Source organism: Cottoperca gobio, chromosome 9, assembly GCF_900634415.1.
Source record: "Cottoperca gobio chromosome 9, fCotGob3.1, whole genome shotgun sequence".
Classification (NCBI taxonomy): Eukaryota; Metazoa; Chordata; class Actinopteri; order Perciformes; family Bovichtidae; genus Cottoperca; species Cottoperca gobio.
Genome location: NC_041363.1, coordinates 28,265,790 through 28,337,251, shown reverse-complemented (window position 1 = coordinate 28,337,251; position 71,462 = coordinate 28,265,790). Strand labels below are relative to the sequence as shown.

The window sequence follows — 71,462 nt, the reverse complement described above, 5'->3', positions numbered from 1 at the left end:
ATCAATTGTTGACATATTGTTTGGATTTGGCAAAGTGTCCACAGGAGTCCATTCAACAACATCTTTCAGACATGGATAACTAATGAATCCATGCTAAAGAGGAGTCTGATCTAAATATGTTTTATTAGAAACAGTGCATATTAAGGTATCTCCCAGACAAGCAGTTTAGTATTGATAAATACCACAGTTATAATTAATCAAACCAAAACTTTGAAGTCAAAAATCTTTTTAACAGACAATATCATCTCTTGTGTCTAAATATCTGGTGCTAATATGGATAATGCGGACTAAAGCTGCTGTTTACTCACGATGCTGAACACTTGAAAGGCCTTTTTGATCAGCGCACACACACACACACACACACACACACGCACGCACACACACACACACACACACACACACACACACACACACACACACGCACACGCACACACACACACACACACACACACACACACACATACACACACACACACACACACACACACACACACATACACACACACACACACATACCCACACACACAATAGCTTCCATCTGCCTGCACATCTCCATAATCATATACAGACAACATGTATATATGAATTCTTCCTCTTGCTTTGGGCAGCAGCAGCTGTGCTTATTTCTGGTGACTCGGACAAATAATCCAGTTTCATTGCCAATTGACATAAATGTTTCTCTGTTTTGCATTGTTGCGTTATTATTTGTATTGAGGGCAGTGTGTGTTTTTGCTGCACTTTGTGTAATTGCCTATTGGATGTCCTCTAGTGATAAGCAGACACAGTTGTTCAGATATGCTCGATCCATCGCCCAGTTTCAGATCTGAGTTTTTGGAGTGTTGGCAAGCTATAAATGACATCTGCAGCCTGGATGTGACTGAATTCAAGGATGCGTCTCTCTTTGAAACATATTCTCCTCCCAGAAACTCCCACAACGTCCTGCAACAATAAGAGGCAGGCTCGTCACGGACATCCCGGCGGTGCAAAGGTTTCAGAACTTCATCTGTACCTGCCTTCATCCCTCTGTGATGATGAGGAGCAGCACGCTGAGACAGAGGAGACGCGCCTCATGAGGTATGAGTTCGCAGTGACAGGGTTTGGGACGTGGGGGCCGTGAAGAGTCATAGGAGAGCAGCCATCTGCATCGTTTTCATGAGCTGTTCCTGGGATAATATCTTACACATCACATCTGTGTTTTCACCCTCCATTCCAGAATCTGCAACAGAGCTCCAAAACAGATCTCAGAAGTGATGTCAGTCGAAGGGTGGGGAGAGAAAAAATATTTTCCCAAGCAATTACAACAACTGGAGTGCATGTAAAGGCATGCCCACTGGGTCTAATTGGGATCTGGTAGATCCATGGAATGAAAAGTGAAAAAAGCCAAAGAGGATGAAGTTACAGGATGTCCTGTGAAACATCATGTAGAGATGGATGAAGACACAGGGATGTTACTGGTTATTATTACAAAAATAATAAGTTTGATAATATGTTAAAGTTTCCCTAATTCATATTAGTATATGTAAAGTAGATCAAAAGACTTTGTGTAAAGTGAAAGGTGTCGCTAGTAGTGACGAACCCACAGAGGACCATCAACCCATCTCTGCATTCCCCTTTAGCTGCATGGAGCTCTTTTCTCAGTGTGTTGGTTGAGTCTCTCCCTCATTAACGCTGTTTCAAGCAGCATCCGGCAGCGGTTTGTTTAGGAAAAAATGTAATTAAATAAAAATGTCTGATGAACCCACTGTAGACCTGCTCGCCACCAAACAACACACACACACAGAGACAAAGCCCCACCTGCTGGTGGAATCTAATTCCATCAATGCATGAACATTAGGATTATTTCCCAGAAATAGGGACCAGAAAATAAATAAATATGACTATCTGTATTGTCAGGAAACAGGAATAAATGTGTCAAGCCCCACTAGTGGCCCTTAGGGCTCCAAAGTGCTTTCTTAATGACAACATGAAAGTAGTGTATGAAAAGAAAACCATGCTTTATAATTTAGAATATTTGCGTGTAATGTTTCCCTCTGGGTCACAAATCAAAAGGGTTCATGAAAGTGCTCAGTAATGTCCTAGCAATATACACGTGGGAAAACTCCTCTGGTGCTAGAGGAAGCTCAGAGGCTCACCAGAGCATCAACGTGTGGAGAGCATGCATATTCATAGCAAGTTTAATGACTGTTGTCAAGATATAGAAATGAAAATGATAGTTTTGGATAGATGCAGATGAGCAGATAGGCTGACAGGCTCCACCATGAACAAGATACAAAGGTTTTAGTCTACAGGTCGTATAGCTGTCACTGTGGTCATGCCATGTTTGTCATATTTCTACTCAACGTTGGAGTCCTTTGACAAGATTATATTATGGAATTTAACTTTTACATACCATGATAAAACATGTTTGAGTTAGTCATTAAATATGTTTTAATGTTGTTAAATTATCTTTATTCATTACCAAATGAATGCCAATGTAATTTAGAACAAGGTAACAATACTTTAATCATAACTTTAAAGGAATAGTGCGACATTTGATGAAATCATCTTGTTTACTGTCTTGCAGTCAGAATGTGTCCTGTATATACATGGAATCGGAGTTTTGGGCTTCCGGTGGAATCGCAATGCATGCTGGTGTAGCAGGGCTAGAGAAGTGAGCACCAACTCTACAAGGGCCGCCATATTGGATTTCTTCTCTACGTGTTTACATTGTATTTGGCTAGTTTTTAGTGTGTAATCATCGCTCTTCTAGTTATGGGATTTGGACACCGAAGTTGTGTGGAGAAAGGATGTTCAAACAGTGGGAGAAAGATAAATAAATGGACAGAATCTCATTGTGAGCGTCACGATTGCACCCGTTTGATGAAGAATTGAGATTGCAAGCCTCCTTTCGAACTATTTCCATTTCCAACAGCACTAAAGAACAAAGACAGAACGCTAGATCCATGCCGAATGTGACGTATGGGAAACTTTCATTGAATGAGTACAATTTCAGAATCTGCGAGAGGATTGAAAGATATTTGTTTCAACCAGCCAGAGTCAAACAGTCTAAATGCTTTGCCTTCTTTGTATTTGTTCAAAGTTCGTTTATGAAACTAGACATGGTTCCCTGGGTGGTCAGACATTAAAAATAATGTTATATCGCTGAGGTATATCGGCGGCCAAGAAGTCATGCTGTTGTTTTCATTGACCCAGCCATCCTGCAATGTCAAGGGATCAGGCACTGAAACGCCACTCGGCATAACCAAAAGCTTAGTCTTTTCTTTTTCTGTGATTGAAAGTCTTTCGTTAGCTGTTGCTCCTCAATGCCCATCTCTGATGCAGCAAACACCCTGGCAATAAGCTCCAGTTTTGTTCCTGAAACCTTTAAATACCGCTTGCGGCAAAATTATTTCAAAGCTTCGACTTTCCACATCTGAACCTCATCATAAGAAAGGAGTTAAGAACTCATTGTAGAGTAGTAGGTTTGTTTACAACACGCTTGAAGAATAAGCTAAATACAATGTAAACACGTAGAGAAGAAATCCAATATGGCGGCCCTTGTAGAGTTGGTGCTCACTTTTCTAGCCCCGCCACACCAGCATGCATTGCGATTCCACCGGAAGCCCGAAACTCCGATTCCATGTATAGGTCCATGACATATTTAGCCAAGACTGGAAGCTGGGAGAAACATCTACAGCAGTCAGAAGTTGCGCAGAGTTTAGGGACTTGATTATTACATTGCTGCATGTTATGTTTCTGTACTCCTTGCAGGACTTCAGCAGAGGAGACTAGTGCTCAGGCATCTGAGGCCAAACCAAGCAATACAAACCCTCAGGTGTTTCCCCATCCTTCACACACCAGCCAAGACCAACCTAACGCAGGACCTGGCATCCACAGCTCTGCAGCTGACTCTGAGCACAGCTGAGATGTGAAGTATAGAGACTCATTATACTCATTCCACCACACTTTGGGGGGGTTAGCAGTTACAACTAGTACATGTTGATGGGCATAGTCTGCCAGGGTAATGGTCAGTGACTAAAGGAAAAAACTAGAACTGGATCATCAATAGTTAAAGTATTTGTGGAACTAAGTTTCCTAATCTGCAAATAGATCAAATCAAAATGTCACTTTGTAGGATTTTCAATATAATAATAATAACAATAACAATAATAATAATAATAATAATAATAATAATAATAATAATAATAATAAATTGTATTTGTAAAGTTAGTATTTATGTCTCCCTAATGAGAAACAAATACCATAATGTTTTAAAATGTATTAAATATACTTACACTAAACAACCGAACCAAAAGTCTTGGATCATTTACTGATGAAGTCCATACAATGCTGTGTAAAAGTTTACAGAGCGCAAGACTTTCAGCAAAAAGTCAAATAAAACCATGCTGACTCTGGGCCCTCCATGTGTCATGGCACCTTTAGGTCACAACATGTGACCCGTTGAGACGTCTTGTAGGGCTCCAGACTCAGGCGTGCAGCTGCTTATCGCTCACAGTCATGTTTGTGTAGTGTCTTCTTGCTGGCCTGCTCTCAGTGCAGAGGTAGCAGATCATACACCACACACTGTGCTCAGGGGAGATCTGGACTCCACTGCTGCTCCGAAAAGGCCTCAGAGCACAGGAGCCTGTTGGCAGAATGGAGGGGATAAAAGTCACGTAGAAACAGAGACTGACTCAAACTGCGAAGCTTATTCAAACTGTCATTCCTGGAAGTCCATTCCCACCAAGGGAAAAAGAGATGATGTCAGACTACTGAGATAACAGCTGTTTCATTTAAAGGTCCGCTCCATTGCTCGTTGCTACATGACAAGGTTTGTCAAAAACTCCTGGCAAAATTTCTAATTAATTTGCTTTGGTTATTTGTGGTTTACAGAAAGTGGTGGAAGAAGTATGGAGATTCTTTCCTGAAGTAAAAGTAGTACTACATTTTGAAAATACTCCATTACAAATAAAGGACTTCGTTCAAAGGGTTATTATCAGCTAAATCAAAAGTACTTATTTATCAGCCGAAGAGCTTTATTATAATTTATTACAATATTGGATGGATAACTAATACTGATGCATTCATGTGAAGCTTCATTACAATGTTTCACGTGGAGCTAATTTTAACTATTTTACAAACTTTTGGGAAGTTAAATTGAAATGTATCATATTATATATCTTAATCTGAAAGATAACTGGTAGCTCCCAGATAAATGTGAGCATGAAATGAAAGCATTAAGTAGCATAGAATAGAAATATTCAAGCACTGTCATGTAATAACAAACGTGGTGACACCATGATCTTTCCACTAATGCCACAAGATCAATCATATTTCCATTTGAATATACTTCATCATCATATTCTACTGAGGATTGCTCAGAAAGTTTAATGGCAGTCCAGGCTTTAATTTGCACAGAATTTATTTGAAATGTAATCATCCCAAAGCTATTCCTCTAATCCCATTCTTAAACATCAATGATCACATGCTCGTTCAGGCTCCCAGAGGAAGAAGCTGTTCATTGGAAGATTGCACATTCTGTTCTGTAACACCATCCTGAAGACTGCTGTTTGTATTCTTCCTGTCTGTATTTATGTCAGTTGCCTTATTTCTATTTGTGAAGCTCTTTGTGACATTCTGTTCTTGAAAGATGCAAAACAAATAAAGCTACTACTTTCTTACTACAGCTAAGCAAAACAGTCCACACCGCTGTGTGATTCAGGTATTTAAGTCTTGTTCCCTTGATTCTTACACCTAAATATATTGGTAGATTCCAAATTGAATATAATATGAAGCATTACCAAGGATGAAGTATGCAGCCGCACTGAGGGAGAGGATGATGAGGAAGATAGTGCCGAGACCCAGATCTCCCATGGCACAAGCATTTGGACAAGCACAGGGGCTCTCCACCCAGATGTGCAGGGGCTCCTCAGTGCTGAGGCTCTGCTCCCGGATGAAAGAAGTGGACTGATTTGGATTACAGTGGTAATGCACTACTGTCAGCGGCTGCTCGTCATCAACTGGGGCAGGAGAAGAAGAAGATTAGCTGTCAGGCAGGAAGCAATATACGAACAAATGTCTTCTTATTTTAGTTCATAGACATGCTTTGTTCATTTTTGTTAGTACTTATTGATTTGTGGGATTCACCCATATTTGCTATTTTTGCTCTTCTCTTATGTAAGACAACATTTTACGAGTGATTGAAAGAAAAAAACTGTTTTCACAGTCACAGAAACATCCATTTTAAATTTGAGGAACATCAACAATGAATATTTAGATTATTATATTTTTCAGAGTTATTATAATGTTTGGATTATTAAAGAAATACTGTTGGTCCCAATGAAGTCCCAATGGAAACCCTTGGAGGAGGATATTGTTTGTGTTCAGCTTCTGAATGGCTTACATGCTGCTCTTAGATGCTTTTTGATATTCCTGTAACACCAGTACTGACGCTCTGGAAAATCACGTTTATTTTGTTTAAGTTTATTGAGCAGTACCTCCATTTCACTACTTCTGAACTTCTTCTTCTTACGGCCTTTATAGAGTCATTCTTAGGAATGTGCCAGAGTATTTGCATGTGCCACAACACCTGCCCTTAGACAGTGTGCTGCTAACAATAAACAAACGGCCTCACGCCTACAATTTATGATCAAGTAGGGTTCATCATTCAGCACAGCAGGGTAAGAGCAGATTTGGATGGTTAAGAACGTTTAGTACATGTGGAGGTGGAGGAAAATTAAAAGAATGTTTCTGCATGAGGCCCAATGACAAGCATTATATGTAATGTGTGTGTTTTAGCTCACCAAAATATGACACAGACAGCATTTTCAGGCTGTCGTTGTAGTGGAATTCATTCCCTTCATGTCGTCCATAGCTCATATAGCTGCTAATGTATCCGTTGAGCTTGTGATACCTATTCACGACAAAATATCACAAAACAACCGGGATTCACCTGCAAGATGAGTAAAGTACAGATTTCTGAACATTTTTCTAAAGATACAATTCCTTACTGAATTTAATCCAAAAACCAAGCCGTTGCTAAACATGTATGTGAGGGCCAGACTTTTTAGGGTCCTTAAGCAGAACTTCAGCCCTCTCTCCCTCCCCCTAACATCCCATAAAAGGCACACATAGTGCACACACAGATGTTCTGTTTGTTCAAAATAAACTTTTCAATGTGCACAAGAATCAATTATAGTGAGAAAACAGCTGCTAATACATCTGTATATAAACTGTGTGGTTTCTTTATTATGGAAAGTGTATACCAGTATTTTCAAAGTCTTCACATTTTCAGTGTGTGTTTGAGCGCCCTCTGGAGGCCACAAAACACATTGCCCAAATTAACGTCCCACCTAATAAATTGTTATTGCTATACTAACTAGTCACTTCAGATTCACACACATATATATACGCTAAGTTTATAAAATACTATTTACTGTTAAATATTAAAGATGTTCACTTTTGTACTTTACCCTGTTCATTTTTTGCTTTACTGGGGAAATTACCACATTCCGCAAATCCATTTTCCTGACATAGTACTCCAGTAGCTATAACACTAGATCATGAGAGAAAATGAACCTGTAAACCGGTAAATCTTTCAGGCCAGACCAGCTTGAAATGAGCTGCAAGGCATGGTTCACTTTACCCTCTCATGATATGTTTAAAAATATTTTGAAATCAGTTTTTAGAGATAAATGTTGTTTCTTTTAAACAAGTGCCATAATTTGTCTTGATTCCTGTATGTGTGTTGGTATGTTTTCTGTCCCTGTTTGTAATTGTATATGAATATTGTGTAGGCCTACTTGCTGCCCATCCTGACCAGTGCAGAAGGGATATCTCAATTGGACCTTTCAGTTTAAATAAAGGATAAAATAAAGAAATTAATTAAATAAACTTTAAGTACATTGAGCTTCAGTTTAGAAGGCAGGACGTTTTCCTCGTAATGGAGTATTTTACGTGTGGCTTGAGTAAAGGATCTGAAAACTTCCACCACTGTCCAAAACCCGAAGCACTTATACAAGTCACATGAATCTGGTGACTTAAAACTCCACCTTTCAAATTCAAAAAATAATTGTCACTGCAGCGTTCTGGGTTCAAATCCGACCTGAGCTGCATGCCCCCCCCCCCCCTCTCTCTCTCCCTTTCCTGTCTGCAGCAGTCCTGTCTGATAGAGGCAAAAGAGGCAAAAAAGAACATGAATTACATTGAACAGGTTATTTTTATTATTATATAGGCATTCTGTTTTGGCCTTCCCTTTGAGTTAAGACATAGTACTACAAAAACAGCTGCCCAAACCCAGAGAGGAAGAACCTTGACTTCCACAGCATAATATAGTATGAGTGGACAAATATGTCTATTAACATATCCAATCAGAATGGACAGTTGACAGACAGACCAGCAATCAGTCAGTGTTCTGAATCAGAATATTCACAATCAAAGGCAAGGATAAAAATATGCTTCCAAAAATCCTTTCTTTTGATTTAAGTCAACACATTGTGGTCGTGTGTACTCTACCTGACAACGAGACATGCAGCGACGTTGGTGCAGTTCGCTCCTGTCAGGTCCTCTGGCTGTGAGAAGGGCTGGCAGGGGCTGAAGAACACGAGCATCTCTGCACTGACTGCCATCTTCTCTGCTGAGAGAGGCTTCAAGCGCCCCAGGAGACCCTCCGCATCTCCCATGGCTTTCAGGTTTATCACCCCGCTCCCATCCTTCATGATGCATTTACAGCTGTTGACTTTGAAGCAGCCCGACTTCTTAGCGGAGTTCGAATGAAGGGAGAGAGATGAGCAAAAGATGTTAAAACAAACCAAGAGCGGGAGGAAGATACTTTGAAGGCTCATGCTGACCGTGTGCACCAGTGCACAGGGTAGTGACAAGCTGCGTGTTGTTAGGTAACTAAAGAGCCGCTGACAGATGGTGATGGAAAGTAATTAGAATGAAGGTGATTGTCGTTCCGAGCATTCCTAAAGCCCACCGTGCCCAGATCAGTGTCTTTCAAAATGCAGCAAAACACAGGCTGCATAGTCCGAGTCAATATCCAGAGTGACCAGGATACTGTTCCTGGAAAAAACAGAGGTCTGTAAATATCATTGTGCAGTCCTTTATTATATGAACCGTAAAGTCAAGTTAGATTTCTTAAAACCTGGACAAATTAAACCAAAACTTGTAATCTGCATGACGAGGTAGGGCGGTGGGAAAAAGGTTTTGGGCAAACTTATCCTTTTAATTAATACTGAGAATTGTCTTGCAAATCATCTAGTCTTAAGTAGGGGAGACTGGGGACGGTTGCAACACTTTGTGCATTCCTCTCAGTTACTCAGAGACTATTTATTTTTGACCACTTATTGAGTTATGTTTGTTTATGCATAGAACATAGGCCTACATTGAACAATAATGGCAATAAGACTACATTGATACAAAATAATGAAATTAATGGATTATTACGTTATTAACTCCAATGATTATGTACCCCACATGACTTGTGTATGTATAAAAAAACAATACAAGTTTGTATTTGGATGGGCAATGTTTTCCTGGGGTGGGAGGGTCTAACTGAGCGACTATATAAGTATCATCACTCCAGCATGTTTCTGATTGAATGAATAAGATTTGTTGCAACCGTTCCCAGTCTCCCCTAGTAACGACAGTATCACAATAAGATTTCTGCAGTCTTGTACTTCTTGCAGTGATACTGTGTCTAAATCTATTTTCTCACATTGCAGTCATCAATTGAATCCTGTTCATCCACATTTACTCTGCTTTTGATTCTACACACTCCACAGGAAATTCTACAATGTTATGACTATTAAACTACATGAGAGTTGCAAATAATCTCCAATCATTTGATAATAAATTAATGTAATTTTTCATGCAACAATGCTGTTTTCAGCCTCTCATATGGAGATGTTTCTTTATTCTACATTTTATAGACCAAACCATTAATCTATAAAATGATCATTGATTAATCAACAATGAACAAATAATTGTTACCTGGAGCACTAAACTACATCATTTCACTCACTGTCATCCGTGTTGAGACATAAAAGGACCACACAATCACAATCTACAATACTGGCTTTACTGTCATGTTTGTACTGAATAATGTGTGCTTAACAAAATCCATTAGTTTTAATTAACTAGTGACACACAAACTGCTCAGAGCTACTTGATCATCATTAATATCAAACACTAATTGTGCTTAGCTGCACCCACGTGTATGTTTCCATATGTATCAAGACAATCTAGAGATAGGGCGAAAGTTAAAGCACGTTCCTTCCTGTGAAGCGCACTAAACTACACCAATAAGGTACATAAAGTTGTGTCTGCATAAACTTACATTTAATGCAGCACTTCTGAACAAAATTATTGAATATTTAACATGTTGGCTTGAACTTTTATTGCACACAAGACAAACCACAAAAATATTTGTCAAAAAAATGTTTTGCAAGCCACCAGATGACAATGTGTTTGCAGGCCGAAGCATCCAATCTTTTTTAGCACAATAGAGAAGCCCCGAAGAGGGCTTCATTACCAAGACTATTAGCTCATTGTCGGCCTGGTTTTTGCAGTGTCAACAAATAAAGCCTTGAGGGGCCAGTGTCAACATTTCACTTATGGTCGATCAAGACAACTTAATTTATTTATTTTTATCAGACTTGCTTCAATGGATATAAAAGAGTACTGTTTTAATGTGACCGACGTGCAAGTGTGATGACGTTTGTGGAAAGAATACTGAACAGATGATTGTTGTCTTTTACACAGATTTTATTTTGTCAATAGAAAAAGCCTCTAAGCTTTGACTGCAAATTTGCGGATGGAGTAGAGGAGGTCCTTCCTCTGCTGCTTCTTGGTTCGCAGACTCTCCTCATGCTTGTTGAGTTGACGGCGCAGAGCTCTGGTCTTCTTGGGTCTCAGATCCAGGGGCTTGTACTTCTTACCCTGAAAAATGAAAATGTCTTTCAGTAGAGCTGAATAAATACATATTTTGAATGTAAAGTGACCAGTGAAGGACATGAAAGTTTAATTTGCAACAGTTTAGGGTCTAGAAAAGTTAGATATTTGGTTTATTTTGGTTGGTCTAATATAATTAACCATTTACAGATTTTTGTACTTCAGATATTTAAAGGAAGAATTCGGTGCATGTTCACTATTTTTAATGCAAGACGTTCATCTGATTGACATGCTGCAGATAGTTTCTGAACCTTTATCTGACCAGGTATTCACATTACAGGCTTTCTAGGTATCAAATAAAAAAGCGGTCTTATTCAGAATTATTGCAGTCACTGATCATGACAAACACTCATCTCAAGTCTCAGTCTTTTGGTAAGCAGTTGAGAATGCATCAGCAAAACATCAGCTCAACATTTATCATCTTTGACCAGAGGAGTGTCTTCCTGCGTGTTCAGTGAGGGTCTGTGTTACTAGCATCAAAGGAAGCTGCTTGCTCTCACCTTGTAGAACTTCCTCAGGTTCTCCTTCTGTGTCTGGTTGATTACAGTCAGGACTCTGGCGATGGATTTGCGGACAACACGGCTGCAATGAACAAACAGATTTAAGTTTACTGGTAATTTAGTCTCAGCAAACATAGCTGAAGGTATACACCCTCCTATACTTATGATGAAGTTCATAAAATAACTTGGGACCCATGAGTCTGAACCAAGTTGTCCAACTTTATTAGTCCCACATAGTCACGGCAGGTACACCACATTACAGCTTCACTCCTTCCCTAGACATGGATCACTGCTAACCAGAGGGAACATAAATTCCCTCCGAGCATTTACCAAGAGGCAAATCAACAATAGCTTACAGTACGGTTTAACCTGTTTTTTTCCCATTTAAAATCAATTAAAAAAACATAATTTCATGTTCCATCATCCTCTTACTTTTCATTGTCATCATTTCAGTATCAAGATATTTAATCATAAGTCATAATTTTGGCATGCGACACTAGCAGACAGTAAATGTATGATACCCCTTACTTGCACTATGATGCACTGTATATACTCAAATACAGACCCTATGAGAGTTATCTTAAAGCCAGGGTCAGGCATGTCAAATCTGGGCCAACCCGAGCCACTGGTAGGAAAGTGTGCCTCACTGCTGTTCAAATCATTTTCAGACACTGAGTAACTTACATCTTTGAGAGCTTGGATGCCGCTCCACCGGTAACCTTGGCCACACGGAGCTGGGACAGCTCGTTTTTCAGATCATCCAGCTGCTTCAGCAGCTCCTCTTTCTTCTTGCCCCGCAGATCTCTTGCCTTGATCTTGGCCTGGATCATGACAAGAAACATTTATAAGTGACAGCGGCACAATGGCCACCTCAGAGACCACCTCTTCCCGACACGAGTCAGCCAAGCTAACGCAACTCGTTGTGCTTAAAAGCCCGATAAGTTACAACATCAACCCTTTACAGCATTCTTTCGTTTGCACGAACATAACTAACGTTTACTAAAGCAGTCTACTACGAGTAACGATATTTGCAAAGAGACATTGGCTATACGGCAGCTTTTAATATTATCTAGCAATTTAGCTAGTAGGCTATCAATAGCCAGACATGTTTCATTTAGCTTACGGCTAGCAACGCAGCTTAGCGCCGTCCGTCAGTAGCAGCGCTCCACAATATAACATTTTACTCCATTCCGGTGGCAGCCTACTTATTAACACAAGCAAGTACATATACCTGAGAAGCTTGTGTGTACGTATAACATAAACTAAATGGGGTTTAGTTTAGATAATCGAGATAAAATCATAGTAAATGGGCGAGTGTCGAGCTCCTCACCATGTTCCTTCTCGCTGCCCTGTTGGAAAGGCCGGACGTACCGCGTGCAGAGAAAAAGTAGCTTCCGGAGAATCTCTTCTTCGCCGCTTTAAATTTGACATTGTCACAATACAAACAGCGCCACTAATGGGCAGAGCAGGGAAACAACGCAAACATCAAGACAGAATAACCTTTTACAATTCCTAAGGAATTGAAGTCCTTCCTAATGGTGAATTAAAGGAAAACAGTTTAAATTTATAATTGTTTAAATTCATATTTTCCTTATCAATCGACACTCAACACTTTTGCACATGTATTAAAAAGAAAACACTCTGACTGCAAGTATTCAGGCCCTTCGCCATGACACTTGAAATATAGCTCAGGTGCCTTAATGTCACTTGATCATCTTTGTGATGTTTACATCTTGATAGGAGTCCGCTGTCATTTGATTGTAAACAGTTTGTAACACACACAAACATGTAACCATCTGCTGAGTCCTAAAAGTAGATAGTATCTGTTTCACAAAGACTCACACCACTGTAGAGTTCTCCCTTTCTTCATTTCATGTTGCAGGAGTACAACAGGTAGGCTCTTCTTCAGATCAAGTTAACTCTTGGATTGTGTCATTGATTAAATGTCCCGCCTGTGTGTGTGTGCCAACAACCACACAATTGGTGCACATCTCCAAGACAGACTCAATCGATCATATACAGTATATACACAGCACCCTGTAAACTAACACGGTGTACATAATAAAATCACAAAAGCAATATATATATTATATAAGATATTAATAATAATTTTATAATAATAGAGATTATCTGGTCAGTGAGTAAAAATGGAGACTTTGCTTTTTACATCACTCTCAGAAAACAAGGGAGGAAGGGATGATTGCAAATTCTATGTATATGCTAGAAAAGTATTTTGTCATAACCACAGGAAATAAAAATAATATTATAGTGTTAACAATATGTATCAAACTAGAGGAAGCAAACGACTGTGGCACAAATGTAGAAAATACAATCTTTCCTATAAAAAGGGTTTAACAGAGAATTCTTCATTTAGTCCTCAAGAGGGGTTATATATTGAAGGTAATTAATCCAATATAGTTTTCTTTGGGGAAGTGTCGCTTTCTGATCTGTGGGGGAGGACATGCTCCATTCCTATTTATCTCATAGTGGCCACAGAATGTTTAGCTTCCACAAAATTATCTACAGGGCTTTGTCTAGGCTCTGTTATCTTTTCCTAAATAAACCAATCCACAGCGGGCGGCACTTCAGCATATACAGGTACATCTCAATAAATTAGAATATCGTGGAAAAGTTCATTTATTTCACTAATTCAATTCAAAAGGTGAAACTCATATATTATATGGATTCGTTACACACAAAGTGAAACATTTCAAGCCTTGATTTGTTTTAATCTTGATGATTACGGCTTACAGTTAATGAAAACACAAAAATCAGTACCTCAGAAAATTAGAATATTTCATAAGACCAATAAAAAAAGGATTTTTAATACAGAAATGTCGGCCTTCTGAAAAGTATGTTCATGTGTCTGCACTCAGTACTTGGTCGTGCCTCCTTTTGCATGAATGACTGCTTCAATGCGGCGTGGCATGGAGGCGATCAGCCTGTGGCACTGCTGAGGGGTTATGGAAGCCCAGGTTGCTTCGATAGAAGCCTTCAACTCGTCTGCATTGTTGGGTCTCGTGTCTCTCGTCTTCCTCTTGACATTACCCCAGAGATTCTCTATAGGGTTCAGGTCAGGCGAGTTTGCTTCCATGGTCATTGAACCAGGTATTAGTACTTTTGGCAGTGTGGGCAGGTTCCAAGTCTTACTGGAAAATGAAATCAGCATCTCCAAAAAGCTTCTCAGAAGAAGGAAGCATGAAGTGCTCTAAAAGCTTCCTGGTAGACGGCTACGTTCACTTTGGACTTGAGATAACACAGTGGACCAACACCAGCAGATGACATGGCTCCCCAAATCATCACTGACTGTGGAAACTTCACACTGGACTTCAAGCAACTTGGATTCTGTGCCTCTCCGCTCTTCCTCCAGACTCGGGGACTTTGATTTCCAAATGAAATGCAAAATCTACTTTCATCTGAAAAGAGGACTTTGGACCACTGAGCAATAGACCGGTTCTTCTTCTCCTTAGCCCAGGTAAGATGCTTCTGATGTTGTCTCTGGTTCAGGAGTGGCTTGACACGAGGAATGAAACAGTAGCACATGTCCACTCAACTTTCTATGGATGTTTGGATACAGCACTCTGGGAACAGCCAGCTTCTTTAGCACTGACCTTTTGAGGCTTCCCCTCCTTGTGGAGAGTGTCAAAGACTGTCTTTTGGACAACTGTCAAGTCAGCAGTCTTCCCCATGATTGTGAAGCCTGCTGAACCAGATTGAGACCATTTAAAGGCTCAGGAAACCTTTGCAGGTGTTTTGAGTTCATTAGCTGATACAATGTGACACCGTGAGTCTACAATATTGAACTTTTCTTACAATATTCAAATTTTCTGAGATACTGATTTTTGGGTTTTCATTAGCTGTAAACCGTACTCAAGATAAAACAATTAAAAGGCTTGAAATATTTCACTTTGTGTGTAATTAATCTGAGTTTATGAATTAATGAAATAAATGAACTTTTCCACAATATTCTAATGTATTGAGATGCACCTGTACAGTACATTTGTTCTAGAACAGGTGATCTTTGCTTTCATCTTTGTCCTCCCATGAAGAGAACGATTAAACAGAGTGCTCCGTCTTAAGACATTGGCTACTAACATTACATTTGAAGGTGCCTTGTGCCATCCAGCAAAGTAGTTCAGTACCAGGTCTGATTTAACTATTGTACCATCTAACTATCCTAGGAGGACATTTCAAATTGTGGGCCAAGCCCAAGTTATGCCAATGTATTCTGATTGTGCCTGAACTGGATGGTCTGTGAGGGATGTAGAACACTGGACATTGTTTTCACTTTTTTTGGAACCGAGACCAAACAATCCTCTTGAGTTTTCAGAAGTTTCAACTTTAACTCTGATCTATTTTTATCAATGTTCCCAGTTTGTTTCAAATGTTCAGTCTTTTGTGACTCCTGAACTACAGATCTATGTTATCCTCCAAAACTAATGCAAAGGCCATCCTTTGAAGCAGTAGTTTCAAACCCTTTTCCTAAAAAGATCCCTTTCCCATTGAGTAAACTGACAACCCCCTGACTGAGTGACATGTTAGATATTTCATATTATAGTCAATGCATAACAGTGCTGAACTGAAACTCTACAGGCACGCCCCACAGTGGCAATAACTGCAGAATGTTCATGTAAACTTTATTAGGATGAATTTGAGGAAATAATTTTCTGTGACTATTGCATTAGAAATCATTTTTAGAAATCTTTTTAAAAAACCAACATAATCCAAACTTTAAACCTGCCATAAATTGAGCAGTTGGTAATTAGTGTTCCTCTTGAGCATTTGCTGTCAGACTTTTGAGAATCTAAGTCATCCTGTTTTATAAAAGGAGCAAACACTTACAGTGCATAAAGAAAGTATTCAGACTTCACTTTATGTTGCAGCCATGTTTAAATGATCCCCTCAAACTACACCCCATAATGACCAAGCAAAAACAGGCTTTTAGGTTTTTTTGCAAATTTATTTAAAAAGAAAAATGACAACTCCTTCACATAAGTACCCAGACCTAGAACTCCGTACTCTGTTGGCAGTGCAAGCTTTGCACACCTGATTTTCTGTCCCTCTACAGATTTTCAGTCTCCATCAAGTTGGATGGGGCGGCCGGTGGAAGACCATTTTCAGGTCTCTCCAGAGATGTTTGAGTGGGTCAAAGTCTTGAACACACACAACATTCACAGAATTGTATGTAAGCCACTCACACGTCATCTTAGCTGCATGCTCTGGGTCAGTGTCCTGTTGGAAGGTGAACCTTCGGCCCAGTCTGAGACCATGCATGCTCTGGACCAGGTATTCATTAAGGACCTCAGTACTTTGCTCTGGTCAGCTTTCACCCCTAAACCAGACCCCCAATCTCTGCTGCTGTAACCCCCACCACGCTTCACCTTTGGTGTGGCATTGTGCAGGTGATAAGCAGTGCCTGGTTCCCGCCAGACATCAGGCATAGCTTTGAGGCCGACCAGTTCCATCTTGGTTTCAGACCAGAGAATCTAGTTGTCTCAAAGCGGGCTCTCAAGCCATTTCACTGACAGGCTTCCTCTCTGGTTCTTGGCTACATCTCTTACAAAGTCAAAGCCTCTAAGCTTTGACTGCAAACGTGCGGATGGAGTAGAGGAGGTCCTTCCTCTGCTGCTTCTTGGTTCGCAGACTCTCCTCATGCTTGTTGAGTTGGCGGCGCAGAGCTCTGGTCTTCTTGGGTCTCAGATCCAGGGGCTTGTACTTCTTACCCTGAAAATAATTAAAGTATCTTTCATTAGAGCTCAAAAAAATATATATTTTGTAATGATAGTGACAAGTGAAGTCTAATATCTAGAAAAGTTTGATATTTGGTTATAATCAAACATTTGCATATATTAACACTTCAGACATTCAAAGGATAATTAGGTTAAGGAATTTCATACATTTTGTTTTCTCTAAGCACAGAGCAAGGCTCAAAATGGTCACATTTCAATAATGTGCTTTTGCCACATTTAGTGTTGGTATAACACTTGTGTTAGTAAGTGGCCAGATCATTAAACATGACAGTCATGTTCAGACAGCAAGCCTCCAATGCAAGACGTTCATCTGATTGACATGCTGCAGATCGTTTCTGAACCTTTATCTGACCAGGTATTCACATTACAGGCTTTCTAGGTATCAAATAAAAATGCGGTCTTATTCAGAATTATTGCAGTCACTGATCATGACAAACACTCATCTCAAGTCTCAGTCTTTTGGTAAGCAGTTGAGAATGCATCAGCAAAACATCAGCTCAACATTTATCATCTTCGACCAGAGGAGTGTCTTCCTGCGTGTTCAGTGAGGGTCTGTGTTACTAGCATCAAAGGAAGCTGCTTGCTCTCACCTTGTAGAACTTCCTCAGGTTCTCCTTCTGTGTCTGGTTGATTACAGTCAGGACTCTGGCGATGGATTTGCGGACAACACAGCTGCAATGAACAAACACCAAAGTCAGAGTGTTTCTTTACAGCAGATTTTGGTTTAAAGGTAGTTTAGTCTCAGCAAATATTGCTGAACATAAATCTTTTTTTTTCTTAAATCATTAAAGAGCAGCGGCCAGGATGGCTGTTCTTCACTGAGCGGTTAGTATGCACATGTGCCTCAAAAGGACTTCACATTCTGCCATAACTGCCTGTTCTTCCTTTTACTGTGGTGGTGGTAGTGTGGCGTTCAACGAATCCAAACCTATAAACTACAGTGGCTTATTGAACCTGACATGTAAAAGTAGTTTCCCACAGGAATTAGAGACTATGGCGGTCGGACCCCGAACTCTCTAGGGTAGAAGTTTCAAACTCAATCACAGAGAGCCAAAATTAAAAACTGGGACTACGTTGAGGGCTCAACATTTATTGAACAAGTGGGACATATTTGATAATATAGAGCGAGTGCATGTGACTTCACGCTTATTTCCCAACCCGTAAATCAGCCATGTTGGATGATATACACAACCAAGACGGCGCCTGTTCGCATGTGAGTTGCTGCAACGCTTCGTAATTTTCTTTGTATTTAAACGTCTAAAATTGAAAGAAAATGCCAATCGTGTGCGCAGTGTATAATTGTGGTCATAACACTACTCGTGACCCAGAGAAACGGTTCTTTAGATTTCCTACAATCATCAAAAACAACGTTCCACAAAAGAGGGATGAATTGCTGTCTACCGAACGCCGTAAGCTGTGGTTTAGCAACATAACTCGTGAGGATTTAACAGAAGAAGAAGCACAATTCACCCGTGTGTGTGTGGCGTCCACTTTATATCTGGTAAGAGCTCATGCTAAAGCTATGTTTTCAATGTTTACGTTAAACATTTGTGCTTATGATATACCCGAACACTGTAAGACCTTACTTCTCCACATCGCTGACTGGTAAATAAGGCACTTTCTTTACATGTGATGGCAGCCATTTGCTCTTTTCTCCTGTGCATGTTTTTGTTTTGCTTATTCTTGAGACTACTTCACTTGCGAAAAGCAAAGCACCAATGTGAGAACATGCTTCACTTACTCCAGCCATACAATCACAGTGTGCGAGGATAACATCGCCGCTCTTCTCACTCACAAACCATGGCTTGAGCGGTGTATCTCGAGCTCTTTGAGAGTGATTTACACGGGCATGGACGAGCACCCTGTCATCTTTCAGTGGTTTGGTAAGAAGACTACCAACCCAGCCAGAAACAAAGAAATTATAAGCATCTAAGCTCTTGTATGCCTTCATTTGTGCGTTGGTTGCCCACGACGTTTGTAGCACAATATCCGGATATTCAATCGGCGGTAATGAATCTAAATCCTCAATATAATCCGACGGCTTTAGCATGTATGGGTCACGGAAATTTGGACTTTCTCTGAATCTTGCCTTTGCAGAGGACTCCAGAGTCAGAATACTTTGAAGAAGTCAAGAGTTGTATTGTTGGCTTTAGACGCCATTGTTGATTTGTATACCAACCAACATGGTGTCGAACACGAATAATTCATATTAGCGCAGGCCAAATATAATTTTAATGCATGGTGCAGATTTTGTTCTCTTCTCCGCCGTCTGACTGTAGGTGTGTGCACCAGGAGCAGAGCTGAATGTGTACATTGCTGACTGAAAGATATTGTCTTTTAAATTTGTGGGGGGGGAATTGGTCAAAGAAATTATATAAAAATGGTCTAATAACCAAAAAAGGACCCCCATTGAAGACCTCTGCTCTGGGGGGGCATGCTAAATCCTAAACATTAGTGGCATAGAATAGATAGACATATGTAGTCCATTCTCCCAGCCCCCACCCTAATTTACCTCACACATAGACATCTACCTAGAATATTGCAGATCTCTGGTCAGCATATTTTATGCATGTATAGCCTTTATTATTATTACAAATAGTGTTTCCTTGCATTCAGCGTGAAATACAATTTAAGAATATATTGTAGACTAGTTACCTTGTGCAGTTCCTGAATACATTATCTATAAATCCTATTAATAACTTCGCATGGTGTTTATACCATGGGCAGACAGCAAATTAATTGCCCCCACCTCCCACACGAAGCATAACACAACACCCGTAGTACCACGACCGTGGTAGGAAAGTGTGCCTCACTGCTGTTCAAATCATTTTCAGACACTGAGTAACTTACATCTTTGAGAGCTTGGATGCCGCTCCTCCGGTAACCTTGGCCACACGGAGCTGGGACAGCTCGTTTTTCAGATCATCCAGCTGCTTCAGCAGCTCCTCTTTCTTCTTGCCCCGCAGATCTCTTGCCTTGATCTTGGCCTGGATCATGACAAGAAACATTTATAAGTGACAGCGGCACAATGGCCACCTCAGAGACCACCTCTTCCCGACACGAGTCAGCCAAGTAGCTCCACGTGGTTAACAGACAGGGGTTGTGTGCGCCACCCAAGAGGCTTCAGCCAGCGCCATAATGATCATTTAAAATTAGTAATGTTTTATCAGCCACGAACGTGTTTACTATTAATGTATCAAACTATTGTTGAACAAGCAGAATAAACTTGGAAGTCTTTTGACTTCCAGTAACCTCCACCTCTCATCCACAGCCGCTATATTTGACATGTTATTAGTATTTACAGAGACACGCGTCTGCACGAGGTCCGTTAATATTATCCAGCACTTTTAGCTAGCAGTCTATCAATAGTCAAGACATGCTCCGTGAGTTCACGGCTAGCAACTCAAGTTTATCGCCGTCGGTTAGCAGCATGGCTACACAATATAACATTTAATTCAATTCCGGTAGCAGAGCAGCCTACTTAACACATGCAAGAACATCTACCAGAGAAGCGTGTGTGTGCGTATAACACACATTTAATAGGCTTAAGAAAAGAAAAAAAAAACGTAAATCGTAATTAATGGACGAGTGTTGCGCTCCTCACCATAGTCCCCTCGCTACTCTGACTGAAAGGCCGGAGAAACCGTGTGCTCACAATATATAGCTTCCGGAGAACTTCTTCTACGTGGCTTTAAGTTTCACTTCGATGACATACAAACAGCGCCGCTGACGGGCGGAGCAGGGACACGCAAGTACCTGAAGAAGAGCTTACCTGTTGTACTCCTGCAAGATGAAATGAAGAAAGGGAGAACTCTACAGTGGTGTGAGTCTTTGTGAAACAGATACTATCTACTTTTCGGACTCAGCAGATGGTAGTGATGGTGAGATGAAGCTTCAGGAAGCGTTGAAGCTTTCCATCCAATTGGTTCACTCATGGGCCGAAGCTTCGTGGTGGTTCATTTGCTCTACTGCGTCATCAAGTGGACAATACATGTAAAACTGGCAGAGTGATTATAATGGCTTTGGTGTGTGAAACTTTGAATTGAATAAATGATGTTTGTGATGCCAATACATAAATTATGTACTTAATAATATGGTGTCTGTCAATGGTCCAAAGGAAAAGTAGGAACAAATTGGGGAGAGGGTTGTGATGTGAATATGATACTTAGTTTATGACTTTGCTTATGTTTCTAGGGACAACATTTTATTTACTTTTATTTAAAAATAACAACTTTTCCACAGTGCTGAGCTTCAGGCGGTTTCTCTTTTTTTACAGAGAAACGCAACTTCAAGTTTGTACAAGTTCGGCTACACATTGTTCTGTCCTTCCCAATACTGTAGGGCAGGGGTGTCAAACTCATTTTAGTTCAGGGGTCACATACAGCACAATTTGATCTCAAGTGGGCCGGACCAGTAACATCACAGCATAATAACCTGTAAATAATGACAACTCCAAATTTACATTCTGAAAATGTTCAAATTTAATGAACTATCTTTTTACAAAACATGGGGCTAAAGAAGCCTGTCTTTTTAAGCCTGGGATCGAGCAGTGTTGCCAGTGATATGATGCTCATTGATTGCAAATTGTTAAGCTTGGCGCGTAACTGTCTCCTCAGACTCTCAGCCATTGCTTTGCTCTCTGGAGTTTGGACTATTCCCATTTCCTCCTCCAGTGCGTGGTGTAGCATTGACAAAAGTGGAATGACTTTTGATCCAGACACTTTTTTCTCCTCTTGACAGCTCAACGGTGGCATCATTAAATGGGTACAGCACTTTCAGACAATCTGCAATAATTTCATACTGTTTTGATGAGAGTGGGGCAACGTCAGTGTGTAGGCCTGCCAAAGCTGCTCCTAGAGGTTCCCTGAGGTCATAAACACGTTGGAGCATATGGTATGTGCTGTTCCAGCGTGTATCCACCTCTTGAATCAGCTTCAGTGCCGTCCGGCCCATTTGTTCCTGCCCCTGTGTCAGCCTCTCCTATAAAAATTGGCAACAAAAAGTGATTAATTCAAGTGTCACTGCAGCAGCAACTTAAACAAAACAGCGTCATTTAGAATATTGCAATGAAATAAAGGAATTCGCCTTTGCAGTGGTGCTTGAAGTAGCCCACCATCTTCCTGGAGTTTGCCCGGATGTCAGACAACACAGTGTTTTGGCCTTTTTTATGAGTAAATTCAATGTATGCGCCACACAAATTGTGTGACGCAAACTAAGCTCCCTGGCACAAGCACCCATATTTGCTGCACCATCAGTCACAAGGCAAGTAACTTTGTGTGTAATACCCCACTGTGACATAAGTGCTGCTTTTACTTTTGCCAAATTTTCAACAGTATGTGCCTCAGGGAAATGCAGCATCCCTAACACAAGAAAACAAAGAGGTGCTTGCATCTATAAAATGGCATGTCACAGCTAGATACTCATCAGTGTTGATGGAGGTCCTTGTATCTGTCCTCCACCGTAGCTTTCAAAGCCTAAAGGAAAGAAGAGAACACTCTAGAAATGGCAAATATGGGAAAATGGGGAAACATGCTTGATGTGCTCACATACGCAGCTTTAACAAGCTTTCTGAACCCTTTGTCCTCCACAATAGTGAAGGGCTGGGAATCCTCAATCAAGACCAAGGCCTCATCCACATCAGTCTTCTGTCCTCATCACAAAAAATGTTGTATTCAATTACAGATGTTATTAATTAGTCACATATAAAATATAAATTAATGGTGTCTATTACCATTCATTTATATTTTATATGTGACTAATTAATGGTGTCTATTACCCTCTCTGGGAACCATCACCTTATCGTGGTGGAGAGGTTTGTGTGTCCCTATGAACCTGAGAGCTGTGTTGTCTGGAGCCTAGTGCTCCTGGTAGGGTCTCCCAAGGCAAATTGGTCTCAGGCGAGGGGCCAAACTAAGAATGGTTCAAAAACGCGTCATGAAAAAAAGGTAAAGGACAGGAGAGACCCTGTCCAGAGGAAGCCCGGGGCCCCCGTCTGGAGCCAGGCCCAGAGGGAGGGCCCGGCAGCGAGCGCCTGGTGGCCGGGTTTGCCACGGAGCCCGGTCGGGCACAGTCCGAAGAAGCTGCGCGGTGCCTCCCATCCATCCATCCTGTGGGCCCACCACTCATGGGAAAAACCGCTGGGGTCGGGTGCGCTGTCACACGGGTGGCAGTGATGGTTAGGGATTGAACCTGAGTGGGCGATGTTCAAAACCTCTATTGCTGAAGGGTGATGAGCTGTGGTCTCAAGGTCTGAGGTGCCTCAAGGGGCGGTAACCCTCGAACACTGTGGTGGACCCCAGTGGTCAGGGAAGCCGTCCGACTGAAGAAGGAGTCCTTCCGGGTTATGTTATCCGCGAGGACTCCGGAAACAGTTGCAGGGTATCGAAGGACTAGAAGGGCGGCAGCTTCTGCCGTGTCAGAGGCAAAGCAGCGGGTGTGGGAGAAATTCGGAGAAGCTATGGAGAAGGACTTTCGGTCGGCACCAAGGTGCTTCTGGAAAACCATCCGGCACCTCAGGAGGGGGGAGCGAGGAACCATCCAAGCTGTGTACAGCAAGGGTGGGACCCTGCTGACTTTGACTGAGAAGGTTATCGGGCGGTGGAAGGAGCATTTTGAGGAACTCCTGAATCCGACTAACATGCCCTCTATGGTAGAGGCAGAGCTGGAAGCTGATGGGGGATCATCGTCAATTTCCCTGATGGAAGTCACTGAGGTAGTCAAACAACTCCACAGTGGCAAAGCCGCAGGGGTTGATGAGATCCGTCCAGAAATGCTGAAGGCTTTGGGTGTTGAGGGGCTGTCTTGGTTGACACGCCTCGTCAACATTGCGTGGAAGTCTGGGACAGTGCCTAGGGGTTGGCAGACCGGGGTGGTGGTTCCCCTATTTAAAAAGGGGGACCAGAGAGTGTGTGCCAACTACAGGGGTATCACACTTCTCAGCCTCCCTGGTAAAGTCTACTCCAAGGTACTGGAAAGGAGGGTTCGGCCGGTAGTCGAACCTCTGATTGAAGAGGAACAATGCGGATTCCGTCCTGGTCGTGGAACAACAGACCAACTCTTTACTCTTGCAAGGATCCTGGAGGGGGCCTGGGAGTACGCCCATCCGGTCTACATGTGTTTTGTGGATCTGGAGAAGGCGTATGACCGGGTCCCCCGGGTGATACTGTGGGAGGTACTGCGGGAGTATGGGGTGAGGGGGTCACTTTTGAGGGCCATCCAATCCCTGTACGCCCAAAGCGAGAGTTGTGTCTGGATACTCGGCAGTAAGTCGGACACGTTTCCAGTGAATGTTGGCCTCCGCCAGGGCTGCACTTTATCACCAATCCTGTTCGTGATTTTCATGGATAGGATATCGAGGCGTAGTCGTGGAGGAGAGGGGTTGCAGTTCGGTGACCTGAGGATCTCATCGCTGCTCTTTGCAGATGATGTGGTCCTTATGGCATCATCGGTCTGTGACCTTCAACAGTCACTGGATCGGTTCGCAGCCGAGTGTGCAGCGGTTGGGATGAGGATCAGCACCTCTAAATCTGAGGCCATGGCTCTCAGCAGGAAACCGGTGGATTGCCTACTCCGGGTAGGGAATGAGCCATTACCCCAAGTGAAGGAGTTCAAGTACCTCGGGGTCTTGTTCGCGAGTGAGGGGACGATGGAGCGAGAGATTGGCCGGAGAATCAGAGCAGCGGGGGCGGTATTACAGTCACTTTACCGTACCGTTGTGACGAAAAGAGAGCTGAGCCAGAACGCAAAGCTCTCAACATACCGGTCGATCTTCGTTCCTATCCTCACCTATGGTCATGAAGGCTGGGTCATGACCGAAAGAACGAGATCACGGGTACAAGTGGCCGAAATGGGTTTTCTCAGACGGGTGGCTGGCATCTCCCTTAGAGATAGGGTGAGAAGCTCAGCCATCCATGAGAGACTCGGAGTAGAGCCGCTGCTCCTTTACGTTGAAAGGAGCCGGTTGAGGTGGTTCGGGCATCTAGTAAGGATGTCACCTGGGCGCCTCCCTAGGGAGGTGTTCCAGGCACGTCCAGCTGGGAGGAGACCCCGGGGAAGACCCAGGACTCGGTGGAGAGATTATATCTCCTCACTGGCCTGGGAACGCCTTAGGATCCCCCAGTCGGAGCTGGAGGATGTGGCCCGGAGAAGGGAAGATTGGGGTTCCTTACTAGAGCTGCTGCCCCCGCGACCCGACCCCGGATAAGCGGTAGACGATGGATGGATGGATGGATGGATGGATGGATGGTGTCTATTACAAACGTATCATGTCATTTTATGTTTGTATGCTGTCTTATCATTGCATCCTAAAATGGCTTACCTGAGGTTGGTCCACCTTGGTTGGTGTCCTTGTTTTCATGCAGGGCTCTATAATGCCTCAGCATCGATGAGGTGTTATTGTTGTATCCAAGTTCTTTTGAACACTTCACCTTTTGAAAATACCAGAAATGAGACGAAAGACATTAGAACAAGGGATGTGCTGTGTTGTCACATTTATTTACATATATTACGCTAGTTATTATTACTATGTGCATACCTTGTCAGGCGAGATCAGCTCAAAATGTTCCCAGACAGGGGGAAACCTCTTTCTTGCTGGCTCATCGCAAAAAAAAAGAAGCTCGAATAAATTGCAAACAAACGCACAATAAAGTCCAAAGTCAACAAATTGTGAGGGGGGGATCAATTCAATTGCAGTTTGTTCCCCTTATATTTCGAATTGCACACCAAACCCGCGAACCTGTTCCTGAATCAGTCACGTGATACGGCAGGCTCGTGAGGCTTCGAACGTCACCAACACAAGCCTCGATAAACGCTTCACAAAAATCTTCCTAGATTACTCGATACACACTTCGAAGCCTCGACACGGAAGGATACATCACCAGCAGATGGTCATGACGAAGGGCTTATACTTATGCAACTTACTTACTTGTGATATTTAATTTGATTAATTAAATCCAAATTGTCCGTTCAACTCTTGTGGATGACACAAATGTTCTAACTTTGCTCTAAGCCCGGAAAGTTTAAGATAATAAATATATATGGCAATTCCTGTATGTAGGTCGTTGTATGGTAATAAGTTGACCTTACGGTTTTTAGCCATTTTCTCTTAAAATATCAAATTATAAATTTGACACTCTTCTATGACACCCCATAAACATGTCATGGCTATTCTGAACATTTTGAGCACCTTAGAAAATCTGTAGCTCCTACGGTTTAGAACAGGTTCAAGCAAAGGTCCGGAGCATCATAATGTCTAACTTGAGTTATGAATTAGTGTGAGATATATTGAAGTAGCCTAGTAGCTGTATCAACGTCTGCACGTCATCAACAACTGACTGTAAAATCTTATAGATAGTGTGCAAACACGTGACAAAACTGTGTGACGTATGCGTGCAACGCCATGTTGGATGATATACAAATCAACAATGCGAACAACAACAGCAATACAACTCCGACTTCTTCAAAGTATTCTGACTCTCTGGAGTCCTCTACAAAGGCAAGATTCAGAGGAAAAAGTCCAAATTTGCGGCCGTGACCCGTACACGCTAAAGCCGTCGGATTATATTGAGGATTTAGATTCATTACCGCCGATTGAATATCCGGATATTGTGAACTACCTTGTGCTACAAACGTCGTGGGCAACCAACGCACAAATGAAGGCATACAAGAGCTTAGATGCTTATAATTTCTTTGTTTCTGGCTGGGTTGGTAGTCTTCTTACCAAACCAGTGAAAGATGACAGGGTGCTCGTCCATGCCCGTGTAAATCACTCTCAAAGAGCTCGAGATACACCGCTCAAGCCATGGTTTGTGAGTGAGAAGAGCGGCGATGTTATCCTCGCACACTGTGATTGTATGGCTGGATTAAGTGAAGCATGTTCTCACATTGGTGCTTTACTTTTCGCAAGTGAAGTAGGCTCAAGAATAAGCCAAACAAAAACATGCTCAGAAGAAAAGAGCAAATGGCTGCCATCACATGTAAAGAAAGTGCCTTATTTACCAGTCAGCGATATGGAGAAGTAAGGTCTTACAGTGTTCGGGTATATCATAAGCACAAATGTTTAACGTAAACATTGAAAACATAGCTTTAGCATGAGCTCTTACCAGATATAAAGTTGACGCCACACACACGGGTGAATTGTGCTTCTTCTGTTAAATCTTCACAAGTTATGTTGCTAAACCACAGCTTACGGCGTTCGGTAGACAGCAATTCATCCCTCTTTTGTGGATCGTTGTTTTTGATGATTGTAGGAAATCTAAAGAACCGTTTCTCTGGGTCACGAGTAGTGTTATGACCACAATTATACACTGCGCACACGATTGGCATTTTCTTTCAATCTTAGACGTTTAAATACAAAGAAAATTACGAAGCGTTGCAGCAACTCACATGCGAACGGGCGCCGTCTTGGTTGTGTATATCATCCAACATGGCTGATTTACGGGTTGGGACGTAAGCATGACGTCACATGCACACAATCTATAAAGAAAGTACAATTTAAAAACATTTCGACAATATTTATAGTCACTTAACATTGAACTATACAGATATATATATATATATATATATATAATACTGTAGATATGTATAGTGTTCTTCTTGGGCTTCATTTAAAAATAAAAAAATAAAAAACTTTTGTGCATCTTAAAATAAAGTGCTTAATTTTAGAAAAATAAAATAAAGTGTAGCAGCAGCTTGAGTTTCCCTTTTTCTTTAACTGTTTCACGTCTTAATTTAACAGTCTCAACCAATGTTAGAATACATCAGTCTCAACACATTTTAACAATTGAACAGTTTAACCCAGACTAGCACATCCTGGGTTAAACTGTTCTATGTGGCTGATGATGCTGACAGGTGGCCTATTTGCTTTATTTTGTCACAAATCAAAATCATATATGGCTCTGAGTGCTTATTTTCTGTGCCCTCAGTTCAGACGTTGTGTCGGATAGATCGGCGTCTGGGTCCGGACTTGGACCGCGGTCCGCCAGTTAGTGACCCCTGGTTTAGAAGATACAGCTATGTCGGAAGCAGCACTTCCGATGAAAAAGAGGCGTGGTCATTTAAAAAAAGGGTGTGGTCATTTTCGGGCCGTTCTCCCTGAATTTGGCACACATCCCAAATTGTTCCTTGGGGTCATATTAGTCTATAACAGTTGAGTTATCCTCTCCTAAATTATGTGCATACATGTCTAAGCCAGGTCCTAGACTATATGGGGTGGGGAACCTTTTTAATTTTTTTTTTACAACATCCTTCAAGGGCCATACTAATTATTTAACTCATAAACTCTGCAAAGAATTTTTAACACACAGCCCATTCATTTCACTTTTCTTATATGCTGTGCAAAAAAGCAACTTTTTTTATCCATGTATCTTTCTGTTTTATCAGAAAACAATCCTTTATTAGTCCCACAATGGGGAAATGTATATTGTCACAGCAAAAGAACATATGAAGTAAAAAGGCAGTAAACAATAATTAAATAGAATAAAAAATAATATAAGTACCAAGTGGTTGATAGAAAATAAAGTGAATATTGCACATGGCAGTGATAATTGCACAAATTATAAAAAGTGAGTATTGTAAATGGCAGTGGTGGAATAGTCTGTTCTTGGTGTGGTGGTCTACCTCTCTATCTGTCCATGTTTGTATGTAACGCTCTGCAGAGAGCTGCTTGTTGGGCCAAACTCCGCCGAAGAGCGTTAACTTTATCCAAACGCACTCTTCCTTTCAGCTCGTGCAGTTTGACCTGTTTCGTGCAGTAATGACGCGTGATGATAATGACCGCCTCGTTTAAAATTGAAGTTTTTTGACATGACGTGACCACGTGATGACACGTTCCGCTCGTGTTGTGTTCAAGGACCCTGACCTTGGCCAGGAAAACAGTCAGTCCTCCATTTAAAGTATTGCTGTCTAGTTTTTTTTTTGCTAGTGGATTTTATTTGTGTGCGTTTTACGAATTACCTCGAGGGCCGGATCAAATGGTCTCGCGGGCCATATACGGCCCAGAGGCCGGAGGTTCCCCACCCCTGTCCTAGACTAATAGGCCTAATGCTAACGTGAAAACAGGATTTTAGATGTATATATTACAAATAAAGCTTATTATTATTAAAGAAAGAAAGGGTTAGGGTTAGGGTTAGGGTCAGTTGCAACCTGTTTGACAGGTGAAACTCTCAGGGACTCTATCAAGGCCTCTGGAGAACTGTTGGTACAAAGTACCATCTGGGATATTTGTTTGTTACTTGGGTATGTAAAGCAGACTGCGTCTCCATACAGCTTGATGATTAGCTGCTTTACAGCTCTGTTTGACACTATTCCAGTTGTATCTTCATTAAGCCTTTCTCTGATGGAAGTCAGACTGTGTGCTGACCTACGAAAATCAAGCCCAAGGGCTAAAAATCTAGCCTTGAATGAGTCGTTTTCGGCTGTTACCGAATCCTCCATTTCGAGGTTTTTCAGTATTTCCTCAATTTTAGCATTATATTTATTGAAATAGCCTTTACAACAACGGTCGTGATACTGGATATCAGCCGAAAAAACATGATCTATGTCAGACATTGCCGCTGTTTCAGTGTATACATGGTCCTTGAACAACATGGCCGCATTTAGTAGTTTTTGGGCCATGGGTTTTTCACAGATTCTGTACAATGTGTGTATTTTGTCCTGTTTAACTGTCTTGCGACCTGCACCACAAAATATACAGACATTTGTAGTTAAACTGGAGTTAAATCTCTTGCTGCGTCGCTCAGATGTATCATTAATAGGCCCATCCTGAGATGGTTCTAATGGTTGGATTATGCTGTCAGTCTTAGCCATTTCCCTTTGAAAACTTCTGTAGCAAGATGAGGTGTGGTATTTCATGATACCCTGCTCTTGCACTGTCAGTTGAAGAACCCTAGCAGCTCGAGTGTCATTACTCTCTGATTGTTTGGCAAGCGAAACAATATCACCCCTGCCGATTTCACCACTACATAGGTACTCAGATCACTTCTTCTTCTGACATAGGATGCACTCATCGAGATGGATCGGTTTAGGCTTGGGTGTAGCACAAGGAGCAGCGAGATGTACCTCATCCTGAAAAGAAACAATTATAGTACTATTAGATTGCTAGACAAAGCTTAGAATAGCATGGCGTCTTTCTACTTTTCTAACCCCCAGAAGCCACAGATATAAGAGGTAGGTAAATTAATTAAATTAAAGCTTGTCTTACCATTTTTCTCACTTTACTTCAGTGAGATATTATCTTTGCGACACTGGATCGATAAATCGTTCTCTCACTCTCGCTGGACCTTGTAGCGTAGCACAGCTATGTCGGAAGCAGCAATTCCGATGAAAAAGAGGAGTGGTCATTAAAAAAAGGGTGTGGTCATTTTAGGGCTGTGTATAGTGAATTTGGCACACATCCCAAGTTGTTCCTTGGGGTCATATTAGTCTATAACAGTTGAGTTACCCTCTCCTAAATTATGTGCATACATGTCTAAGCCATGTCTAAGCCTCTCTGGGAACCATCACCTTATCGTGGTGGAGAGGTTTGTGTGTCCCTATGAACCTGAGAGCTGTGTTGTCTGGAGCCTAGTGCTCCTGGTAGGGTCTCCCAAGGCAAATTGGTCTCAGGCGAGGGGCCAGACTAAGAATGGTTCAAAAACGACTTCATGAAAGAAAGGGAAAGGAAAGGAGAGACCCTGCCCGGAGGAAGCCCGGGGCCCCCGTCTGGAGCCAGGCCCAGAGGGAGGGCCCGACAGCGAGCGCCTGGTGGCCGGGTTTGCCACGGAGCCCGGTCGGGCACAGCCCGAAGAAGCTACGTGGTGCCTCCCATCCATCCATCCTGTGGGCCCACCACTCATGGGGAAAACCGCTGGGGTCGGGTGCGCTGTCACACGGGTGGCAGTGATGGTCAGGGACCTCGACGGACCAGACCCGGGCAGCAGAGGCTGGCTCTGGGGACGTGGAACGTCACCTCTCTGTGGGGGAAGGAGCCGGAACTAGTGCGGGAGGTGGATCGCTACCAGTTGGATCTGGTGGGGCTTACCTCCACGCACAGTCTTGGCTCTGGAACCGTACTCCTGGATAGGGGTTGGACTCTATTCTTCTCCGGAGTTGCCCAAGGTGTGAGGCCTCGGGCCGGGGTGGGGATACTCACTAGCCCCCGGCTGAGCGCCGCCACGTTGGAGTTTATCCCGGTGGACGAGAGGGTCGCCTCCCTACGCCTTCGGGTTATGGGGGGGAAAACTCTGACTGTTGTTTGTGCCTATGCCCCAAACCGCAGTTCTGAGTATTCGGCCTTCTTGGAGACCCTGAATGGAGCCCTGCAGGTGGCTCCAGTAGGGGACTCCGTAGTCTTGCTGGGAGACTTCAACGCACACGTGGGAAACGATGGAGACACCTGGAGAGGCGTGATTGGAAGGAAGGGCCTCCCTGATCTAAACCCGAACGGTCGTTTGTTGTTGGACTTCTGTGCTAGTCATGGAATGGCCATAACAAACACCATGTTCGAACATAAGGATGCTCATAAGTGCACGTGGTACCAGAGCACCCTAGGCCAAAGGTCAATGATCGATTTCGTAATCGTATCATCTGATCTGAGGCCGCATGTTTTGGACACTCGGGTGAAGAGAGGGGCGGAGCTGTCGACTGATCACCATCTGGTGGTGAGTTGGATCAAGGGGTGGGGGAAGACTCTGGACAGACCTGGTAAACCCAAACGGGTAGTGCGGGTGAACTGGGAACGTCTGGAGGAAGCCCCTGTCCTGGGGATCTTTAACTCACACCTCCGGCGGAGCTTTTCAGCCATCCCTGTGGAGGTTGGGGGCATTGAACCTGAGTGGGCGATGTTCAAAACCTCTATTGCTGAAGCTGCGGTGATGAGCTGTGGTCTCAAGGTCTTAGGTGCCTCAAGGGGCGGTAACCCTCGAACACCGTGGTGGACCCCGGTGGTCAGGGAAGCCGTCCGACTGAAGAAGGAGTCCTTCCGGGTTATGTTATCCGGGAGGACTCCGGAAACAGTTGCAGGGTATCGAAGGACTAGAAGGGCGGCAGCTTCTGCCGTGTCAGAGGCAAAGCAGCGGGTGTGGGAGAAGTTCGGAGAAGCTATGGAGAAGGACTTTCGGTCGGCACCAAGGTGCTTCTGGAAAACCATCCGGCACCTCAGGAGGGGGAAGCGAGGAACCATCCAAGCTGTGTACAGCAAGGGTGGGACCCTGCTGACTTCAACTGAGAAGGTTATCGGCCGCTGGAAGGAGCACTTTGAGGAACTCCTGAATCCGACTAACACGCCCTCTATGGTTGAGGCAGAGCTGGAAGCTGATGGGGGATCATCGTCAATTTCCCTGATGGAAGTCACTGAGGTAGTCAAACAACTCCACAGTGGCAAAGCCGCAGGGGTTGATGAGATCCGTCCAGAAATGCTGAAGGCTTTGGGTGTTGAGGGGCTGTCTTGGTTGACACGCCTCGTCAACATTGCGTGGAAGTCTGGGACAGTGCCTAGGGGTTGGCAGACCGGGGTGGTGGTTCCCCTATTTAAAAAGGGGGACCAGAGAGTGTGTGCCAACTACAGGGGTATCACACTTCTCAGCCTCCCTGGTAAAGTCTACTCCAAGGTACTGGAAAGGAGGGTTCGGCCGGTAGTCGAACCTCTGATTGAAGAGGAACAATGCGGATTCCGTCCTGGTCGTGGAACAACAGACCAACTCTTTACTCTTGCAAGGATCCTGGAGGGGGCCTGGGAGTACGCCCATCCGGTCTACATGTGTTTTGTGGATCTGGAGAAGGCGTATGACCGGGTCCCCCGGGTGATACTGTGGGAGGTGCTGCGGGAGTATGGGGTGAGGGGGTCACTTTTGAGGGCCATCCAATCCCTGTACGCCCAAAGCGAGAGTTGTGTCCGGATACTCGGCAGTAAGTCGGACTTGTTTCCCGTGAATGTTGGCCTCCGCCAGGGCTGCGCTTTATCACCAATCCTGTTCGTGATTTTCATGGATAGGATATCGAGGCGTAGTCGTGGAGGAGAGGGGTTGCAGTTCGGTGACCTGAGGATCTCATCGCTGCTCTTTGCAGATGATGTGGTCCTTATGGCATCATCGGTCTGTGACCTTCAACACTCACTGGATCGGTTCGCAGCCGAGTGTGCAGCGGTTGGGATGAGGATCAGCACCTCCAAATCTGAGGCCATGGCTCTCAGCAGGAAACCGGTGGATTGCCTACTCCGGGTAGGGAATGAGCCATTACCCCAAGTGAAGGAGTTCAAGTACCTCGGGGTCTTGTTCGCGAGTGAGGGGACAATGGAGCGAGAGATTGGCCGGAGAATCGGCGCAGCAGGGGCGGTATTACAGTCACTTTACCGCACCGTTGTGACGAAAAGAGAGCTGAGCCAGAAGGCAAAGCTCTCAATATACCGGTCGATCTTCGTTCCTACCCTCACCTATGGTCATGAAGGCTGGGTCATGACCGAAAGAACGAGATCACGGGTACAAGCGGCCGAAATGGGTTTTCTCAGACGGGTGGCTGGCGTCTCCCTTAGAGATAGGGTGAGAAGCTCAGCCATCCGTGAGAGACTCGGAGTAGAGCCGCTGCTCCTTTACGTTGAAAGGAGCCAGTTGAGGTGGTTCGGGCATCTAGTAAGGATGCCACCTGGGCGCCTCCCTAGGGAGGTGTTCTAGGCACGTCCAGCTGGGAGGAGACCCCGGGGAAGACCCAGGACTCGGTGGAGAGATTATATCTCCTCACTGGCCTGGGAACGCCTCAGGATCCCCCAGTCGGAGCTGGAGGATGTGGCCCGGAGAAGGGAAGATTGGGGTTCCTTACTGGAGCTGCTGCCCCCGCGACCCGATCCCGGATAAGCGGTAGACGATGGATGGATGGATGGATGTCTAAGCCAGGTCCTCGACTATATGGGGTAGCCGGACGGAAACTTTAAAAATAAATGTTAGTATAGGGCAACAAAATGTGAAAACGGTGAAGGGGTCTAAATACTTTCTGAAAGCACATTAAATATGGGGAAATGTACCTTGTATATTCTTTACATTTTGCAATGAAATGTTTTCACCCAAACTGAAAATATGCTACTATACATATCAGCAACAAACAATTTAAATGTTCCAATACTAATACAAATGTATTGATAAAACTAAGAGAAAATGCAGTATAGCACTGTCGCCTCACAGCAAGAAGGTTCTGGGTTCGACTGCAGGCCTTTCTGTGTGGAGTGTGCATGTTGTCCCTGTGCCGAGTGGGTTTTCTCTGGTGTGTCAGCCATGTGATTAACTGGCAGCAGTGGTGTGTATACCCAATCTTTCACCCAATGTCCGCTGGGAAGCATTCCCACCAAATATGCAGGATTTGGAGCCACAAGGCATGATTTTATGATTTTAAATGTATTATTAATAAATGTAGGAAAAGGAAATAATTGTAGTGCAGTAGTTAAATATTCAAAAGCAACAACATAACATCTGCAGTGATTGTAGTTGTGTTTTAGGGTTTATCACAGCAGAATCAGGTTAAACGTGTATTCATCTTTTCTTTTGATTCTCATGGAGATTGTATGTTACCCAGCAGAGTGACTACATCAGACTGCTACTTGTCATAAGTAACACAAGATGATAACAGTTCTGCATTCAAAGATGTACTCCCGCATCCCAATATACAGATCATGTATTCAGCGGCTACAACTTCAAACGGCAGAAAAACAATTGGACTTAAAATACCGTTTTCTTTTCTGTGACTGATAATCTTATGCAGACAGCACCCCAATGTATTTCAGCTTCGTATTGTATGCAGAATACTGGAATGAAGACAAATTCAGACGCCTGTGGCTTTTAGAAATGAAGATAATTGTAAGACTGACCAGGCTTATTTGGAGGTTCGAGGTCAAAAGCAAACCTGCAGATTCCCTGGGCTTTTGACAGATGTGTAAATAAACCTCATCAACTTGTGCCTGACATCACTTCAAGGGAGGGTAGTGATGGACAGTGAGACTACAAACTGGTCACATCAAACCATTTACATCCACTGATTTATAAAGTTCTCAATGCATACAGTATGTACATATTTCTATATATAAATAGACATGTGGAATGTACTTTCATTTACATTAGCAAAGGCAGGTAAAGGTAGAGCATGTCCTCCAATCATCATTTACATAGCATTCACTTATTTTATCACATTGTTATATTTTCAAATGGACAACTATAGTATGAATCAGAGGTTTTCAGAGTGGGAGCCCGGGCCTACGAACAGTCTCAGGGGAGGCTTAGTGAATGGAAGTAAAACAATATTACATCAAAGGAAGATCACATAGAATAGACTAATGTGTGTGATGTTTGATTAAAGAGATGAAAGACTTTTGGGGAAACTTTCCCAGAGTCACAAACTACTAAATTAAGCCTTAGGACAGACCTTGTTAATGTATTTCTTGTAGTTTGAAGTTATCAATATTAGGCAATCTTGACTCAATTGTTGAGCGTCTACTAGGCAAGTAAACTAAGGGGGGGGGGGGGAGGGGGAGCACTTGCCTAAGCTTTGTCTGAGGGGAGGCCCATAGCCTCAGACTTTGAAAACCCCTGCTCCAAATCATTCATATTAGTGTTAAAGGACAGTCCGTGCATACAGATTGCATTAGCCGTGTCAGCCATTTTCATTCCTCCAGTAGCAGCAATTGAGAAAAGAGATTTTTCCCCCTGACCTGAGCCTCCAAGGAAACATTTCCAAGCTACAGATACGATCCCACAACAAGCTCTACTCGTCAAAGGTTTGTCGTTCTTTCCTTGGTCCCAATTCTTTATTTACCAAATTTAAGGGATCCCTATTGAAATGTTTTTGTATATGTAAAAAACATATTGACCGTCATATTGTTATCAGATTATTTAACTCTGTATGTACTATACTGTAATACTGGTATCATCTTGTAAAGGTGATTTCAATTACATAATCTGAAGAAATAGGAAGTTTTGTTAAAAAGGTACATGCCAACTTACTTTTGATTTAAAATTTAAAAAAGAACAGTTAATCATGATTAATCATTTATCATCAATCACAAATGGTAAAATGTCAGCATTCTCATTTCTCAAGAACATTATGGAATTTGCATTTCCTTGATTGTGCAAGTTGTAAAGTAAAGTAGTCTAATATGAATTGCACAGAACGTAGACACACATATTACTCTTAATGCTATAAGAAATAATTCTACAGACAATGAAACTAATTTACTGCTATTCCAGTAAGGAAAATGGTTGAAGACACTTTCATGTCAAACATTTGGAAAAGGCTCGATCTCTACATGTAGACACATTTAGATCCTTTGACACAAATGTGAAACATGTATGTCCATTTGGCAGGTACTATTAAATAAACTCAACAACACTGAAATCAAATCAGCTTTGAAAACCTGTAGTAACGTAATGTAATAGTGTGGAGCGGTCATTAAATGACACATTTTCATTAAGAAGCCCTCTGTGATTTAAAATGAAAGATTAACCAGATGACTTGTAGAAATCAATGCTGCACCATTTGTCCAGTGAAGATGGTCACATCAAGAGACATTGTTCCAACAAAAACAGATGTGACTTGTGTAATTTGAATCTTGGTAGAAATGCTCTAAGATAACAGTCAGTCTGTTACTTCTGGTGTCTCATTTCCTGACATGTAACTCACTATTCTCTGTCACAGAATGGAAAACTTCAGATCTGTGTCATATGTCAGTGAAGAAAAACTAGAATTGAGACACTTGAACTCCAGTGTGAATGATATGTGTCAGTTTACTCTCTATAACATATGGTCAAGAGTGCATCCGACTTAACCACTGACAAGGAAATAATGTCATTTAGAAATCAACACGTGATTAAGAGCATCCTGTGCAGCCCTTCTTTGTCCCAAAGGAGCAGAAAAAACAGTCATTCCCACAGAGACAGAGAGGACTGTGGGAGGCCGTTCAAAGTTTAAAGCTAGAGTCCTGCTCAGTGATGGGAGACACAGCAGAAGGACTTTTTCCTCCTTTGGTTCCTTTCTCTCCATCGCTTCTGCTGCTCATCAGCTCCAGTGAGTCGAAGCGCCTGAGATTGAAGGCCGGATGGTACCCTTTGGAGAGGGCTTAGATCCAAACCAGGACATCTAGAAAATGAAACATAGCAGTCACCAGCTGAAGCTAGGATACAACTACCTGAAGATACTGAATATTTGGGTTCATTTCATTCTTAAGAAACACTGGGCCTAATACAATACAAGTGTTCAAAGTTGGATTCAACAAACTATTTTAACTGCCAAGACCAGTGTTTGAAGTTGACCAACCTTGTACTCCAGAGTTTGTTTCAACATGTCCTCTTCCTCACGAGAGAAGTTCAGCAGCACCGATACAGCTCGGATTAGCTGGAATGCCTGACAGAGCAACACGTACAGATTCAGACTGGGGTTGAAACAGAACTAGGGTAATTTAGTCCACAAACACCAGGCAGACCTACAGAGCTGCACACAGAAGGCTTATTTACTTATTGTAGCATACTTAGGTGTTGAACGGAAGCAACTCAGCACTCAGGACTTACCTCAACATCTCGAGATGACATAAATTTCAGTACGACGTGTTTGAGATACTCAAAGTTTATTTCTCGTGAGTCGTTGAGGTCTGAGGTGTTGGTCACCATGGTGTTGGAGGTCGGGGGGCTTAGCATGGATGCTGGCAGCAGCTCTGGACAAAACCTCTCTTGTTTGTCTGCTCTGCTTTCTGGAAACTTCTCCTTCCCTTCAGCTTCTGGCTCAGGCTTCAGCTTCTACAGAGCAAAATGAAGGAAGCATTTATACAGTGCATTCACAAAGTATTCAGGCCCCTTCACGTATACCATTGTGTTACGTTGCTAAAACTGTTTAAATTAATTTCCCTCATTAATCTAACCCTCAATATAGTGATGACATGTTTTTAAGGAGATTAGAAAACTATCCTGGTAAAACCCTTTTTGTTTTGTTTTAAATCAGTTCTTAAGTTATAGATACTGGAGCCAAAACTATTTAGATCAGACTTAGGAGATGGATCCCCTGAAGACAGTCTGAACAAAAGAAAACAGTAACATGACAAGATTCAATGAGTCTCACCAGTTCTTTCTGCAGCGTCCTCTTCAGTTCTGCCAGTCTCTGCTGCAGCTGCTTGATGGTCTGCAAAACAATGTCAGTGTGTTTGATGTGTGGCGATGGGTGTATCTGCTGGTATGTATCTGGTTGGAGATGATATTGATAATGGATTAAAAGCTAGAAGAACAGAGTGGGAGTGAAAAGGTTAACTGACCCTGTTCTTGTCAGTGAGCTGCTGCTCTAGCTCTCTGTTGACCTTCTGAATGTGATCCAGATCATCTACCGTCACACTGCCGTTCTGATCCTCCTCACACACCTCAGGGCTGTGAAGCTGTTCTGTCAAAGTTTCCACCTCAACCTCCAAGTAAGAGATCTGAGAACACAAACCACAAACACACACTGACCATTAATTCATGTTCAATTAGTGGCAGTTACCTCTTTGGAGACGCTGTAGCAGAAAATAGGCTATAAGATATGAGAAAATCTGAATACAATTAGAGTAAACCGTTGGTGGCATATACAAAGAGAATAAAATGACGTAGAAAAAGTAATTACAGCAATTAAAAAGTATTGAAGACACCTAAAAAATAAAAATAAAATCTATATCACATTAAGTGATATATATATTTAGATCATTTTCACTTTTTTAACTCTTTAACTGAAGAAGTTCTCTTTAAAGCCCCCAGACTCCATCGACAAAAACATTTTTAAAACCAAAAAACACAATAACACAAACAAAACTAACTGATCGAGGCCGTGATAGACCAGCAATGATAGACCGACTATGGATAAGTACCTCATACAACCCCACTTCAAAACATCCAAACTATCCCGTTAAGCTTGTGATCCAAATATGGAATACTGGTCTTCCCTGGATGTATTTTTGATGTGTGATGACAATGAGCTAGAGATGAAAGATTGACTTCTGGGTAGTGTTGAACAAAACAACAATCACAGGAGGAACCTTTGGTTGGACTTAAAATCCCAAACAACTTACTAATTGTACTTGCCGCATCAATACTGTATTTACCATATAAGAGCATGTATGTATGCACGAAGGTATTTGAGACATTGTGTGTAGGTGCTAACCCGTGCTTGGCAGCTATCAAGCTGCTGTGTCTGGCTGAGCAGCTCCTCCCTCAGGCTGATGAGCTGAGAGTCTTTGTCCAGCTCCATCTGCTCCAACTGGACCCGCTGATGCTCTACCTCCTCTTGCAGCTTGACAATCGATGCCTGCAGACACTGGACCTCTGCAATACATACGCAACACAATACACTGACTATGGATAAGTACCTTACACAACTCTACTTCAAAACATCCAAACTATCCCTTTAAACGCATGATGGAAGCACAGGAACACTGGAAATGTTTATAAAGGATTTGAAATGTGTGTGTTTGTATGTACCATTCTGGAGTGTTTTGATGTCTTCCTCATTCAGTGCTAGCTTCTCAGTGACAGTGGACAGTTCCTGCTGTGAGCTCTGCAGAGATGTGGTCAGCTCTCCAACCTGACAACAAGCAAATGCAAACACTTTTCAGCACATGCTTTTACACTCGCATGACAACCGGCTCTGAATTTCTTTTACGTTGTCTTATAATCAAGACAATGTGTCACAAAAGTGATCTAATAAGGTTCAGTCTACTAAATTCCAGTGTTTGCAGCGAGCTCAGAGGGAGAATGCTAAATCATATGAGGGGGGGCCTCATATTAGCTGCTGCCTTTCTATTTTGGGGAGTATTGCATGATGTGCGTTTGCCTACAGACCTGTATTTGCAGCTCCTCCTTCTGTCGTCTGGTTTCTTCTAGAGCTTTGGCAATTTCCGTGCTCACTGTCTGCCGACTGTTCAGCTCCGCCTGAGGGAACACACCAAGACATGAGGACTACAAATACACTCTGCTTTCCTTTATGAAAATTACCCTTTTTATGAGTCTTCAGACCTTTATATTTCTAGTGGATCTGACAACTTTGGTGAATGTTCAGTACTAAGTATATAGCTGGTTCCTTTGTAATATGGCTGTCAGTGAAGCTGTATTATGTGAGGACTGGATAAAATGTGTTTACACACTTTGACCTTCAATAGTTCCATGACATTCCATGTTACTATTTAAAAACACTGTACATGAATTATCTGCTTTTAAAAAGGTCAATCAAATGTGAATCTGTGCATTAAAAGAAATCTTGTGTGTAGTTGATCTTACTCTGCACTGTTCCAGCTCCTCCGCCCGCTGGCTTACAATGGAGTTTGCCTCACCCCTCTGGTCGTCCAGATCAGCCTAACACACAAGAACAAGATCAATTAACCCCCGTCTCTCAGTGTAACAGCATGACTACTGCATAGTGTTATAGATTACAAATAAACATTTGACAAATCAAAAGAGAAAATGAGAAGCAGAACATACAATTCTGTCATGCAGCATCTGTCTTTCCGTCTGTAAAGCAGTGATGCTTTCCTCCAGGCAGCTGGCCTTCTCCTCACTTTGCTGCTGTAACAAACACACCTGCTGATCCAGAAAGGCCTTTTCTGCACTCCACTCTCCTTGCTGAACAAATCACACGTACAAATGCAGTTAAACATACGCATACAAAAACCCACTTCAATGATTTTAACCAAATATCTTTACCTCAGAAAAGGACTTTAGTGCACACGAACAATTTCAGGTTTTTAGTAGCAACAGATCTCTTTCCTTCTTATATACTTTACATATTGATACAGGTTGTGGATTAATAGCTCCAATAGTTTATTATATTATTATTATTATTATATATTGAGGTTATATTCAGACAGCTCATCCAACTATCCTCAAAAGAGAATATGGTTTTTTCCTGAACATTAATCATAGACATACAATGTTACATATCATGGAAATAGCAACCAGGAGTTAAGGTTTGATTTTAACATTGACATCAACATCCACTCACATTGTTCCTGATGTTATGCTGCACAGGTCGCACCTGTTTCAACTTTAAGTTCAAATGTATTTATGGTCCACATTTCATACAAACTTATTTAAAATATTTTCCCACACCATCACTACTTCATTATCGACACAAACTGTGTTTACTGACAACAAGACTATTTTGATGAAAAAAAAAAAAAAAAAAAAACTTGGACGACTTTCATAAAAGGGATTTCCCGCTCTGAATACTTGCGCTGAAACTAAGAACTTCATGGAGTTACTTTGCTGTCTGCCACAGTACCTTGATATTACCACAAGAGACACTGTAGTTGTAATATTTAGAATTTTGTTTGGTCATTTGTTGAGTAACGTGGAGCAGGAGCAGGAATATTGACATTTATTTAATGTTTAATTCAAATAATTGACTTGTGAAATGAAAATATACATTTTATATTTAATACACCTTGAATGACTAACCATTTATTAACCAGTGTCCAATAACTAACAGAAGAAAGTTTGCTGAGGATTATACCGGACAAGGGCTCAGAGACGTTTATAGGTTCAGTGATGAGTCCGTCCACTGTAACGGCCACTTTGGGAAATATCAAGCGTGTTTATGTCTCCAAAAAGACTCTTTTTGTGCTCTTGACTGTTGTGGTACTCACCAGTTTATCCATGTGCTGCTGGTTATCTGTGATCTGACGCTCTGCACTCTTCAGTCTCTCACTACTCTCGACGACATTCTGCTCCAAATCAGCAATCTGAAACAGAAAGTAGTACAATGATTGATTGTGACCAGACTTCCACACTGTGAGCAACATCAGCCACTCAACAGAAATACATGTATTTCCTATTAAGTGATGAATATGAAGTTGATTCTATTGATATTATTATTAGTAATATCACTCTGTTAAGCGTCTTTGAGTTATTAGAAAAGCACTATACAATTATAATGTATTATAATTATCATCATTTCCACAGTGGATACTCGATTCAGGCCATTTATAATGTTGTTCTCTGGTATTCTGACAGTAATGCATCTGATTTCTTACTTGTGTGTCTGTTCTCTCTCGGTAGGCTCTGGAGGAGTCGTCTTTGTGTCGGAGAAGGGTCTGCAGCTCAGTAATGGTGCAGCTCATTCTGGATACCTACATCAGAGAGGGACACTCTGCCGTCACCGTCTGCTCTTTCTTTTGACAACACTTGTATGAACGTTGAATTAAAATGAGCTAATGTATAATGACTTAAGTCATGTCAGTGTAAACAGGAGTAAATAGCTGCAACACCATCAACGGTTATTTAGTGACATACGTCTGCTAATTTAGCACAATGACGAAATATTACAGAAATGTATGACTAATATATTCAGGGGCTTCCCCATAGGTGTGGGTTTAGTGAACAGATGCAGTGGTTTACTTGGGTCTCCAGAGAGCTGACAGTATCAGCATGGTTTGTCCGAACCAGCAGCAGCTCTGCTCTCGTCTCTTCCAGACTTTGCTCCAGGCTGGACTTCTGAAAAGGCAACAACTACACTGATAAAAAGGATCTTTGGTTTCTATATCATTCCCTAGGACAGGGACATAATCACAATGACATGCATACAGGTAAACTGAACATTATATGTATTAGTGATATTGTGCAGCATGTTCAACGAAATGTATTGGAAGCTTCTATAAAGAGATTGACAATTGAAATAAAAAGACCAGAGACAACAACTCAATCTAAGCGACAACACAGCATTTACAGCTGTGATACAAACAAACATTAAATAACATCACTTAGATATAGTCCAATAATTTAACCCTACATAACTTATATATTGCTAATTCTCATCATTATGTAGACATACCTGTCATTTATATGGTCAGAAAATGACAGATGGGCATTTGACTTTATCCTGCTTTTAATCCATTTCATTGAATGAATGACAATTGGGGATACATTGATCATTGGTCTAAATGAGCTTAAATTAAAGAAAGTTATTGATTTGGTATGTACATACTACTGTATATACATTATTGAGAGGAACGCTGTCTATGTTTTCGAGAAGGGTTAATCTTATAAAAAGTGTAGGAGAGTGGAAGGAAGCTTTCAGCATCTGCCACATAAAATAAGCCAACGGTGGCCGATACTAAGCCCTGCGGATGTTGTTCACCTCCTGGAGAAACTCCTGTAGATGCTCGTCCTGGCTCAGGTTCCCCTGTAGCCGTCTCTCCAGAGATATCACTTTCTTCTGAAGGTCCACTAACAAGCGCTCCTTGTCCTCCTCTGTGACAGCAGCCTGATGATGTCAAGGAAAAACATGAAACAGGCTACCAGCAAACCTTTTCTTAACTCAATTTTAAAACCGGGATTGTTAATATTGTTATTCTCAAAGCCTGATAAGATATTTGTGACCAATTGAAAAACCTGTCATGTTCTATTATGCCCCCTTGTATTTGCTATTTCTAGAAAGAAAATGCAAACTCTTGTTCTTGAATTTCCCTGCCTTGAATGCCTCAGAAATGTAACTACAAGTCGCAGTGACACAGACCGCAACAACTGTGATTGTTCCGCTCCGTAGCTAAGGCTGACTGCTGCAGCCTAGTATGTGACAGGTGCAGAGCGACGCAGACAAACCAGCGCCCAAGTGGAAATGCATACAACGGCATAGACCACTTCCGTACAACTAGAAATCAGCCTTTACAGCACAACTGCACACCACAATATTACAAATATCATGTACTAGGACAGTTAACATTTCCATGATAATTACAATGTGGGAAAATCTAACTCTCTCTACGAGCACACTAGTTTGAAGTAGTTTACAGTGTACTCTAGCAGGGGTTGTTGATAAAATGCACTGTGAGCCTGCTCTACTGCGTGTCCTCCTGCCCGTTAAACTAGCATACAATGCTCACCTTGCTTATGTAAGAAAGACGCAACTAGCAACGGGTAATGAATGGATAGTCACAACACTGGGCCTGTGAAAAGCAATGTATGGAAGTATAGTTTGGGTTCCACACCACAAATGGCAAAATTATGGATAAAGGTAAAGCCAAGTGGAATAATGTCAAAGTAAGTTTGGGACTACGCTGTGTGTTGCGTTAGTGCTCATTTATCTGAACTTGCAGTGGCAGCCCTAAACTGTACTGTTCCCTGACTCTCTCAAAGACAAGTCATTCATGATGCGCTGCTCAATACTGTTGTCAAATAGTATGTACTATACAATCATTGCATTTTAGACCATACACATAGATTGAGAGTGCTAATTTGATTATGTTCTGACCTTTTGTTGTTGCAACTTCAGGGCATCATGTTCAGTCTGTAATTCATGGAGGGACCTCTCTAAAGTTGGCACCATACTCTGTGACTGAAAAACAAACTGGTCACAAACTGATTCGATTCACAGACATCTGCCTTGAAAAGTGATTTATGAATAAATCGTGTTGATAACTTGAGTAAAGTAGGAGTAGAGTGCAGCTTGTGTTCAGGACTAACCTTCTGGAAGTCTTCAGAGACCTGCTGGAGGACTGACTGCAGCTCCTGGCATCGTCTCTCCAGCTTACTCATCTTCTTGTCTGCCTCCTCTCTGAGCAGCAGCAGCTCCTCTCTGGACACATGACATGCACTTTGTGTTCTTTAACAAAAATCATAGTTCAACAACAAATGTAAACTTATAAAGAGGTGACGTATGAGGAGAGGTTACCTACTCAAGTATACAAGAGACCTAGCGGTGACATGATATATAGGTATACAAGATTCAGACTATATGATATCACCGCCGAGCCTGTAATCCACTTTTTCAAGTAATTGGTACGATTCCGAGCTTCCAGAGGATGTAGAGCAGGCTCTTTCAGTTAACTCTTTTTAAAATAAAATATTTGATCAATTCTGTTCAACAAGGGCCAAAATAAAAGAGCATAAAAATCCCGGTCCTCCTTACCGCTCTATTTCAAGCTCAGTATTGAGACTGCAGCTCTCTTCATGCTGTTGTTCCAGAGCCTGGAGTTTCCCTTTAGCCTCAGACAGCCCTCGCTTTGCCGACTGAACTTCAGCCTCCTTCAGCTGGAGCTCCTGATCCTGCTGGTTCTGCTGCTCCTCCTTCTTCAGCAACTGTTATACATACATGAGAAATAAATAATAATCAAAGAACATACTATGTACTAAAGAAAATGCTAATGTGAATCCAGGTGAAATCACACCTCAACAAACAAAGTGCTGTTCAAACACAGACACTCTCCTATGCTGCACTGAGGCTCGTAGATCGCACTCTCTCCAACAGCACAATCTTTCCATCTGGAATTTTCCATTTAATTGGGAAATGACAAAAAGATGGTAGCAAACCGCATCACTGCGTTTCAGTAATGCTCATTGACTGTATAAAAGAAGTTAAAGTAACCTCCGGGTCTGAAAAGTGAAGCCAATGCGGAAGTGCCTTAAACCTGCATTCTTTCTAATAAGTTTATGGTTTCAAGTCTTCTTCAATACAGCAGGATGTTTTGGAAATCATGATCCCATTTAAAGTAAAATAGAGGATAAAGCAGGGAAGGCTTTAGAGCGGGGCTACCTTGTGATTGACAAGTTGCTACCACAGCGAGTTGTCAATCAGGATTGAGGCGTAGCAATGCTATCCATTCCCAGCGCCACCCTCTCGCCCAAATATGGCTACTTCTGGTTCCAAAAAAGTAAGATGGTGACAGCCAAAAGAAAGCCAAACTCAAGGTTTCAAAATGGTAGTCAACCAAACAATAGGTGACGTCACAAGGGCTACATCCACTTCGTGTATACTGTCTATGGTAATGCTGCCAATCAAACCATGGCCAGTCACATCTACGCACCATGTGCTTAACTTTAGCGAGCTCCTGCTGCTGAAAGCCCTCCAGTTCATCCAGGTCATCCCTTTTCTGGAAGAGTGCTAAGCTTTGCTCCATCATCTCCTCTAGCCGGGATGACAGGGAAGCTTTCTCCTAAACAAACACAACAGTTATACCAATGTTCGGTAAACGTGCATTAAACATACAGTAATTCTAAGCCTCTTTTCCACTGGACAAAGAAAGCCTCTGACACCCACTAAGATCTGGCTTTTGTCTTTAGGGAAAGGTTACAATCAGCATTCCTTCCGGACTCTGCAGTAGTCACGGTATTTATCTCCTCCAGCTCCCATCAGCTGTGATGGAAACATGACACCCAGGTGGACACACTCATGGTTGCCCCTTTTCCGGCGCGTTGCTCTGTGACATGCGATGTAGTGAATTTATAATAAATGAAATAAACAGGGATTTGGACCATTTTATAAATGATTAGTGTACAACATTTACAAGTAATATGCTCTCCTCAAAGCCACCAGACTCCAGCCAGACAACAGTTATTTTACAGCTCATTTTGGTGAAACAAGGGCATAAGTTTGTTTTCACACCTGTAGTTCCGTTTGGTTCCGACAAAGGAAAAAATAATCAATTGTTTCCCCTTTAGCTTTGATCACTTGTTTCATTACTTTAAATAGACACAAGTAGGACACAAGCACAGCACAGGTTCAACTCCTTTTCACTATCCCTCCAATCATATGGTGACGAGGACCCCAGGAAGGCTGATGTTCTGCGTCAGCTAATGGGGATCCTAATAAAATCCTGACGTGCATACATGATACCATGGTTGTCAAATGATATTGCAGAAATAAATGCTATACGTCTCTTATAGCACTAGATCAGGAGATTTCTTTATAAACCGTTCACAATCAGCAGATAGCTTTTAAATTCATGATAAAAATCATATGCTTACCACCACAAAATCCTAAACACACAAGTTTGACTGGAACCAGATTTTCAGGGGCATCAATCAGGTTGCTTGGTCTGGACCAGACTTTCCCACCAGCCCAAACAAGCCCAACTAAGCAGGCAAACTGCAACTTCAACTGAACCGCATCAAACAGGTGAGGTGTGGAAACTCCCAATTTAAGTCGTTTTTGTTTTAAAGTCCTTGATCCTTCTATTTTAGGTGTGGAATACAGTCACATTTTAAGATCTTCAATATCATTATAAATAGCTTATTATTTGAAAGTCTTCACCATATATACCTTTTCCACATCAGTCATCTTCTCCACCCATTCCTGCCGGTAAAAGATAGAAAAAGGTAAGTAGACAAGCCCTAAATCAGGACTGTGCATTAAGTACAGGAGTGTATTTACCTGATCCTTCTTCTCCAGAGCTAAAGCCATACCCTCGGCCACTTTGGCTCTGCTGGCCTGGTGACACTCGTTCTGGTCTTGAAGTTTCTTAATGGATGCTGGGCAGTGACAGCCAGAAAAAGAAAAAGACAGGGAAAGATGGAAACCATACAGAGAGGTTTGTATGAATCCAAAGAGAAATGTTAAATAGAACAGACAGTGGCACCGTTAGTAGTAGAAGTGTGTTCATCCCGACAGGCAAAGACATGCGAAGCATGGCAGCGAACAAAAACTAAAAACAGTTTATAAAAGCTAAAACTGCAATCTTTGTGTGAACTGAGAAAAGAAATCCACCCTTAAAGAGTCTACAGCTCGTTGAAGTTGAGCATTTCATTACAACTCACAATACTTCAGTAACAGATGGAATATTTTAGTATTCTTACAGCTGTTATACTTGAGAATAAACCTCAATAATCATTAGTTCTTTACCATAAACTAAACCTTTAAAGTCAGCTCTGAGAGGGGCGCTAGAGGGAAAGATGTGAGCTCATTCAAATCCAAAGGTTTATGCCTTCTGAGATATTTTGGGAGAAAAGTTGACATCTTGGCCTGACGCTGGCACTAGAGGGGAGCATGAATGTGCCTGTAAATGTCATGGCAACCTGCTGGTAACCCCACATGTCCAATGTCCATGTCCAATGGACACCCCACATGTCTGTGCCGCTCTGTTGTGCTAACACTCTGTAGTTCCAAAGTGCGCTTTTACTTTATTTCTTTACCATCCACATTTCCAAACAATTTTCTTTGTGGATTTGTCCCGTTGCACATTGAATAAGGTTATGATAGATGACGTAACATGACATGAATTTAATGTCAATCAGCGATCAATATAGGCATTTTTATACATTCACAAGTGAATTTCACACTTCAGAGACGCAAGCTGGCAAAAATAAACCTACTCCTGCACAAATCCAAATTTCAGCCTAGTGGAAATGTTCTGCAAAAGCATTTGAATTCAACCTCAAGATCAAGAAATATCCACAGTATAATCTCAACAGTGTTGGACAGACAGTCCAACTGGTGTCACAAAAACAATTACAAAAAATACATGGACAAATCCATCACCAGAGAGCAACACAGCTATAACACATGTTGGTAATTAAACAATGGATGTGGCTGCAATCGTCTTCGTGTTGTCAATGTTCCTAACCGTTCATACACATGAGTCCAACTGAAAGTACCAGACAAATCACGCCTTCAGGAGCAGTTAGCACGCATTGTAGGAGATCCAGGATCTAGGATCTCTGAGGTTTCTAACATTTTAATTGTGAGGTTTCTTTTAGGGAGGTTTTCCTTGTGTGGTGCACTAAGGACAGAGGATGTCGTAACCTGTACAGTCTGTAAAGCACACTGAGACAAATGTGTAACTTGTGATATTGGGCTATACAAATACATTTGATTTGATTTGGGAAACTATTCACTAAAGTAGTTGTGTGAAGCAAATTGAGAGAAAATGAGTACACCAAAAAACAAACAATGCATACATAACTCTGAAATTAATGTACCAAACAAATACTAGTGGAAAAGATTTGAGGGTGGATTTTTAGATTAAAAAGGAAAAGCATTTAACGCTCCCAAAGCAAACCTCTAAAGCCGATGATATTAGCTTCTGGAATAATTGGAAGTGATGATATGCGAGGTGATGGTTATTAACAGCAGACAGACAGGGGAGAGAAAGGAAGCTAAGTGGGAGGAGAATAGAGGTACGTACAATCCTGTTGCTTTTCTAACGCAATTTCAAGCTTGTCCTTGGTCTTCTGCATAATTCGTAGCTGCTCAGCGTAGTCTAGTGTTGGGAAGTAGGGTGATGGGATGGGGTATCAACAGTACATACACGTACATACACACACACACACATACACAAAACACACACACACAAAACACAAACAAGGAGGGGGAACCAGCAGAGAGGCAGGAGAGAAAGTGAACAACAGGAGAGGGAGAAAGCAAAAGGGAAAACATGATTGAGAAATAATGGAAGGTAAAACTATTAATGATTTTCTTATCTGAGAAAACCATACTTGTTAAAAGGGTGCATGAGAATGTGCAACCTTTAACCTTTTCGAAGGGTGCAAAGTCACATGAGCCACCCAAAGGAAAGAGGAGCTATTATACTGAGTAGAGGAGAAAGAACACCTTAAAACTTCAAATATGTCAGAACTGTGTCACCCAGCAAACATTTAAACAGCAATAAGTTGTCATATGCATTCTGAGACATTAATATAATCAACATTTACAAGACAGATAATTGCATGCCATGCTAACACACATCATCTTAAAATCAGGGAGGACAGTGTTCTTCCAAGGCAAACTTTCAAACGTAAATTTAGATAGTTGAGGAAGTGAAGGGCAAAAAGTCTATATCATTTATGTTTTTACAGTATCACAATTGACTTTGCCTTGATATATTGATGTTTAACAGGTGTATGGTTTCCGATAAGATGCCACGATCTTACTGAGAAATTGACTCACTGAAGATTAGAATCTGGATCTCTGTGAAATGTATTTGGAATACAGAGCCAGACGAGATGAAAAGGCAACACACACACACACACACACACACACACACACACACACACACACACACACACACACACACACACACACACACACACACACACACACACACACACACACACACACACACACACACACACACACGAAAATGGTGGATTAAATCTAAACAATATTGCAGCAATGAATTTATCCTTTAAAGCATCTAGGATTACTAAAATGTACAATAACAGTCTCTGGAGAACAAGCCACACCTATTATTGGTGTTCTTACTCTTGTAACAGCAAACGGTTCCTTTTTTCTCTCAATTAAAATCTCAATCTCACCACTTTGAATGTTTTTTTAAAGGAATAAAGGAATAGTCTTTATAAATGAGATACTAGATAGCACGGGTCATTTCCTTTCATATGAGCAATCTTGCTGTATATATGGTCAGATATGCGATATTTTAGCTATTCCAACCAACTGGAAACAGAAATGATAAAAATATTAGATATACAAGTACACGTTATATAAGTTGTCAGAAATGGTTATCCAAAACAAAGATAAATACAATAATTCATCATTTTAGTTTACAAAGCAGAGACTTCTGGGAAGATTAATTCAATATATTAAAACATTTTCAGAACAATATACAAAACAACAATTGATTCCTACTTCCTAACATAGAAAAATCCTCATTGTGTAGATTCTGTAATGAGAAGGTGGAAGACTAGTTGTATTTGTCTTTCTATTGTCCATATGTTGCAAGTTTGTGAACCAATATCCAAAACTGTCCAAGGCCACTCAATATTTATTTTAAATGTACAACTTTGAACACGTTATTGCAGATTCTGGATAAAAATGGTCCACAGTAAACAAATACTTCTAAAAAATACATAGCAAATTTCTTTTGGAAAACAAAAAGCCACAAACCATTGCAAGGTCGCACAACACAACATGAAATGGGAGTAGATTTGCTCTAGAGGAGGGTGGGACTATGTGCAACAGTAAACACACTCTGCATGTCATGTGTGTGTTTTTGCTTTTTGGGTGTATGGGACTGGCAACCTAGTTATTTGAAATGTTGAAGGGATCCTATTAATGCTCTTTTATTATATTGATTATTTTTTGTCTTGTCCAATTGTTGATGTTTTCCTTTTGTTACCTTTTTTTGTGAGCTTGTATTGTCATCTCATCATACTGCCATGTCTGTTAGGTATATTTCTTGTCTGTACTAAATAAAAACAAAATATATAATTTTAAATAAATTAAAATGCCTACTATATTTTGTAATTTCTCTTTATATTTCCACATTTATTAATTATGTTATAAATGTATTTTTATATTTCCTCATTTATTCTCTTACTCTTTTAAAGATTTATTATTTTTTATGGCAACCCTATGACTCTTTAGAACAAAAAGAGGCATACAGAGTAAAATTGCTAGTTTTTTGTTTAGTTTTTAAAACAGAAAACATTTTGAGCATGGCCGTTGGAGTTCCCTTAAAGGCAGTAGGCTGTACACTCATTTGCAGGTTAGATAATACAGTGTAAAATATGTATCAACACTACAATGGCATTTTTGTTTAATGCTTCAGCCATGGTCATTCAGAGTTGGCCATTTGATATAATTCTGATAATTCATCATCAATACTTATGATAGGATCTATCGCTGCATTGCTGGTTCAAGTTGCACCTACCTGATAGCTTAGCCTCCAGCTTCCGTATCTGATCATTCCTTCTGAGAAGCTGTGCGGGCAGGTCGTCCCTGGAGCTGCTGCCATCAGATGCCTTAAGACACACAGAGTTAGAAAATGTAGCGCATAATATTCATCCTGTTCATGGTGGGGAATTTAAATCAAATATCCATCTAAAGTTGGTTTATCAAGTCAGAAATCATCAAGTGTGTTCAAAGCATTCAGTGGCTACTTTCTAATCTGGGAATTCCCTAGATATCAAGTACACGCCAAATCCAAAACCTGAAGTTAATTATTGTTGTTTTATGTCACAAAAAGTCATTCTGCACAGGCCCACAAGAAGTCTGCGCCTGCAGAGCTCCCGAAGACACCTCCGCAGATTTTAATAGAAAAGAGATGATGCTTTGTTACCCTTTCAAAAGTTTTTGGACATGCTCAAAACATTTTCACGGCCTCAGCTTTCAACAACGTACCCCAGCGTATTGCCAGTATTTCTTATACGCCGGCATACGTTTCCGCCATACAGAACTGTGTGACTGGCCGATACGCTAAGAATACGTTACGCATCCGTCAAATACGCTCCGATACGTTTTGTATAAGTACGTGATACGCCATCAATAGGCTCTGTATACGTTCATATACGTTGTATAAGCTCATTTTCGTATACGCCAGCATACGTTTCTGCCATACGGAACTGTGCGACAGGGCCATAAATGAATATAGTCTATCATAACCTTACAAGCAAAAAAACATTCCGCAAGGTTCTGCAGATTTTCATTCTGGATCATCGCTGAAAACTATAACAAAATATCTGCAGATTCCATTTGGCTCTAAAGACCTCCGTTTGATAGGTCATTGGTATTTGTAGTGTCAGCTGCAGAAAGGAAAGGTGCCACCAGTCATTGTCATGCAAACAAGTTGGCTAAACTGTGGCACCCACACTACTACGTATTCATTGTACCAGAAACACTGGCAGCTGGCAGTATTGCTACTCAGCGACTTCACTTAATAATTTAGCCAAGTGCAACTGAGCCTCAGAATACAGCCTCAGGAGTCTGGCCAGCCCTATGAGGGACTGCACTACACTGCTCCAATGAACACAGCTTTACCCAAGATATGGATTTACATTACAAGCTATGACAAAAACATTTCTCTTGACAACCATATGAGAGAGAATCAACAAAACAATAAAAATGTAACTGTGTACACTGCAGAAACTATTAGAACAGGTCAAATGAGCAGAAACAAACAAAAAAGAACAACTGAGGAATAAAATACAGATCAGCTGTGAGTGTGTTCTGTTGAGACACGAGAAATAAAAATCAACAGGGCTTCATGTTAGACTGGTTGGTTTTGAGGCTGAGTAACGCATTACCCTGCATACATTGAATCAATACAATGTCAGTCACACCCAAGCCCTGTTCCCTAGAACTTCCTGACTGGTGACTATTTCAAAAGCTGTCAGCCAGCTAACATAGCACTGACCTTAATTCCTGGACTTTTCTGTGACTTCCCAGAACTAATTCTAAGTGAAAAATGTGAGAAATGATATGACAAGACAATCCATCTTTGATCACTATTGCTTGTAAATCTATTTCACGATACGGCTGTACTGAAAACAGGTGAATGTAATCAATGTGTGAACAAAGTTTAACAAATAAAACGTACAACTCTGTCATTCTGAAATACTTTAATGATTCCCTCAAGAGAATATATTTATTTTCGCCACGAGTACTGAAAAATAAATTGTAGACAAAACAATAACACATTTAAGACTTTTTTTGTCTATTTCTAAATTGCTGCTGTTTTATTGTTGTTTTAAGAATTGTAGTTTAAATGATGTACCTAATCATGCAGCTATGTATTCTACTGTGAACAGTGATACTGATGACATCTAAACATTTGGCAGTGATGTTGCACATTGACACGTGCCACAATGTGGATTACTAATGCAGCTGGACCACGGCCGTCCGCATCAACAGTAGCTGTCAGAGTAGCTCTAACATTTAGACAACTGTCCTACATATCACAGTGATGCCTCATAGGGTGGACATACAAAGCATCTACAAACATTTACGGTGCTTTGTTTTCACACTGAGCATCCAGTTTCAAAAACAGATAAGATAGTTATTTAAAAATAACCAAACGGGTGGATTTCTGTTATAGAGGCTGCTGTGTTCAATGCCATGTTGAACAGTTTAACTGCTGTTAAAGCAGAGGTGCGTTGCATTGACTGGATACAGCTTCTGCTGCTAATAGAAACTCCTGTCCTCTCCTGGTGTTGTGTGCTGTCAAGTATGGAGACGTTTGTTTTACCTTACAGAGCTCTGGGACTGAACACAGCGCATATCGAAGCTGACCCTTGGTCACACTGACAGGTGTGATGACTGTAGTATCATAGAAGCTGTTTAGAAACGACTTAAAGGGTCACCTTATCAATTATTCATGTGAAGTTCAGTCTTCACGGTAGTGCTAATCAACCTGTGCAAGCAAGTGTATATTATTTTTGTGTGGTTCTGGAGAAGCTTCTTAAAGTCTGAGAAAAATAACCCTGATGATGTCATCAAGGAGACTACACATCAACAGGGGAATGGAGTTCGAAAGATGTGGACATAATTAAAGATGCTACTGGGAAATGGAGATCCAGCCTTTTTGGAGCTTGACCTTGGTATGGACACACGGAACCCTAACCCTACACACAGAACGATAACTATAAATATTTATTTTATTTCTTCCACACCACAAATATAACGACAACGTTAGTGGCGGAAGATATCGTTTTCATGAACAGTAAAAACACTGGCAGTCAATCAAAATCCATCAGAATATCAAGGTGTATTTGTTCCACACAGGAGGCTTGATTAGTTAAATGGTCTTTGAACATATTCTCTATCAGCAATAAAGTATAATTAATAAGATAAACATCTCTCTCTCTCTCTCTCTCTCTCTCTCTCTCTCTCTCTCTCTCTCTCTCTCTCCTCTCCCTCTCTCTCCCTCTCTCTCTCCCTCTCCCTCTCCCTCTCCCTCTCCCTCTCCTCTCTCCTCTCCCTCTCTCTCTCCCTCTCTCCCTCTCCCTCTCTCTCTCCCTCTCTCCCTCTCTCCCTCTCCCTCTCTCCCTCTCCCTCCTCCGTAGTGCTGAAAGAAGCACACAGCACCATAGCTATGTGGCACAGCATCGGCTTCTTCTTAACCTTTTTTCTTATTCTTATATTTAAATCCTTATCTTAATTTATTCCTCTGTGCAACGTACAAGAGTAACAGGTCATCAACATCCATTTTGGGGCATTGACACAGCTGTTTACCGTTATCGAGATATGAAATGACCTATATGGTGATAGAAGACTTTGGCCATATTGCCCAGCCCTATGGTTAATATGCACCAAAGATGTAGAAAAACATCTGGAAAAACACATGCAAACATTTCAATTGCATTAGGCTAGTGACTGGTGAGGACTTCCCAAAGTACTTACAAAGTCATCCCCCGAGTCTGCCCCTACTGAGGTGATGGATTCCTTGCTGATGGTGCGCGGTATACGAACACCACTCCGAGGTGCTGTGGCAGCCTCCTCTGCGATCTTCTTCTTTAACTTGGCAAACATGTCTGTCCTGTGAGTGTCTCTTTTTGAGTGCAATTTGCAGTTTCTGGAGGGTAAGGGACTTCACGCGATGCATGGAGTTTATGGCTCCTTGTTCTGAGGGCTGAAACAGAGCCGCAGTCCTTATGCAGTACCACTCAAAACAAGTTTGTCCTGGTAATTCCATTCTGCTACAGCTAGGAAAAGAAAAACGACAGTTATCAAAATGCCAAGATTGACAACAGTGGCTTCTTGTGTGCAACAGTCACATTGCTGTAATGCGTCCAACAACAAGATCAAGAGCTTTTTGGCATCCACAATTATCATTGTATAATAGACGGGCTATTCTGGCATATTAATGACAGACAAATGTTAGAACATTTTGGTAGTTTATTCTTTCTACTCTATAGACATTTTCTTGCAAATAATTTAACAATAATTTGAAAGTACATTACTGATGGATATATTATTCTGCAATCATTGTTTTTCAAACTGATATGTCACTGTGGCTTGGGAGCCAACATATTTCCCACAGTCGCCCAATAATTTGCTGATAATTTGGTGACTGAAAGCAGACGACAACCTTCTGAATGTTTCTTTTGCTCTGCAAACTGCACGGAGCCGCTAAATGTTGGAGTCAAAAATGTTTTCATAGGGTGTAGGAAATCTAATTATAGAGCAAGGAAAGTAAAACCAAATTTTGAGTTAGTAAATACATTTGTTTCCGTGGCTGAGCTACAGTGTATCCGAACTCACTCAACCCCCTAGCTAATGGATAAGTTATGTCACACATTTCCGCAAAGTAAAAGCTATGTCTGTTGTGTCTTAACCGTGTAGATCCCATTAGGAAATACAATTACAATTACACTGTCAGACTATGTTTTGACAGCCAGCTAGCTCTTCTAGCCATAACAATGAGAGTTAACGTTAACGTTACCACCACTGGGCGATGTTAGCTGTCGTTAGCTTGCTCGTCGCCTTTCTCTTACCATATTAACTTCGACAGTCCGTGGTGTTTTCAAATGTTCAATGACTGTACTTTCGACATTCTTCTGAATACACAAAAATTATAGCTATTGTTGGGATAGTCGATATGTTTTCGCTGTCTCGGCTCACAAGCTAGCTGCTGCTAGTTGGTGAGCTACACGTAATCATCCCAACACAGGTGACTGCTGACGTCACGGCAGCCCCTCTGTTCATTGGGTGGCAGAGCTGAGCGATGTGACGACGTGCGCCGTCTACAGGCACGGAAAGTAACAGCACCTTCAGACATTTTTATGGATTTCAAAAAAGCATTTTATACCATTGCCTTATTGTTCATTACTAAAGAAAGGAAAAAGGTATGGAATTAGAAGGGTAGCAGCACACTCCTGGTTAAGTAGCTACCTGGAGAATAGATACCAATATCTTCAAATAAATAACTTTAACTCAAAATGAAGGTTACTTATGGGGTTCCTTATTGTTTGTTTTCTTAATCAATTATATATGTGGGGTTTTGATCACATTAAATGTATTTTATTTGCAGATGATACCAAGTTATTTTGTTGTGGTAATATTTTCAAACAACTGTCGGATACAGTGGGAAATAATTGAGATTTCAAAGAAAGTGTTGGTTTGATTAAATAAACCATCACTGGCTTGACTAAATTCAACATTTTGGGAATTGGGCAACAAATATACAAAGCAAACTCATGAGTAAAATGAGTAAGATCTTTTAACCCAAGCTTCATTATATCCTAATTCTGCTCTCCTAAAGTGCCATACATAATTTACTATGTGGAAGTCTGGGGAAATACATACAAAACAAAGAAGGGAAGGGAAGTTTGGGGTTCCTTACTGGAGCTTCTGCCCTGATATTACCTGAAAATATCCAAACGTTGTTTAAAAGGATTGAAATTCAATATGAATTGAGGGGAATTTGCCAAATGTAAAAATCTTTGTATTTCACTCAAAGGGTTAATTTATGGAACAGCTGTTGTGATATATTTTATATGTATATATACATATATTTTATATATACCTTTACAGTCAGGGAGTTTGCCAAAGTGAAATCCACACTGAAGCAGGGAAAAAGTGCTGAGCTGGACCGCATCCCTCCAGAGGTCTGTAAGAACTGTGATCTTGACGACATCATCCTGGAGTTCTGCAACCACGCCCTTATGACAAACAGCCAGCCTGATATGTGGTCTCTCTCTAACATCATCCCAGTGCTTAAGTCCGGAGATCTCTCGGAGCCTGACAACTACCGAGGCATAAGTCTGACTTGTGTCATTGAAAAAATGTACAACCGCATGATACTGAACCGGATACGGAGCGCCATCGACCCCCACCTGAGAGAGAACCAAAACGGTTTCCGAGAGAAGAGGACCACTGTGACCCAGATCTTGGCCTTGAGGAGATTCATTGAGGAGGTTAAGAAGAACAACCTGACAGCGGTACTGCTGCTTCATCGATTTCAAAAAGACATTTGACTCGATACACAGAGGCGTGATGATGAAGATACTCAAGGCCTACGGTGTCCCTTCCAATTTACTCCGGGCCATAGGGACCATGTAGAAGGGTACAAGAGGAAAAATGGTAACCCCAGATGGCAACAGTGAAGAGTTTGACATCCTGGCTGGAGTGTTGCAAGGGGACACCCTTGCCCCCTACCTCTTCATCATCAGTCCTAAACTATGCGCTCAGGAAGGCTATCAGTGGACGGGAGCTAGAACTCGGCCTCACAATAACTCCTAGGAGGTCAACACATGGGCACCGATCACGAGGGCGTCCCGCAATAACATACGTGGATGTACTCAGGAAAGATGCAGGAGCAGAAAATACTGGCGAGCTAGCCAAATGCATGGAGGATCGGCATGACTGGAAGCACCGATGGAGGGCCCGTCTGAGTATATATACATATATTTTATATGTATATATACATATAAAATATATGTATATATATTAATTGCCTTATTGTCTCTATTATTGATTGCAGTCCAAATAAAAGTCCATTTGAAATGCTCACTTCTCCTCTTCACTGACCTAAGAGTGGCCAGAACAAAGTTGGCAGCTGTACCTGCCATTCAATGCTCTGGTAAACTGCATGTCTTTTTATTATTGGATGTTGTCTGTGCTTTGCCCCAATGTCACAACTAAAGTGGACCCAGCCTAAATACTCTTGTGGCTAGGTGCTCCTCTGGGGCAAAGTGAACCCTAACGAAGCCTAAACACACCCCTGGAAGCACCGTAGGGAGGCTGCAAACACCTCAGCCTCCTCAGGGCATTTCAAACAACACTTTAATCTGGGTACTTAAATCAAGATACCACCGTTGCTCCTGTATGGTCAAGTTATCATTTTTTATTTTATAATGAGACAAGTCAGCTGTGATCTTTTTTTAATTGTACTCATGTGCAAGATGACAATAACTATCCTGAGTCACATCATCATCATCCTTAGCTAACTTTACATATAATTCTCAGTTACGTACAACACATGACATGATCTGATTTCATCATAAAATGCAACTCTTTTCATTGTTTTTATGCCATGAACAGGCTGATGTTTGAAGACCATTTCATTTACTACCGAATAATATACGTTATTGATTACGTCACACGTCACCCAGTTATTGATGTTTGACCTTTTGTTTTGTTTTTTGTACAATTCTTTTGATTTCTTTATTAAAAAACCGTATAGTGACACAGAAAAATAATAATTACATGAAGTGATTCCAAATCTGGAAATCAGAGAATCTTTTAGGTACCACAGGCTTAACAATACAGAAATCTAACAAATGAATACAGTAATTTCTTTACACATCAACTCTCAAGTTTACATGTTTATTTATAAGATCACATGGTAACACTAAGTGCAGAACTCCATTGAAGTTTGTCAGAATAGATGCGATTCTTGCTTTGTGCAGTGCTTCATCTTCTAACACCCAGCTTTAATACATTAGCATAACAAAATAAAATGGAACACTGTATATAACACTGCACCTGCAATTTGCTCAGCAGAGGGGATTTCTATAGTAAAGTAAAGTCGAGATTTATAAATATGAACATCTTACAAGGGTCAGTCGACTTCCGTGTCATTGTAATCCTTCCTCTAAAGCAACACATCAACACTGCTGAACAAACTTACTTCTCTGTAATATCTCAGTGTGATTTAAGCTGCTGAATAATGGCATTAAATGCCAGAGTGGGAATAACAATCGACAGTTGGCACCGAGAAATGCACTGTAAATACTCTAAATGTACAATACAAAATTCATATGGGCTCACAAGTGCTGATGCCACTGTCCCAGTCGGCGTCTGTGCACTGAACAAATGGCTGCGTTGTTTTGGTTTGAATGTGCTTACAGGAAATAAGGTGTAGTTGTTCGAGGTGGAATGACCCGTTCAGAGTCAGGCACGGCTCTGAAGAGCTTTGGCTCTCTTGTGTTAGCGTCCTTGAACACCATAATGGAGGCGATGTTGCCGCAGCGATAGCAGTAGTTAGGAGCCGACCACACTGTGACCAACTTCTCATCAAACATGAACTTGTAGCCTTCATGGACAAGTTGATGTGCTCTGCAGATCAGCTTCAGGTTGTTGATGTGAACAAACTGCAGTTTTTGGGATATATAAAAAAACAAAAGACAGAGAGAAAGAGAAGCTATATTTACACTGGACTGCCAACAGCACATGACCTGCAGCCATGTTTTCTGCCAGAGGATTGAGGGGCCGAGGCGAGACACTTCTGTTCTGTATGAGGCTAGGAAATATTAAGTACAAAGCCCTTTCCTCTACTGCCATCACTATGGGCCTGCATCTTTGCATATTTTCAGTTTTGCATCTTGGCAGCAGAGATGTGGGCTCAAGTCATTGTGAGAGAGCAAACAGCTGTCAGAGAATCGTTCATGAATGAAACAAATATTTAGGTTTTGATAGTGCTACGTTCTTATGAGAGTTCTCAGATTTATTATTGTATTCTTTGACTCTACGCTGTTGTTATTTAGCCTTTCTGAGTCTTAGTTGCAGCTTTAGATAATATTCCAGTTCCAGAGGCAGGTGGGCAGGATCCCCACCTGGCAGTCATCACTTGCTGTGAGAGAGGTGATCCATCCCCTGCTGGGCTGAGCGATACCACTGGCTCTGGAGACAATCCCCACACATTCAAACGTGATGATAACGTGCGATGCTGGGTGGACTCTACCTGGAGTGCTGAGTTTGAACTTTTTATCAAGTAAGTATTCATAATAAGTTACAGACCAAGTTAAGTTGTTCCGGCTTCTGTTTTGTTTCACTGTTATGCTCGCCTCTCTCTCTCCCTCGCTGTTTTCTCTTGCTTATTATCTAAGGAGGTAGTGAGGCTTTAACTCAATTTTGTGAGGATATATTAGATACAGATCGCGCCTGAACCATAACATGTTGATGTGTGCACAGACATGTGAATCCCCAAACTAACGGCATCTTGCAATATGGACTGTGCGTTACTTCTTTTCCAGAGTACGCACTGATGGGGTGTTAGGTGTGCTAAAGATTCTTTAAGCCTATTAACTATGTGTCAGTGGAGAGGAGGGAGACTCCGCAGCCTTGGCCTGCAGAGATGAATGTAGCCTAGAGTCATATAATCCACAGACAGAGGCTGTAGCACACCAACAGCTGTTTGAATCATCAAAATAAACTTAAACCCATGCACCTTCGTGGACTGGAAGCATCTACTAGAGATATCTGAGCATGTCATTTGACTGCCATCTGTGTCTGAAGAGCCAATGTCTGCTGCAGCGATACATAAACAATACCATTGTTGTTACGTTGCCACATAGCTGTTGTCATGGGAGACAACCGTAGAAATAGAATGAGAGTAGAAAGTACATTGAACTGTTGGCCATGGTCATTTGACTACTTCAAAAGAAAGTGACGATTAGTTGTTATGGTGACAACACATGTCAGTGGGCCTGTAAAGTGTGTCACAGTCAAGTGGGAAGCTCCGGTGCTGAGAAATGAAGTCAATGTGGAAGTGCCAAAACTGCAGTTCCTCAAAAAGCTCAAAGTTACAGCAGAACTGACATGTTTACTGCTGATTTCCCCTTTTATACAACTCACCCGTTTAAATTATATTAAGCTTAAAATGATGCAGAATTAGGGGCGTGGCCGCATTGAGTGACAGGTGGGTCTCAGGTCTTTGCAGTTTTTGGATTTACGGGAGTAAGTCTTTACTGCCATGATGGCGACGGCGGACAACGTCTCTTCAGAAACCTTTGGATGTCCACTTTTTATACAGTCTGTGGTATAAAGCGCTCACTAGTTTGAGAACTCTGTTTTGGTCGACTGTTCACACTAAGCGACGTGTCGGACCTTCCTGCTGTTGATTTGAAAGGGAGTGTCCGTTCTACTGGCATTCTATTTCTATAGTAACACTGCTTGTTGTAATCAGCTGAATGTTAATGCACATGGAAAAAAAGAGAGAAAATCTACATTGGAGCAAATTAAATAAATGCCACAATTAAGACTTGTATAAATTGTTAATCAAAGACGTGTAAATTATTAGCCCTAACAATTGTGAAGGTAAAAGTGCCTTTACACTCATTACAGAGATATTTTAACGTAAAGATGTTGCCTAGTGTAGTTTCACAGAAACACGTTTGTATTGTACTCTCTTTTGTATGTCTCTATTGTAAAATAAAATAAAGCAACACAGGTATGCGTTTGCTCCAGTGAGTAAATAATGTTTGATGATCATGTAGGAATGTAACTTGAGTGTACGAATGTAAGTCAATGAACGTAAAGGCACCATACCTCATTTGTGACCTTTGCACCAAAGAGCCAGCCGGCTCCTCTGGGGCTGATGGCCCAAGTGTCCACGTCTTCAGGGTCGGACCACACCAAATCACAAAATGCTCCTTTGTGAGGGATTTCTTGGTTCCGCTCAATGGTTCGAATTTGATCGAGAGTTTTTATGTCTGGGGAGAGGCCTCCGTGGACACACAGGATCTGCTCGTCCATCAGCTGACAAAAAGTAACACAAAATAAAAGAGTTTGTGCCTCATAGCATATACATTACATTATTACTACTACATATCATATACTATGTGTGGCCAACGGTTTCACACCATTCAAACTTCATGTACTCCATTGGATTGTTGTGCTACCGTTTGTAAGACAGAACACACGGTAACTTACATACCACCAGTATTTAAGGGAGGAGGGATTTTCAAGTTTGAAAATTAAATTGGCTACTTTTGAGCAGTAGTTTCTTGAACAGAAATCAAAAAGATGAAAAACAGTGAACTTACTAATACTGAGGTAAGAGATATGGATGGATATAATGGATCAAACGGTCTTATTGTTTAAGAACCTACATGACGCTGTGTTAGCTTAGAAAAACTCAGTCTAATGAGCGATTACATGACATGTTGTTTAACCCATAGATTATGAAAATAAGTTTGCTTATAATGTGAAATAAAAGGAAATTTTATATTTGGGATGATACATTTTTCACTGCATATAAAATGTTGTGGCATGGTTCATAATTCTGAAGAATGTGGCGGTGGCATTTCAAGGGAGTGAGATGTGAAGGTTAGGATCAAGATGGATGGAGGAATACTACAAACAGGCTAAACGGAGTGAAAATCAACTGAATAAAACTGTCCAACCAAAGCAAAGTTGTGATAGTGTCCCAGCTAGTTGGCCATCTTTGCCATTATCATGTAAATAATAAGTTCTTAAAAAGATGCACAACTTATCTCTCTACTGAGAAACAAGTAAACATGAGGCTCATTCTCATTCCAGGCTTTCAAAGCATGATGAACTGTCAACCGTTTCTTTTTTAACAACAACAAATAGACATATACACAATATACAATACTTACAGCTGCAACTGTTAACATATCGAACACTTTGGTGCAATAACGCCAGGCGTTTGCATTCCCATACTTGGTCTGGCACTCATCTGTAAGACAAAGAAAGCACTCGTTTATTCCACACAGAAAGCTGTGATGTTGTCCAGGACAAGAGATTGGTGACAATGCAGATTGCAGCTGGTCATAAATCAAATGTCACCATAAAAGCCATAAACTTGGGTGATCTGTCTGCTCTCATGGTTTCCACGTAGAAGCGTGATGCGGTCGGGCCATTTGGCTTTCAGCACCAGCAGGTAGGTGAATGTCTCCAAACTGTAATATCCTCGGTCAACAAAGTCGCCCTGCAGATGACAGAGGTTTATTATCAACACTCTACCAAAACATCAGGTAAATAGAACACATTAAGACAAATGCCTTTTAAGTTCAAACTGATTTCAATGCACAAACCATAAATATGTAATTTGTGTCTGGAACCTGGCCGCCAGTTCGGAAGAGTTCACAAAGATCATAAAACTAAGGAACAAAGAGATACAAATTTAGTGCAGGCATCAATTTATGTGTACAACCGTGATCTATGTACACTGCAGGCGATGCTCAGCTACATGAGGGTACACAAAGGGTTTTTACCTGTCCATGTATGTCCCCACATACTGTTACAGGAGTGGAAACGGGCTGAACGTTGGACTCCTCCAACAGAAGGTCACACACATAGTCACATAACCTCTGTATAGATGAAAACACAACACACATATATAAGTCACATGCAATGCTTTTCAATGTGAACATTTACAGGACAAAATGATTCAAAAGTATTCAACGTTTTCCACAAAATCTTCTTCTTGTCGGGGAAAAGCCTCTGAAACTGTCTGCTTTGTCGTTTCGTGACACCTCGACTAATAACACTATTTTAAGGTGACCAGCTTTTTATGGCAGGGTAACCCTCTATAGCCCTTTAATCACACTGAAACTGGAAGATGTGATAATATCTTCCAATGAAGAACTAAATAGGAATGGGACGAGTTAGGATTTCATCACAGATGCCAAACACAGCACATCAAATAATCATGTCTTTTCAATTAAAGTATATTGACACACCTCCAACATGGCTACCAGAGGGTGAGTTACTTCATGTGAAAGCAGGGAAAGCAGCCTGACCTGTCACAGAGGTGGTTCACTGCACCGAAGGATTAAGAATATTTTGCTATATTTTACTTTGCTGCCAGACAGACCTTTATGGCAAATAACAGTAATTTTACCTCACGGACCACTGGAGTTGCTGTTCTACTGCTGCATCAGTTAGTTTGTTTGTGTTATTTTGTGTCTTTGGTGAAAACCAAATAGAGAAAACAAAACTGGCGGCCAAGCATAGATTAAGAAATAGAGTTGTAATGTTAAGTCTTTAAGTTTTGATAGACTTAGGCATATAAAGGTACAGATGGTGAGGGTACACTTAGTACATTGTTGTGTGTTGTCACATCTGTATTTAGTTTGGATTGTTTTACTGAATTATTGCTGCTGACCCAACACACTGGTTGAACTTAGACTTGATAAGCGTGACAAGAATGTGATTAGACTTATTTCCATGCAAGTGCATGATTGGACAAACGGCAACCTTAATTGTGCATTTATAAGTGTACAAACACTGACTGTCAGACATGGCCTCTGTAAGATATGCGATGTACCTGCAAACTGTCTGCAGCGTTTTGAAGGATTACTATCTTGAGAAGCAAAAGTGCTGTGGCCTGCCAAGCCCAAACAGACTGTCTGCTGTGAAATAGTGTTTGTTATCTCATCTCAAGGACTGAGACAAGATGTTCTAGGGCTCAGCTTTGCTCAGACATTATGTTCATCATACCGCCATAGCCCTGCAGAATCATTATTCTGCCCATTGAGTGAGACCGCAGCAAAATGTTCCGACCCGGCTTTCTCCTCAAATTCCAAGCTAGAAAACACATGGCGGACCTCACATGCAGTTTCTCCCCCAGTCACAAGAACTGTGACTTGGAAAGCTGCATGTGTGGGTTAGGCACGTGGTAAAAATAGCGGCTGCACTTTCTGCCTCTAACCATGAAAAGGAATGCTGCTGCTTTTCAAAAGCTTGAGTCAATGTCCAACGTGTAGTGGATTTGTGTTGTCATGCTCTGAAAAATAAGTCTTACATAAACTAAATCCTAGTCGGTGTAGTTATTCGCTGGAAACTCGGAATGTCCTTTTCCTATTTATGAAACCTGAAATGCTGTGTCTAGGGTTCAGTGGGATGTAGGTGAAGGAGCAGGCAGGAGGTTTATTTCAGGGCTTCGAGCCTTCACACAGTATCCCACCTAATACAATCCTTCTCAGACTGTCTGAGCCCAGCCTGGCCACTGCTAACCCTGCTAGCCTAGCCTAGCCCCCCCTCAGGAGCTAATCACTGTGAGTTACACTGATTAGCCAGCTTTCCTGCCCCCCAGTGTGCTGCTTAAGGTATCTTTCCCATTAAGTAATGAGCAATCTAGCCGAGATAGAGCGGGTCAGTGCTTTAGTTGTGTTCACTGCTAAAGGGAACTCAATTCAATGACAGTAAAAACGGAACCAATTATAGTCGACTTGTATAGAGCCGAAGGGCTGCAGAGACGTCTTGGTATCTTGAGAAATGTAACCCATCGGTTCATCTTCCACCTTTCAGATTGCAGAAAAATTGCCACAGTCAATTTCATGACATCTCATCATACCTGGTTAAACCTCCAGGTCCATTTCTCATTTGTAGACCACAATCCATTTAAAATAATGTAGCTAAACCGAGAACTATTAAAACATTGAACATAAAACATGACTTGGCATGAAACATGAAATGGTATGTGGACAATGAATGTAGAAATTGATGTTTGTTGTTATTCCAAAATCATACCAAAAACCAAAGTGTGAAAACGGGATTATGTGCCACTGGTTGCTTGACAACTAGTACGGCCCAAGAAGTAGTCCAGCATATAACCCAATGAAAACGTTCATATGCTGACATTAACACATTATATTGTATTAGCATGTTACCTTTGGACAGAGCTGTTTCCACTCTTTATACTAAATTAAGCTAACCTGCTGCTTGCTCCAGTCGCAAATGTACCGCACAGGTTTGGATTTTCTCATCTAACTCTCGCCAAGAAAGCGAATGAGCATACAATCTAAAACCATTCCTTTAATCTGCTACAGAAAAGCCTCCCCTCCTCTGGGAAAGCTTTCCGCAACATTTTGGAGCCTGGCTGCAGGGATTTGCTCCCATTGAGTTGCATAAGTGATGCAACACTGATGTTGGGTAATATGGGCCGGCTCCAGCTCAACCCAAAGGTGTTGGATGGCGTTGAGGTCAGGGCTCTGTGCAGGCCAGTCAAGTTCCTCCACACCAAACTGGGAAAAGCATTTCTTTATAGAGCTGGCACTTTACACAGGGGTATTGTCATGTTAAAACAGGAAAGAGTCTTCCCCAAACTGCTGCCACAAAAGGAAATATTTTCCACTAATGTCATTGTAAACCATATCATTCAAGATGTATTCATCATTGGAATTAGAGTTACACAACTCCAGTAGGACCCATGCAGGTGAACAGCAGCAGGATAGCAGCAGCAGTGATGGCCTTAAATCTAGTCTTAATTTGGATTTAGTTGTGGTTTCTTAATGTTGGAGGATAAATGACAGAGCCTCTAATTGATACTCAGAGAAGAGCTCACTTGGTCAGTGTGCTTTCATGATTTCACTCCATCATTCTCATTTACAATCACCTATGATGTCAGGAGCGTTTAAAGACTCCCACTGGTACAAGCCAGTTCACATCTGCAACTCAGTCTGAGCTGTTAGGAAGCGTTTGCTGTGATAAAGCCGTCCCACAGATTGTCTGGGGCAGCATGAATTAACTGCAGTACAATATATGACTCAAAGCCAGACAGCGTTCCCTCTAAAAGGTTCTGTTTTGATGTATAAACCCCAGGTCTGGATTTGTGCATGGCTTTAGTTATGACGTGAGGCTGCTTCTGCTTTTCTGAGCGCTGTTAAGAATTATGCATTTTTAAGTCATTGTTGTGTAGTGGTGCATTAGTCTGGATAACTGGCCAAATATAGATGACATAACATCACAGGGAGATATTTCCAGCAGCTAGGACTGATTGTAATATAATACTTATTTTCAGCTATTTAAAACATCAATGTGAACGTCAGAATTCTGTATCGGTTCCTTCAAATCAAAGAGCAAGACCTTCTTTCTAGTGCGAATATTGTATCCGTCATTAAGGTGGAAATACCCTATGGAAGATCAATGTGTTCTCTTATAACCTCAAAGAAGCAGAAGCCACAAGACATGGTGTATTTTGATCATTCAATATCCTCAAACTATGGATCAGTCTTGCGTGTGTGCGGTGTGTAGCTGTGTTTATGTCTGTTTGACTCTATAATTCACATTATTCAGTGTGACATTCAGAGTCTCTTTATTTAAGCACTCGTGATATTTGAGTGAATGGAATCCTGTGCTGCTTCACATTTACAGAGTTGAGTGTGATGGATTTAGGATATGAAGCCGTACAAATACAGAACAAGAATAAGGGCCAGGTAATGCTAGAAAATGATGAGCTTGTACGTGTTTTCCGACCACATTGGAAATCCAAAGTATTTTATAGTTGTTCTGTTCGGTAACACTCAAAGGCTCAGTGGAAAGCTGGCGGTCTTGGACAGGAAGAGACACAATATTGTTTAAAAATGGGGGTGACATTTTCAGACAGTGTTTGAAAGTGACAGAAATAAGGCATGAAAAATGTGTGCTTGAGAGACTTTCTCTCCTCAACACAGCTGGCCCATCAATGCGTGACGTGAGGTCAATGTTGGATTGTCTGTTTGAGAAAGTTACAGATATTGTTGGACAAACCTTAAGAGGCTACAGTCAAGCTAGTGGCTGTGTATAGGCACAGTGATGCTATGTAAATGCTAACCTCAGCATGCTAATACGCTAACAATGACGATGTTACCATGCTGATGTTTTCAGGTAGTGTTTAACATGTTCAACATCTTCTTTTAGCAAATGTTAGCATGCTAACATTTGCTAATTAGCACTAAAAACAAAATATAGCTGAGGCTGATGGTAATGTTATTGTTTTGCAGGCATTATTCATGACACAAATTATTGATGTTAGGGCTAGATGTAAAGTCAGAAGATCAACAAAGTCATTAGGATTCATCCTCTGGGGACCATGTACAAAATTCAATAGTCCAGTAGCCTACTTAAGATATTTCAGATGTTCAACCACAAAAAGCTGCGTGATATGTTTACAGATAGGTTGATCTGCGATGTCCTTAATGAATGGAATGAAATTAAATCTGTTACTGCATCCACATTCAATGTTCTTAACCTTAATGAGATTTCCTCCTCCTGTACGCTCACAATTCGATATTCTATCTGCAGTCTTTCTACAAATCATGTGATGTAAAATGTGATGTGATGTCAATTTGTTGGGTTCGGTCATGCCAACATTTGACAAAAGAGCTGTATTAACCGCTTGTATCTGTCATAACATTTGTGTCAGCACTGCATTTGGGTCAGCTCCTGTGGGTGTCGTCTGAAAGGCATTTCTTTGTACAATACTGTATTGAAGGCGCCACAGGCTGCAATGAAATATTGATTTTGGGTGCAGATGTTTCCGCCTCTGCATCATGTGTCACTGCAGTGGATGCATCATTGCCATCCATGTATTTTTACTCTGCATTGATCGCAGTGTATGTTTGATATTATTTTATTTTATTGGCTGAACAATAATATAAGGGCGCAGTTGCATACAGCACGTGATGTATTTTTACCCTGTTTAAATTGTTTTAAAAAAACGTATTTATTCTAAAGGGTAGCAGTGCTCCAGGTATATGGATGTTTTATGTTAAGTTGCTTGGAGAAAATGCTGAAAAAAGCGAATTTTTAAAATCCATGGCCTACTAAGTAGCTTCCAGGAACTAGTTTACAGTTTTAAACCAAAATGTAAAGCAACGGCACCTGTTTACATAATGCACTGGACGAACGTGTTTTAGTGCCCAATCAAGTGGAAGAAGTGAGATCATTCCCAGCATCCTGCTCTCCTCAGGAAGCAGCAGTGGTCCGCAGGACTGCAGCGTTAGAGCCACGTGTCTGAGTCCTGACTGATGGCCACACTCAGCTGAACACCCAGCCACAGACGGGACAGTGAGACACTGACTGAAGGCAGTGTCTCACTGTCCCATCTGTGGCTGGGTGTTCAGTGCAGATACACAAATGTACAGGGCTGATGCTGCCCTATAATTTAAGGCCTCATAGTTATTAATGAATGTTTTTGTGTAAATGAATTAGGGCTGTACCGAATGTACTTTCTTTTTACATTCTAAGCATTTATTGAGGTTTTTGAATGAAGCTATATTTTATGACGTCATCACCCTAACAAAAAATCCTTGAACAAAATCCTCAATTTGAATAAGGTGATTGAAAGGATTGAATGAGTTGTTCTGGTTATATAAATGTAATTGATGGTGCTCTCATGATGCCCCGTTAATACAGGTGCGGGCCTCTCTATGTGTGCAGCAAGCGGGAGAGCAAACTAAAAACAAATATGAATTGAAGCAGAATATTTGGTTGGTTGGGTACGTGTTGTGAATTCTGTCTTTGTTCAATAAATGTTGACTTTTGGATTTTAAACACTCTGGAGTTATAGGAAATATTTGGATCACACTAGTCTGAAACAATCCTACTCAGCCATTATTAGTGCAGCATAGACATGCAGAACAAAAAGCTGCGCAGCATTCAAGTGTTGATCTAGAATGTCGACGCTTCAAATGTTCAAACTTTTCTGTACAGTCATCGAATGAATTTAGAGTTGATCATGTGTTTGTGTTTGTGTGTCACTCTGCCTCAAAGGAATAGCCTGGACTTTTGGAGAATTAGTTTCTGATGGGATGCGTTAAGCAAAGCTCAGCACAAAGACTGGGGGAGACAATCTACATGTATCATATTTGCACATTGTATCCACTTTGTTTCCATTATATCTACTGAACTTGAATATATAAATAGTGTGGTTTTTGAAGCAGTTAACACTGGATCTATTTCCTGATCAGCAGCTGCTCTGTCCAGTGCTGGGTTTGAACTCTGTTGTAACTCGACTGCCAACAAAACCCAACGGACTCTTGACTGGATTTGTGACGAGCACGCTTACAAGACACGACATGAAACTCGTTCGAGTTAGCAGTTTTCCTACTGGCTCTTAGTGCTAAGCTAGAATAAGCTTGTAATGGGAGAGATAAAGCTGACTGATTTATAATTTTATTTTTCAATCATTTCAGTGTACACTTGTAAAATTGACACATAATTCAAGCTGCGACCTCTAACGAAACTCTGGCTAAGATGTTAAACGAGATGAGTCGTTTTTAGTTGATGATAAAATGCTCGTAGGACATTCATCATTTCTCTAACCTGAGTGTCCCATCAACTGTATTTGATGTTTCAACACACTCCACCCTACAAATCCATTATACAATAAACAAGCTGAACAACATTCCAGATTCCACCTTTGACTACATGACTGGGAGTGTCGCCTTTTTCTGAAAACTGTTTCTCTCCTAAATATTTGGACGTGTCTACGCTTGTGTTGAGGACTCGGGTGGAGAAGAGATCAGTCCTGCTGCTCTGTTGCCGTACACACCCTTTCAGGATTTGGCTGCGCACCCATCAATGCAATTAAAACGGTTTAGTGTAGCAGGCAATTCACCTCTCGGTAATGAAACTGGTGAGCACTTCCCGGTTGTTCAGATGATGATTGCCGTCTGCTCTCATCCGACACATGTTAAAGCCGACGGCCTGCGTCTCTGTAGCAGCCGCAGAATGGGGTTAAGCTTTGTCGTCCATGTCATATTGACCTACTTAACATGCAGATCTGACGCAGAGTGGCTAGGCCAGTGCAGTGAAATCATACTAAAACAATAACAACCCCCCTCCTCCCGGACAAGATGGCACAAATTAACACCAGGATTACTGCTCACTGAGACTTTCCTTTTTGATAAAGCTTATAGTTAGGGCTGGCTCAGGTTTGCCCTGGATCAGCCCCTAGTTATGCTGCTATAGGCTTAGACTGCCGGGGAACACCTCCCTGCTCTCTTCCTTCTCTCCCTCTCTCCTCCCCTCCCTTCCTCTCTCTTCCCCTCCCTCTCTCTTCTTCTCCCTCTCTATCTGTATGCATTTATGTAAATGTATGTTACTAACTCACCATCCAGGGTATCATCCCCGGAGTGTCTGTTTCTCATGTGGCAGGTTGCCTCTGATAAAGTTTACGTCAGGATCATGAATCGTGACAGCGCCTGCTGCCCTGGTCCTGCTGGACACCGGGAAGCCTTATTGACATTTTCCTGGATTCATCCATACTTTCTATTTCTTTTTTTTCCAACACAACATAATTTCTGTCAAATGTTGTATTTGTACTATGTTGTTTATCCTGTACACACGACATCTATTGCACGTCTGTCCGTCCTGGGAGAGGGATCCCTCCTCAGTTGCTCTCCTTGAGGTTTCTTCCATTTTT

At 41.5% G+C, this 71,462-nt stretch overlaps 4 protein-coding genes across 8 annotated transcripts; all 4 read right to left on the bottom strand.

The window, feature by feature from the left end:
- Positions 1-10,728: 10,728 nt before the first annotated feature.
- On the bottom strand, positions 10,729-12,879 carry rpl35 (ribosomal protein L35). 2 transcript variants are annotated; one of them, XM_029439665.1, is made up of 4 exons: positions 12,763-12,879; positions 12,117-12,253; positions 11,433-11,514; positions 10,729-10,920 (listed from the first exon to the last, which is right to left on the bottom strand). In XM_029439665.1, the coding sequence occupies exons 1-4, from the start codon at positions 12,763-12,765 to the stop codon at positions 10,771-10,773; spliced, it is 372 nt and encodes a 123-aa protein (XP_029295525.1). In that variant the 5' UTR covers positions 12,766-12,879; the 3' UTR covers positions 10,729-10,770. The 2 variants fall into 2 exon arrangements, with proteins under 2 accessions (XP_029295525.1, XP_029295524.1); XM_029439664.1 differs by lacking the exon at positions 12,763-12,879 and having other exon boundaries at positions 12,117-12,277.
- A 3,492-nt stretch (positions 12,880-16,371) lies between these two features.
- Positions 16,372-20,904, bottom strand: LOC115013397 (60S ribosomal protein L35). Its single transcript, XM_029439667.1, has 4 exons — positions 20,787-20,904; positions 20,033-20,169; positions 17,773-17,854; positions 16,372-17,156 (listed from the first exon to the last, which is right to left on the bottom strand). Exons 1-4 carry the CDS (start codon positions 20,787-20,789, stop codon positions 17,007-17,009), a joined length of 372 nt encoding a protein of 123 aa, XP_029295527.1. The 5' UTR covers positions 20,790-20,904; the 3' UTR covers positions 16,372-17,006.
- A 14,254-nt stretch (positions 20,905-35,158) lies between these two features.
- golga1 (golgin A1) lies at positions 35,159-56,321 on the bottom strand. Of its 4 annotated transcripts, XM_029439700.1 has the most exons (24): positions 56,080-56,321; positions 54,986-55,287; positions 51,519-51,609; positions 49,035-49,109; positions 47,285-47,382; positions 47,165-47,206; positions 45,939-46,067; positions 45,044-45,213; positions 44,599-44,710; positions 44,387-44,470; positions 43,274-43,399; positions 42,535-42,630; positions 42,171-42,266; positions 41,784-41,879; positions 40,621-40,761; positions 40,420-40,494; positions 39,985-40,074; positions 39,625-39,727; positions 39,308-39,468; positions 38,433-38,591; positions 38,243-38,302; positions 37,699-37,923; positions 37,448-37,534; positions 35,159-37,270 (listed from the first exon to the last, which is right to left on the bottom strand). In XM_029439700.1, the coding sequence occupies exons 2-24, from the start codon at positions 55,112-55,114 to the stop codon at positions 37,190-37,192; spliced, it is 2,526 nt and encodes an 841-aa protein (XP_029295560.1). In that variant the 5' UTR covers positions 55,115-55,287; positions 56,080-56,321; the 3' UTR covers positions 35,159-37,189. The 4 variants fall into 4 exon arrangements, with proteins under 4 accessions (XP_029295560.1, XP_029295562.1, XP_029295564.1 ...); XM_029439702.1 differs by lacking the exon at positions 45,939-46,067; XM_029439704.1 differs by lacking the exon at positions 45,939-46,067 and having other exon boundaries at positions 47,174-47,206.
- A 2,089-nt stretch (positions 56,322-58,410) lies between these two features.
- On the bottom strand, positions 58,411-63,684 carry LOC115013550 (serine/threonine-protein phosphatase 6 catalytic subunit-like). Its single transcript, XM_029439933.1, has 6 exons — positions 63,547-63,684; positions 63,367-63,432; positions 63,119-63,260; positions 62,929-63,008; positions 61,856-62,065; positions 58,411-59,679 (listed from the first exon to the last, which is right to left on the bottom strand). Exons 1-6 carry the CDS (start codon positions 63,667-63,669, stop codon positions 59,431-59,433), a joined length of 870 nt encoding a protein of 289 aa, XP_029295793.1. The 5' UTR covers positions 63,670-63,684; the 3' UTR covers positions 58,411-59,430.
- Positions 63,685-71,462: the final 7,778 nt, after the last annotated feature.

Bases quoted from the DNA above. Each gene is read 5' to 3' on its own strand.
- rpl35 (XM_029439664.1), bottom strand. From the start codon at position 12,274: ATGTTTCTTGTCATGATCCAGGCCAAGATCAAGGCAAGAGATCTGCGG. The intron at 11,515-12,116 runs GTAAGTTACTCA...TGTTCATTGCAG, and splicing joins GCATCCAAGCTCTCAAAGAT to CCGTGTTGTCCGCAAATCCA. The intron at 10,921-11,432 runs GTGAGAGCAAGC...TTCATTTTTCAG, and splicing joins ACCTGAGGAAGTTCTACAAG to GGTAAGAAGTACAAGCCCCT.
- LOC115013397 (XM_029439667.1), bottom strand. The intron at 17,855-20,032 runs GTAAGTTACTCA...TGTTCATTGCAG, and splicing joins GCATCCAAGCTCTCAAAGAT to CTGTGTTGTCCGCAAATCCA. The intron at 17,157-17,772 runs GTGAGAGCAAGC...AATTATTTTCAG, and splicing joins ACCTGAGGAAGTTCTACAAG to GGTAAGAAGTACAAGCCCCT.
- golga1 (XM_029439700.1), bottom strand. From the start codon at position 55,114: ATGTTTGCCAAGTTAAAGAAGAAGATCGCAGAGGAGGCTGCCACAGCA. The intron at 49,110-51,518 runs GTAGGTGCAACT...TCCCAACACTAG, and splicing joins GCTGGAGGCTAAGCTATCAG to ACTACGCTGAGCAGCTACGA. The intron at 43,400-44,386 runs GTCAGAACATAA...TGACATCATCAG, and splicing joins TGAAGTTGCAACAACAAAAG to GCTGCTGTCACAGAGGAGGA.
- LOC115013550 (XM_029439933.1), bottom strand. From the start codon at position 63,669: ATGTGTGTTGTGTTTTCATCTATACAGAGGTTATGTGACTATGTGTGT. The intron at 63,261-63,366 runs GTTTGTGCATTG...TGTCATCTGCAG, and splicing joins ACACAAATTACATATTTATG to GGCGACTTTGTTGACCGAGG. The intron at 62,066-62,928 runs GTAAGTATTGTA...ACTTTTTGTCAG, and splicing joins ATATGTTAACAGTTGCAGCT to CTGATGGACGAGCAGATCCT.